Raw genomic sequence first — 72,089 nt, forward strand, 5'->3', positions numbered from 1 at the left:
TCTGGATCTTCCTAAGGTGGTATTTGATTGACACCAGAGTGTTAGTAAGGTTTTCATCATTAGGAGAGTTCTGGAGATTCATCTCTGTGATACAAAGGTCTTCCTAGAGCAACCTTTCCATCCGCCTGGCATCCTTGGCTTTCTTTTTCCCTACTGTTTGGCAGAGGGTGGTCTAGCTTTTAATGTTCAAATTCCATTTATCAATCTTAGAGAGTCAGTTCTGATCTTTCATATTAAAAAGTCTGATGAAGGCCAAGGCAGAGCAAATATCCTCATCCTCCAAGAGTCTAGTGTTTAAGGTGAAGGAAGGCGGTCTTGAAGAGGGGAGGTGATCAGATGGGGAGAGGTCAATTCCCATTATTATGGGGTGGTGATCTGACAGTGTGTATGGGGAGACAGAGTAATGATCTTCATTGGCTCCTTTGTTAATATCAAAGTGGCTTTTTATTGAAGTAAATTTTGTCCAGCCTGCAATAGATCCTCTTATTCAGTTGTTGGTAGTTACACCAGGTGAACCATACAGTGTTCAATTGGTCTTTTCTTCTAGCAATAGCGTCAACAAGATGTAGTTTATTGATCATTTTGTCCCATTGCAACCTTTCCATACCCTTCCATTCAAATTTGTTGCCACCTTTTTTATCATTGGTTGATTCAATCATATTGAAATTCCTCCCTATAATCCAAGGGATGTCTTCCAGCCCTGCTAGCCAGTTCCACAGCTCCCCCCGCTCTCTATAGTCATTAGGGGCATATACAGAGAAGATTCCAAACTTTTGGTCTTCCAGTTGAATAGAAACCCAAATAGCCATGGCACAGGGGGATTGCCCCTAGTTGATCACTTTGCTAGCCCGTCTAGGACTAAGTAGTATGGTTGTGCCACCTTTACCCTTGGTATGGTTAGTATGAAAGAAAGTAGCCTCCCTCCAAATACATTTAAGGTTGATTTGCAAGGTGAAGCATGTGGCTTTTAGCTCTTGAAGGAGGAGGCAATCCATGTCCTTATGTCCATTAAGGAATATTTTAATGATATATTTCCTATCAGGGGCCTCAAGGCCTCTGATGTTCCAAGAGATTGTTTTCAGCATGACTCACTTGGTTGGGTAGGGTCCGTTTGGGATTTAAATCCCTCAAAACATTTAGGCCATTCCTCTTTATTTGTGATATTGCTAGCATCAAATGCAATAGAAGAGCAGGGTCTACCTCTTTTCTTCCTTGCCTCAGATATTTATTCAGGGCCAAGGGATTCCTTCCTGGAGGCACTATCTTTACTATTTTTGGGGGATCTCTTCCTTCTAGCCTTCATGTTTTTAACCATAGTAAACCCTTCTTGTGTACCTGTCGAGCCTTGTTCAAAGTTAGTGTTTCCAAGAGTGAAGGGGTCCATGATGATCCCCATTTCTTGTGTGGCAGTTTGCTCTGCCTTCAGGGCATCAATAGGAGCGCTAGAAGTACAATAGGTATTACTAGCAAGGTCTCTCCTAGTGGCCTCTGAGCCAATGGATGCATCTAAAGGGTTTACTAAGTTCTTATCCACAGTAGGTCCACCATCTTCCACTTCCAGGGTAGAAATCTCATCAGTTTTGAATCTAGTAGGACCCCTACATGCAGACAATTCAAGGCCCTGGTTCGAGGCCCTGCTCATGGTATCTATTATAAGTAGAGCACCCCTATCCATGTCCTCTAGGTCAGGTATCTGCCATGGGGAGGCTTCAATTTCTAATTTCTGCTTATGGAGGTCTTGCTCAAGGACTTTCCTAGCTTCAGCAGCTCTTCTCAATTTTTCCAACACCAGTTGTTGTGCGTTCTGGGATCTCGAGCCCGAGTGGAGTTCGGGGGTATCAACAAATTCAAAGGGGTTATAAGGTGGGGGATGGGCGGTGGAGAGGGCTTCCTTAATAGCATTATTGTAGTTCAAGATGGAGTTAGCCATCGAGGGAGCCGAGGAGGATGGGGGGGTCGGGTGGGTGAGGGGTAGGCGGCGACGAGGGAAAAAAGTTAGATTGGGAGGGGGAGTGGGGGAAGGATCATGAGCAGGGACAAACGGAGGAGGTTCAGAGGGAGCAGCCCGAGGCTCGAATGGGGAAGGACCAGAAGAAGGGGTCTTGACTCTATTGGATTTTTTATTCAATAAAGGGCATTTGCTTCTAAAGTGACCACTTACTTTACAGTAATGACAGACATCTATGCCACCCATATATTCAATTGGATAGTAGAAGGTTTTATTGTCAAGGCAGATAACAATTTCGGTGGGGTAAACAATACCCAGTTTGAGGGCTATGAGTAACCTAGCATCCAGATGAGGGAGAACCGAGGGGGAGGAGTCAATTTTTACAATTTTTCCCAAGGGTTTGGCAATTCTATCTATACAGGACCAAAGAAAAGGGGGAATGTTTTTAATGGTTATCCATTTTGGACAAGACAGGGTGAGAATTTCATCATTACAAGCCTCAGGGTCCCAACATACAGCCCTAAAAGACGAGTTTCCCACCGACCAGAACTGTTTGTTGACAATCTTACTTTGGCTTTCTTTATTATCAAAAAAATTAAGAACAGACCCTTTTGAATCATTCTACAAAACGAAAAATGAAACCCTAGTTTATTGACCCACACATCTTGTAGCCATTTGTTCATGTATTGACGAGATGGTACATTATTTACATCAAAAGTGGCAATTAAAATAGCCGAATCCTTAAGCCTCGAAATCTCAAAAGAAATAGCAGAAAGCATTGAACCATTAGGTTTAATGATGATGCGCTTAGAGGGGGAGACCTCACTTTTTTTTCTCGGAGATGGGCTTCATCTTCATGTTGTTGCGCAGTCTCAAATTTTGCATCATCCGGGAATAGAATCTGCTTGCCCTCCACCGCCTAGCTGAAAGTCTTCTGTCTCACGTGCTCGTTCTCGGAGGCATAAGGAATGGACGGTTTATCCTTGCCTTGGGCATCTTTATTGGCCTACATCAATGGTTGTACGCTAGCAGTTAATGTTCAAGGGTTGCCCAGCAAAGCTAGGGAGCCCTCGCACGCGGTGGCGGCCTACAACCAGTGGCACCTTCGAAACTTGTGCCCTAGTTGCAGAGTGCCCACACCCTTCCATATTTATTTAATTTAGAAAAAAATTATTTAAATAAATAAAATTAAATGAGGAAAGGCTTAGAAGAGGATAAATGAATTAATTAAATAAATAAATAAATTATTTAATTAATAGAAGACTTAGGATAAAATAATTAAATAAATAAAAATATTTATTTAATTAAACAGGACAATTTTAGGTGTCTACACTTCCTATTTTAGAGAAGATCTAAGGTACATTTATGAGAAAACTTCAAGGCAAATTATTCCATATTTATGAGAAAACTTCAAGGTGAATTAATGTAGATTGTTGAGTAGACATAGAATTAAATTATTGTAGATTTATGATCATATTTTAACGCAGATTATTTCTAATCTATGAGCAGAAAGTATTGAAGATTATAAAAAGATTTAAAGAAGCATTTTTGGAGCAAATTTGTGGAGGACAATTAGAGTTGATCCAAGAAGAAATTTCATATAATTGTCATATCATTTATTTTGAGGTTTGTGCCTCCTAATTAAGGATATCGGAAGGTTGGGGCCTCTCATTAAAGGAGATTTGTGTCCCTTGTTGAGCTAGTGCTTAGTGGTGGAGATCGATATCTCTAGTGGATTATTGCCTATGAATCATCAAAAGGGAATTGGTGTCTCTTGTGGGTTGGAGACTAGAAATTTGTAAGAATTTGTAGGAAGGTTTTATACAAGCAATATTTTGTCGTGGTTTTCTCCCTTAAGGGTTTCCACATAAAATCTTGTCGTGTGGAATTTTTTGTGATTTCTTCATTGTGATTATTGAAGTTTAAACTATGTTAAATATTAACTTATACTTATTCACCTCTTCTCAATATAAGTGTGTGTATTTCTTCAAGTTGTGATGGAGGTGAAGGGCTTCGAAGTCAAAGTGTGTGTGGTAAATGTGATGAAAGAAGAATGTCCCCCAAGAAAATTGACCTAACATGCCTATGGGGAAAGCATCCCAATAGACCCTACAATTGTTTCAAGGGAAAATTTACATCTTCAAGTTTTTTTATGAAGATGTTGAAAATTTATTAGTTGATCTTAGGCTCACCCATCACAATGGCCACCTCATGGTTGTGAATTACTTTGCCATCCTTGTTTCCTATGGAAATCATATTCATAGAGAGTAACACATACAAGAGTAATGCATGGAGTTCCATTTTGTTCTCTTGATGTGTCATCACAAGTGACTTGGGAGGAAGTGGAAAAGAAGGAAAGTATCATTCATGTTAAATAAGTTGAGATAAGGTTAATTTTAAATGAATCATGAGGTTATTTTTTGAGACCCTGATTATAGTATTTTCAGCTCACTACAATCATATGGGTTGTATTCATGGTAGTAGTTTTTGGCAATGTAGTTCTTTGAATGTTAGTTTTTTTGTATGCTTTACATGGTATTTTGGTGTTCTCTCTTGTGAGATCATTATGATCATTATTATACCAAAGTTTTTTATTTACTAATCAATTTTATTATATCTAAGAGAAAGGGGCCTAATAAAATCCCTCAATTGATTAGTTAAAAATTTACTAAATATTTTTTTAGTTATGATGATTAGATGTGAGACAAGTGAACAATTATATTTATTGGTGTTTACTTAATATATAAGTATTAATTTATTTTCTCCATCAAACATGTAAAGGAACTCCAAAATAGCCAATGAGCCATGTATTGACATTAAATGTTACCCATGAATTTTTTGAATAATTATATTGTCCATTCAAGATCAATGAAAAATGTTATTACACTAGGTATAAGTTTTTAATATAAATACAAATGAAAATTAAATATATTAATTAAAATTTGATGACTAAAAGTGATAAAATAAGCTTCATAAGTGAATCTTGAAGAAATAAGATTTGGAACACTTTCTTTAACCATAATTACCTTAGTCACACCAATTTATTTAAAATAGAATTATATTTAAACTTTTTTATATAAAAATTAATACACATATAAAACATAATATTAATTACTTGAAATTTGTTTAAACAATAACTTACAATATAATGATAAAACATGCATAATATTAAAGTACTATTATTCGAAGAATACCACTTGTACAAATATGAATATAAAAAGATCAAATTATTTTTTTTATTAAATTAAAATTACATGTCTCACCTAATTTAGCTTTCCTAAGTTCACTTGCAACAACCAACACTTTTTCAGGAGGGAGGAGTGTCTTTTTCACACTCTCTCTTTCCAAACATCTCTTCTTCCATGCCCAAATATTTGGGAATTTCTCCTCCAAATCAATCTTAAGCCTTCCTAAACTTTCAACTGCATCAAACCATGATGTAAAAGGAACAAATGCTATATCCACCAATCCAAACCTATCTCCACCAAAGTATTTTTTTCCTTTCAATTCACCTTCTAATATTGCTAAATTCTGTAGGAAATCGCATTTGGCTGCTTCTTGTATTTCTCCTTTAGTTTTCACTATCTGGTTTACAGGGGTACAAACCTAAAATAAATTCATTGTCATACATGTAAGGACAACATTAGCATGAGGATGAAAATAATATATGATAAAGTCATTTTCATACATATAAGTACAACATTAGCATGAGCATGAATACAATATATTTATCTAGAGTACATTAAACTTGAGCTAAGGTTGTCTAAAGATTTGATTATAAACATGTATTTTATTTGGATGTTTATTAAAAATTATTATGGAGAAACAAAGTTGAGGATAATCCAATAATCAAATGTGGATTTTAAGTGTTCAATGATAAAAAAAAGGAAAAATTTTACTGCAGAAATCACTTGATTGAATTGTTCAAAGAGTTGGATTATAAACAATAATGTATATAACATAAATAGAAAGGCAAGCTTATAGATAATGGGTTTCTCAATGACATTGCAGTTAAATAGAAACCTACACTAAAAGATTGTAGTTCAATTGGTTGATATCAATTGATGAGGATATAGTGTGATCCATGATTACACAATTCACCAAGATTCAAATCCCTAGAGATATGAATGATATAAGAAATTTGGCAAAGATCATGTATATATGAGATGACTGTGGTAGAATGGATAACACCCAATCCTTGACCATCAGCCCAAAAAAGATCAACATAAATTCATACTTCCATAGAAATAACAAAACCAACTTAAAGATATCTAAAATCTTCGACTAAGAATAAATAAAAACCAGTAATCTTACACTAAAAATCAACAAAACAAGAGTGCCTATGCAACTTACCTTTTGGTCTACAAAATCTGTCCAGAAGAGGGCAATAGCTCGGTCATAGGGATGAGAGGGTAGAAAGGCATTGTGAGGAGAATTCCAAACGTTGTCAATGTATTGGAGAACAATCAGAGATTCGGAAATAGGGCTGCCATTATGGATGAGAACAGGTACCTTCTTGTGTATAGGATTCATTTGCAGCAACATGGGACTCTTGTTCCCTGGCCTCAGGTCGTCCTCCACATACTCATAACTGATACCCTTTTCTTCAAGCCCAATCATAACTCGCATGCCATATGGGCTAAACCAATATGTTAGAAGCTTAACATCTTCTCTATCTTCTTTCAAGTTATCCATGCTTAAGCTGTATAATGAAAAGAATACTTGTATGTTGTAAGCTGTTTAGTTACATGCTATATTTATATAGATTTTTTGGGAACTAGAATGTTCTAGTCAACTTTGACGTGCTTCTTCCTGCAACGTCATTGCTGGCGTCATTGTTGGCGTCCCATTGGACTGTATTGGTCTGATTTGACTCTCATGTTTCACAAAAATAGGAGATCTTATTTCTCACTAACATTTATTTGTTGGATAGAAATGGGTTTGGATTTAAGAAAGCTTGGTCTTTGTTTTTTTTCTTGTTAATATACAAATAGTCTGAACGCATTGTTGCTTGATTGTGATTGGTCTAGGCTCTGCAATTTCTAAGTCATAAGGTGAGCATGTTAGAACATACATTTCTTTTTCAATGGACTTACCCATGGTTAAATTGAGTTATCTATTTATTTAGGTGCACAAAGTGAGGTATTTGCCAACAACAATGATATTTAACATTCATGAACTTTATCTGACATCTTCTTTTCTATATAAAATTTTGTTTCTTCCTGTGATGTCATTGCTCGCATCATTGTTGGCACCCAATTATTGAATTTATATTATAGTTAACTTTGACTTGAGCTTCTTTTGAGTCCGTGTGTGAGCAGAATTGTCAATGCAGCTGCTAAGTTTTATTCCATGTTATTGAATTTCTAAGTTTTTCGATTTGATTGTACAAACAATTTTTTTTTAAAATTAGAGATTAAATGAGTTTTGGGTAGTCGATGTTATTTAAATTTGAAAATTTTAAGATTTGATTGCACAATTTTTTAATTTTATTTTTCATATGCTCGTAATGAAGGCAGGTTGCTGTCAATTTGTTTTTCTCCTAATCAATCTTCCTCTAGTAGCTCTATGGTCATGGTCAATTTGCAAGTTATTTGTCCAAAAAATGAACTCTATGGCCATGGTTAATGGTGGTGGAATAAATGGTCAAAGTTTCAAGAAGTAGCTGTATTAAATCTGGATTTGGCATTAAATTTTTTTTAAAATTATTTATATTCTGAGAACTTTTTGATATTTTCAAACTTAAAATACATTTGGATTTTTTATTATTGTTTTGCTTTCTTTTGATATGACCCTTCAATCCCACAAGATGAGTTCTAAAGGGAAATCCTAAGTTTGGGAGGTTGTCTTTACCCCTATGGGCAGCTGGAACTTTCGTTGCCTTTTTCTCTTTGCTGCTCCTTATTTGTTGTGGTCTGTCTACAATTGGCTCACGGTTTGGTTTTACTTCCAGGTAGCTTTTCTTTTTGGGGTCTACCCTTTCTTTGTGTTATGTTTTGTCTTGGTCATGTTCTGTTTTGTGAACCTGGTTGAATATCTCAAGTTGTGGGTTGCAGGAGCCCTTTTAAAACCTATTTTGTAAAGGGTTTTGGGTCCCTTAAAAACCTGTTTTTACTTAATCAAAAACATTTAATATTTTATTCTAGTATTTTAAGGAGGTGTGATAGTCAGTCTATAAAAAAATATATTTTTGGATTCAATTGTGTTGGAGTTTTTCATTAAACGTTTCAGATCACACACTCTATGATCTACTATCTTGATGATGGATCATGGAGTGTTATCCAAAACATTGATGAAAAAGTCCAACAAAATTGAATCTAGAAACAATATTGAATAGCAATATGAATTGTGGAAACTTGATATTATTAAGAAAATGTATGCAAGTTAACATGTTTTTTATTAGTAAAGCAGCGTTAACTAGGGCATTGACCCTTAACATAGTCAAAAACTATCAACTGCAAACAAACAACATCAAAAGACATGATGTTGGCAACAAGAACCACAGCTCGAAGGCAAAAAACAAAACACAGTAGGATAGGCCAAAGAAGACCCTGTCAAACCGGAAAACACCCAAAGCCCCAATCAAGGAATGGGAGAGACACCCAAATCCGGACAAAGGGGGGCTTGGGGGAGGGGAGAAGACTTCCCCTTCCGCCTGCAAGAAACAACAGTTCAGGCGATGCTATCATTAGGACCACCAAAACAGAGATCAAACGAGAGGGACCCCGCAAGGTTACACTCAGAAGTATCAACAAAGTGTTGCAACAGAACAGGGGGTTGTTCTAGAGCAGTTGCAGGGGGTTGTTGCAGAACAATAGCAGGTTGTGGCGAAACAGCTACAGAAGCAAATCCAACAGGAGTAGATCGTGGCAACGAACCTGGAGTGACCAGAGTAGAAACCACCGAGGCAGAAGAAGAGTCCACCAGAGGAACCATAGAATCAATAGTAGCATCAACAGCAAAAAGAGGCACCTCATCCTCCTGAGAGGAGCCATCTTAATCAAGATCAGTGGCATGGACAATCAAGTGGTCAGCAGTAGCATCCTTCCACCAAGTGGCAGCACCTTTGTGACGCAGAACAAAGCAGTCTGAAGCAAGATGACCTGTAGAGAAGTATTTTTGACAGCGAAAGGGGAGGCCCTCGAAATCCAACAGTTGTGACCAAGGTCTATCCCCCACCATAAGAACTACATCTCCCGGGAGAGGCAAAGAGATGTCAATGTCCACAAGGATGCGGGCAAAGGTAGTATGGTCCATAGAAGATGTAGCATCATCGACCTTCAAGAATCGGCCAATAGAGTTACCAATAGCCTCATAGCAGGAGTGCTCCCAAAAATTAAGAGGGAGATTTGGGAGGTGAACCCAAACTAGACACAGATTAAGCGGTTTAGTTAAAGGCTTAAAGGAGGTTGTCCAAGGCTTAACCGAGAGGGAGTGCACTCCCCAAGCCCATAATTTGCCCAAAACCAAATCCCGATCAGCCGAAGATGTAAAAGAGGCATGAAAAAGCCCTTAGCACAAGGAAAAAGCTCAATATTGTGAGCCACCAAGGGCCTCCAAGAGCCACTCACGCAACGGTGGAGGTCCAATAGTGAAGGCCAAAGCCCAGAAAATCTGCACACTCGAGCACAGCATTGGTAGAACCCAATGTTGTCAAACACATCATGTCCACAAACCACCACGGGGGAGAATTTGGCACAGGGAAGAGGACGAACCCCCTTGGAGGGCTAGGTAGCAAGTCTGGCCACACGAGAAAAGGTGTGTTGGCCAGCAAAGGATGGTTTGGGCAAAACCTTAGCACTAACAACATCAAGAGTAGTTTGCAGAGACGCATCACCAGAAACCAGGGAGTCAACACCAGCAATTCCCCTTGAAAGGGCGACAGGAGAATGTGGCCACGAATCCACATTACCGGCAGCAACACCCACCACGGGGGGTAAGCCCCCCCAGAATAGAACGAACCTTGTGGGGAGCAAAACCCACGAAAGTGTCAGCAGCAAAGCTAGCCAAAGCAACGCCAGGAGAACCAAGAAGAACCGGCACAGAGGAAGAGGGCGTGGGAAGGACACCAACAGTCCCCACGCCAAGAAGGGGGGGGAATCCACGAAAGAGGACACAAGAGCAGTCGGAGTAGAGGCTCGCACACCATTCTTGGCCCCAACAGGAGCAACAACATTCAAAAACTGAGAGGCGGGAGAGCCGTTGGAGAGGAGCGGGAGCGATATTGGGTAAGTTTCTCTAATTTCAAGTTAACATGTTAGAGAGTACAATCTGATGTGTATAGAAGATACATTAGTTTAATTTACCATTTCTTTGTGTTTGAAATTTACTCTTGAAAAACATAGAACATAGTCTACGACATTTGAAAAATGCTTATATTACTATTTGCTTATAATCAATTAAAAGGATGATTTGTGACATCAATTTTCTTTGAAATGCAATTCACAATTTTCTTGCTTCTATCAAATGGAAGTACAATGATTTTTTTGCCTTTTTATATTTTTGGTTCCTATACATTGAAACAATAGAAAGGCATATCTAGTCTTATTAAAAGTATATAAAACAATAGAAAGTTAGTTTGTGTTAAGCAAAAGAAATAAAGATAATAAAATATTGGTAACATAGAAAAATCTCTTCTTGAATTGATATACAATTGTCAACATGCACCTATACCTCATGAAGGTGTGAATATATTAGGTTAGAAATTATTCTAATGAAGCATTATTATGAAGATGCTAATGAAAATAATAGATTAAAAGGCCATCTAGAAAAGGTTACATTAAACTTTGCATACATGTACTCATTATAATGAAAGTAAATGAAGGGGAAACATTAAACCTACATAAATGGATTATTTTTTATTCTTGAATATCGATTGAAGGAGAATGATGGTTCTCTTTGAAGTCCCTTTATTGATTTAACTCTAGATATACTTGTGAAAGTTAAGGCATATCTTTATGTTTTAATAAGTAGTAACAATTCTAATTATTTGTAGAAACCTATGTCATTGATTGTTGGAGAACATGTTACAAAAATGTAACATAGAAAGCAGATCAAAATAATTGATGACATATTAAAAGTATTAAAAAAACCTCTATTATTTTATTTATATAAAACAACAATTGCAACTACAACTATTGGTGGATAATAGAGTCCAAAATAGTACTATATTATTGCATAATATTTACATAGCTCTAAAACACAAATTTGATGGAAAGATCACTACTTCTATAGTATTTCACCAATGTAGATTTCACACAAAAAAGTGTAAAAAGTGATGTTTTTTTAAAATTGCATGAAATTCATTTTCTATTGCTTGTGTTTATTGGACTTCAAAGTCCTACATGACATGTGCATCCAACAAAGTCATTTTTGTTTGTTGCAACAACTCAAGACAATTTAGTGAAATGTTCCTTGCAAATTTTGAATGCTACTTTAATGGAATCCATCCCAATTGATATATGGAGATGGTTGAGTTAGTATAATAGGAGAATTTATCGTAACCAATGGGCTATTGCTACTTGAGATGTCAATAATATATGTAAATTGATGAGATTTTGCATAATCTAAATGGAATACATTTCACAAAATATTAAATAGTGTAATAACTTGCAACCTACATTTATCTCATTTTAAAATTGCTCTTTAAATTCAGGCAACCTACATCCAAGGATGAAATCTCTTATTTGCAATCCCAAAGGTCACATTTCCTCTTGATCCATCCATTCCTTATTGAGTGCAATAATAAAATTGAATTGTTCAATTTTAACTCAAGTCAGCATGGAATTTAACTACAATTCTTTGTTTTCAAGTCAACCAAGCTCAACACAACCTTCTTCATTCTTGTACCAACTTGAGAAGGACATTCCAGTGGTGTCAAGTTGAAGACATCACACCTTGAACAAGTATACTACACCAACTAAGATATTTCTAGTGCAATCATCACTAATTGCAAATCACACCCAATTCCCTACTTGGAGAAGCTTAAATCTAATCGATCACCTACAATACCATTACCTTACAAGACTAATAATTAAATCATCACATCATACCACTATTTACAAGACATGCATTATTCAAATAACCACATCAATGATTATAGACCAACAAATACTCAAGCCACCATAACATACTTAGATTTATCATATTGCAAGGTGCAAGCCAACAAATATCCAAGTCACCATCGCAAAGTAGTAGGATATTCTAGCAAGCTCATCAAGAGGTAATGATGATGCCTAAAACTTGTAAGTGATTTATGATATTTTCTCCTAGGGTTGTTGATATTTGCAAAAACCTAGGTTGGTCTACAAATATATGGAAAGTAAAGGAAATTATTATTGCATTATTTTTTAACCCTAGATTTGATAATATACTAGCAATTTCTATTACAAATTGTTGCTACAATAGTGTTATTACATGCATCTTTCAATCCCTACTAGTAGGGCTAATGTTATAAATCATAATCTTGCTATGTAATATTTACTATGACTATCTCTCCTCTTTTTTGTATCAAAATTGTATGGCAGACTATTGCTAGGAATCAAAACATAAGTGCATCTCAAAATAGCCTAGGGCTATCACACCTTGGAGCACCAAAAGGTGTCCGCCCACTGGGAAAAAGAAGTGAGATACATATGCATAAGAGGGCCCTCCGACTACAAAAGGACCATTTTTTTCTTCAAGAGGAGAGGGAATTGAAGCCTCGTGAGGAGTCAAACGAGCAATTAGAGAAGCTAAAGAGTTACCATCTAAAGAGCCCTATGAAAGATCATTTTTTCCTTATAGTAAAAAAAAATCATCATAGCCATTGTTGAACCCCTTTCTTCCAAGTAGATAGTCTTGATGAGGCCAAATGTTGAACTTGTTGAACCTTGTTAGAAGACTTCAAACATTTTCTAGCCAAGTGACTAGTGTCACAACAAATTCTATATCTAAAGGCAATCCCTTCATAATCAAGTTGTTATATCCAAACCATGTTGCTCACTTTTAAACAAATTTCTTTGAGTAATTGTTGGATAAATCAAAGCCAACAAGAATTATACCTAAGGTAAAAATTACTCACCATCTATCACATTTGGAATGGAAAGAAGATTGCCCAAAGACTTCCCAATGAAGGCAAGACATTCATGATTCCAAAACTAAAGAGGGAGATTTAGTATCTATGCCCAAAATGGAGAAACAAGAAAGAATACGAAAATTGGATTAAAATCAAGACACCATGTTGTAAGCCCTAAAAAATTTGGTCCCAAAACCGCAAACCCCTTGAACAAGGCATTCCTATCCAAAAAGGAATTTATAAATAACCAAAAAATGGACCTTTTGCTTAGAGGTAGAAAATAAAACCCTATTTCACCAAACAATTCCAACAATGGGTAATGCATTTGTGAGGCTTTGCCACATTGAGCCAATAGTTATGAAATTTGCAAAGAATGCCATACCTTAAATATTCTTCTTTCTCAACCATCTCCCCAAACATTGTCAACATTTGATTAATGGAAGAAACTTTATCAACCATTGCTTCTGCTTTTGGGAAAGCTCGAACCAACTACAAAATCCATGGGAACACCAGCAAGACTGGAGCCAACTAAAAAGGTTTTTTTGATGGCACAAGAAAGAAAACATGCGTCCTTATGAGTTAAGGTGAGGCCATGAATTTCTAGCTTAGGAGGATCAATTAGAGTTGCCACTATTAAAAGTAAAGAGGGTTGTTGGTCCTAGAAACTACATGGTTCAAGCACAAATCCTAGACCCACATCAATAAGACTAGCCTGAAACGATGACATTGGGCTCAACTTATGCTCCAAGTGCAAACAAGCTAACTCGTATGTTACATCGCAAGACAAGGAGTAAAAAGAACCAAGTTGCCAAAGAAATCCAATCACAATCTATTGATTACAAAATTATTCTTAACAAAATGAATATAAAAGTTCACAAGAGAAACTCATTCTAATTGAACATAAGTTTCACATGAAACCAATCTCAACAAATTATAACCATAAAGTCATGACTTATATCAAAAACACAATTAACAAGTTCATATGAAGCAAATCCAACCAAAATACAATGATAAGGTATCATGAGATGTTATCATACAAGAGATGGTTACAAGAACATATGAGAGATGTTATTATACAAGAGATAGTTACAAGAACATATTCCAGGGTGTGATATCAGAAGAGGGCTTTATGAGAGGTATTATTATACAAGTTACAATAACATATTCCATCTAAGAATATAGAACAGAAAAGAAATGTATAGAGAAAATTCAATCAATATCTGAAGATATAGATGAAGTTTGTACGCAGCAATTTCAAACAAACTACAAGGCCGGTTAATATCAAACAAATCTGACCAAAATATAAGTAAAACTTATCAGAGTATTAGAGGTTATACGAAGTTATTACTTATACACTAGAATATAGAAGAGAAAAAAAACACACAAGAAAATACTAACATCAAAAATTTCAAAAAGCGTGTATTAGAGTCACGGACTCGTAAGCTAAGAAATTCAATCTGAAGCTACTGGGAGCAAATCTAAACAAGTTTGCAAACAAGGGATTCAAAGATATTTGATACACTTTAAAACCCATATGAAGCTGCAAGCTTTGGCTGTGGCACAAACCAACCCTAAACTAATCACCGCTGGGAATGTATGACCCTGAGCCCACATTATTACATCATTGTCGATGATTGCAGCTGCAGAAAAGCAGTTTCTCCCTCCACAATTGCACATCAAGTGGTCATCTTAGTCTGCTTGTCATGACATTCTCTCAGATTGAAATAAATGAGGGTTTTAAAGCAGTACATTTTTCTCAGCAAATTGCAAAAAAAAAAATCTAAGCAAATAATATAGTGCACAATAACACCTGATAGAAAATTGATGGTTATTTTCCCGGTGAGACCATTTTTCCAGAATGAGGCCACTTTTCCAGTGTGAGACAACATTTCCCGCATTTTGGGGGCTTGAAAGCCCAAAGAGAAAAGCCTATAAACTAACTATTGTGTCAAAATTGAACAAAATATCTAGTTTTAGCTTATTTTCCCAATAGTTCTAGTACTATTTACAGGTTTTGTTTTAAGAAAACAGCAGATTTCTTTGCTATGGCAAGACAAAGATAAACCCCAAACAAGAAAATTTACATGTTATGTAACCTTTGGGAATCGATAGGCACAAGATAAATAAATTTCAATGAAGAAAATCAACGCATTAGAGAACCAAGATAAAATAACTAGAAAAAAAAAATCGTCTATCATGGAACATAAGAAGCATAAGAAGCATAAGATAAAGTATAAATTTCAAAGCAAATAACAGAATCTTAAAAAATCGGTAAGCACAAGATAAATAATAAAAAAAATTATGGAACCTTAGCGAATTGCACGCCCCAATAATTACTTCTACAATGTTTAGGAGGGGTGAGAGAGATTATAATGTTTAACTTTAACAAAAACACAAAGTCGGAGGAGAGCTAACCCATGTAGTATTACATTTGCTAACTTTTCGAATCAATCTAATGTATTCAATTTCACAACAGTTCGGTAAGGATAGATTAGCAATACTTGTGGTAGTTGATGTAATTAGATTTTTTAAAATATAATGCCAGAACCTGACCTTGTTGAATTAGATATGACCAACTTGCCAATATCAAATAGAGGTGGTAGGGCAGCCTAAATATTTCCTTCTAAATACAAAATCCTTTCAAACTCTGTACAATAGAGAATGGACATCCACGTGTACAATTATATGAAAACCTGCAATATTCTCATAAATTGCCATAAATTTTTTGAATACAAATCCTCCTCCCCCATGCAACTACTGCTTTTGTTACACTCTTGAATACAGAATTATAAACATGATAATGTTTTACATACAATTTGAAACAATAATTTTAATTGTAAATAAATTTACAGAAGCAACTACAAACCTAATTATGAATGACAGTGTGATTTGAAATGTTGATGTTAAAAATTATTTCACAACTACAACCAGAAGCAAAAGCAATCGTTATAATGGACTCGAAATATTACGTCTCCTATAAATTACAGAACTATTGACTCCACAATATAATGATTCATAACCTACCATCTATAGCTGTTCTACTTGAAAATCTATAAAGCCCCTATTGAGATTTTTATAACTCTAGTTTCAGTTTCATAATCTTTTGCAACCTAGAAATGGCAAGAGGTGGGCCAAAATAGCCGTCTGCCTTTAACATCATGAGACTGTCCCAGACTTCCCCAGACAGCCAGGCAAAATTTTAACTGCCACTTGCCCCTCCCCCAAAAAAAGGAGGGGGGGAAGGGAAAAGATGTCAGCATAAGGTCTTTGAAAAAATAAAGTCTATTTTGTTCTGAAAAAATATAAAATTTATGATTTCATTTGCTCTCTTTTCTATTTTATTTGAAAATATGTATGGTAATGAGAATTTTTTTCTAAACAACCTATAAAATTTTGAAATATTGTCACTACCCGAACATAAGAGATCGCGTGTTTGAATAGTTAAATTCATGAAACAGATCAAGCTCTCAAGAAATGCAAAAGAGGCTTACCTCTGACCAAAGAAAAAAGCTGGTGTCTGTGTATAGTGCCTAGCAACTTCAGGATTGACATCGGCAGACTCTAGCCATGTGTTGAGATGTTGATCCCCAAGATTTCAAATAGATTGATGGGGAGTCGTAGGAGGGATTGATCACTGTAACACTTTATAAGCTAATCGCTAATAGAGAGAATGACTTGCTCAGTTTTGATATATAATTTCTAGATGAAGAACAAGTACAGCAGTGCATCTAGTTGCTATGTTGTTTTTCTCCATTTTTGTCATTTTGTACTTGTAGGCTGTATAGCTTTTGGGCCTTTTGTTTTAGTTGTTATATATGCATACTTACTATGAAAACAATGAAATTTTGTTAATTTGTGTCTACTCTCATATGAATTCTTAATTCAACTCTCATTTCATGAAATATAGTTCTATAATACACATGACGAATGTCTTGGAACATGAGTAATTTAAATTTCCTATATTTTATAAATTTCCCAATTTTTTTAATTGTCATCCACTGATGACCCAAAAAAAAGTCCTCCCATCCCCTGGTGTCATGGAAATGTGCTGCCATTCTACTGGAAACACCATTGAACATAGCTAACATCTTAACTTTGGCTACAAAGGGCAAACGGTCTACATCCTCTCAAAACTAAGTTAATATGAACGCAATAAATAGCTAAAACTTCAAGCTGGACCTGGTTTTATAAATGATTAAATTAATAAATATAGTGCTGTGTGGAAATCCCCAGTGCTCCTGTAACAAAATTTCCAAACAAAAAGGAACACATCTTTGGCAGTCAATTTATTCAGTCCAAGTGAACTAGAAACAACAACATAGAAATGAGACAATTGCCAGTGTAGTCTTATCTGGATTTAGGTTAGATCTATTAGTAGCTTCATTTTGGCTAAAATAAAATGAGGTTCACACAGAGGCTATTCATTTTGCAAATGCAAAAGAAGTGGTAAAGGCTCTGTATAGCAAATATTATGAAAGATTAATAAGCAATAAGAATAACAAATACAGTCAATATCTTTTAAATAAAACTTCATGAGGGAAGTTGCTGAAAGATGTTTGCATAACTGGCTGCTAGGGCAAATCTGTTATTTCACCCCCCTCCAATTGATATTAACTACTGTTAACGTAGCAGAAGAAATTTTGTGAGTAAACAGTAATTGAAGTCTATAGTTACATATGACTTCAAACCATTTATTTTGGTTAGCATGTAGCTGGAACCTGAGAAATTCTGCTTCAGTTATCCTCAGGGTGAACGGTATAAACTTCAACATCTTCCATGCCTTCGCTTCTGACAGAATACTGGAAAGTCCACCCATGACAAGCACCAGAATGCACCCCTTGAACATTCAAAGCAAACAATGCTCCAACGAAATCAGGATATTTCCTTTTGATTCTTGAAATGGCATCAACTGCAGCATCCTTTGGTGTCATGCCTTGCCTCATGCTCTCCACAACTTGATAGCTATAATCCAAAAACCAAAGTTGTTGAGAGACCATGCCCAAATGAAACATTGAAAATACTCAGGCACTATATTTATGAACTAATGACCACTATTTCATTATTAAAAAATCTCTCTGGTTACTTAGCTATTCAATTTGGATTTACCATGGTAGAAACCGCATCATCACATCACCATCTCCTGTTGCACCACAAGCACCTGCTTCTTGGTCAGCATATGCAGATGATCCCGCAATTGGCCCATCACCAACCCTAAAAAAGAATTCCAATAGAAATTTTAACAGATGATGGGCATTGAATTTAACTTTTAACAATGTAAAACTAAATTATGTGAGAATTCTATATAATATATATATGCATAGCTATGCAAAGTAAAAGTTGCAGCCAGAAATATTAGGTAGTCATTATACTGATTCTGAATCTGTGCACAAACTATGATGTATAATAAATAATCAACCACCATGATTGGATGATAAAGAGACATCCAGGCACAGAAATCAACTACTGCAATGAAAAGACGATACTGAATTTGAGCATATAGATAAAGACAAAAATTGAAATCAAACTCCAAGATCTTCCAAATAAGTCAATAACCAGTGTACCTCCTGTGATGAACATCAAAGAATCATGATGCTTTGGCAAATTGCCTGAATTAGATAATTGCCACACAAGGATTGCCAATACTACTGAATAACAAAGCAGATTATATCAGATGCCCAAAACCTCTCCTCTCCCTCTTTTAAAAACTATTCAAACACAAGTTGCACAAAACAGTTACTCCTCTCGCTATTGAAATATTATTCAAACCCAGCTTGCATAAAGCAGGCACTTGGAATATCTCAAAAATTCCAAATTCAACAGATAGCAAACGAACAAGGTCAAGTTTCTGGCAAACTAGCTTCCAGCTTTACTTGCAGCTCAGAATAATGCATGTTAATGCATGTCCTGGTGACCTTGATGACCTATAGTTGTCACATTTCAAAAGACAAGGCTAAAGGCATGTTGTTAATAATTTTGACACACTATTCCTCGGGTGTCTGTTCTCATACCCAACAAACCCCAAAATAAAGTGGTCCGCATAACAGGTACACTGAGAAAGACCAGACATCCATATGTTGTATAGAAACAACAGAGACATCCCCTTAAATTGAGACATTCTCAAAAACTTTAGGAAAAAACCTGCCATAAATTCTAACAGAAATGTTCTTGAGGCAATTTTCATATTGTAAAGAATGAAGAGAATACCAATTGCAACCTGTCATGCTGAACTCAGTACTGGACTCAGCCCCACTTATTTTTGTTTTTAATCATGCTTTTGGACTCAAAAGAAAACAATGGGCTCCTATAACACCTCATATAGACTTTAAGGTCAAGACAATTTATGTAATTTTGGTTGCTTTCACTGTTATTTTATGTTCATTACCTTTCATCCTTAGAAAGACAAAAGAATATGCAATGAAATGATTACTAAAGACAATATAAGGACAAAAAACATTATGTATTCTTTTAGCACAGTGTACTTCAGGAAGATGATAGATCTAAATTATCTTAGACCGTTTTTCAAATATTTCAGAACATCTTTGCTGTAGCTGCCTCCTTGCCCAGCTGTTAACCTCAACATAACAATACATTATAATTATTCACAACCAACATTACACACAGACACATCTCCGGTCCTCAATGGCATATACAAGATAGCAGAATGTTAGGGAATGTCTCCCAGCCATCCCCAATTTTCCCAAAACCCTAGAATGTCCTTGGGACATCATAGAAAACACAAGAAGACAAATGGCTATTCCTAAGATGTCCCTCAACCACTCAAGAACATCCAAGCATCTTGGATGGACGGGGAGGGACAAGGGGCAAATCTTCTGTTTTCTTTTCCAAGACTTGTCGTTTAAAAACTATATATATAGTTTTACGAGGGGCATAAGAAGTCTTAAGAGCCCTAGTTAGCATTTTTCAACATTTTCTCAGCAGCTTGAAGACATTTACAAAATCATTCTTTTTAGAAGAGGAAAGAATTAAGGGGAATACAATTTGCAGGCTGCAGCAGCTGCTTGATGATATTTATAGATGTTAATTACCAAATTCACCTTATAAAAGGAGGCACATAGGAGATTGGGCCATCTAGTGTTATGCAAGTAGTTACAAATTCAACTTGCATCTGTAAGTTTGCTAATTTGATGATTGAGATTGCTTACAAACACATTTTTTAGATTTTTAGAATGCTTTTAAAGACACCAAAAATTAGATTGGTAGAAGGCAAAGGTGTCCAAAACTAGAGACGAGCAAATGTAAGTTGTAATGTCCCCACTTTGAAATAAAATTTAATAATAAATAATAATAAAAAAATTAAAATATAAAAGAATGTAATTAAATATACATTTAATTGAGTTAATGGATGGTCAAAAGACATGAAATGAAAAGTTATGACTCCCTCAACATGAGATATAAAAGGGAGAAGAGAACCTCATTTGAGGGGGGATGATTTGGAATCAGAAGTGCAGATCTGATTTAAATAAGTGCAGATCTGATTGTGAAAGGTTGTGTCCCTTTCGAAGGGCAGAAATAATGAAGAGTTGCACTCTTTCAAAGGATGCTAATGGTGAAAGGGCGTGTCTCTTGCCAAAGGGCATACAAGATGAAGAGGTGTGACCTCTCCCTAACATTGAGAGATATAAAGGAAAGGAATCAAAAGCATCCAAGGAGATCACCATTGATCAGATCAGATCAGAACTGTTATTAAGTTACAGGCAGTAACATCCTTGTTCTTGGTGGTATGCAGGGGGGTGTGCTTAATAAGTATGCTTAATATATGAAGCCTGATAATGTTCTTATGCAGAATTTAATAGTAATATTAATATAGATTACAATATGTATGATAGTCATACTTAATTTCTTATACATTCGTAATACTTGAAAGACAAATATATTAAACGGTCTAGTCCTTAGTCTTATGCTAATGCCTACGTAGGGATAGGGAGTTTGTGTAGGGAGAAGTGGAGTAATTTGGTCATGAGATGGGTAAGTCCCAAAATGGGTAAGGAAATATATTTCTGAAGCCTTGGGGGAGAGTCCCGAGATGGGCATGAACATATTTTCCTAAGAAACCTTGAGGGAGCCTGCTCGTAGATTGTTTCCAAGCGCCCTAGCACAGTAATTCCATCATCCTCTTAGGGTTAGGGAAGTAATAAGAAAAGACCCTAAATATAATTGGTTACTGATTGAAATATAAAGAAATAATCGTTCTCTAATCTCAAAAGCTTAATTTAAAGCATAATAATATCTAATGACGTATGTAACTATTGGAAAACAGGCTATCTCCAAATAGGGGACATCATATAAGTGGACCAAATCAAAGACTAAATAAGTGGAGAATATGAGAGAAAAGGTTCATGATGACACTTGGTGGTCCACTATCAAGTAAGAAATGCATATTCAATATGTCAGTACCTTGTTTTTAAGTTAAATTTTTATTTACAAATTAATATTGTTAATATTTTCCAATTTTTTAAATGTCGCTCGCAGATATATTTGTTGTCATATTACTTACAATGGGGGCAATCAAATATATGATACAAACACTCCAAGCCTTGGAAAGATTTATAAAACCTTTGACAACATGCTCAATCAATTGAAGCAAGCAATTAGTGACAAAGATCCTAAATTACAACTCTATGATGAGCATATCAATGCTATTGTCACAAAGAGGTGGAGCAAAATGAATACCCCTTTTCATAGGGCTTCCTATGCTGTTAATCCCAAATGGTATTCAGATCCTCCTTCTGATGATAATGAGGTAAAGAAGGGCTTTATGAAAGACCTTAGGAAGATGCATATCCAGCCATAAGTATGGAAGTAAACTTTGGGAGTTGTGGGTTCACTTTGTGGTCCAACATTCAACAAACCAAAGGCTAAAGCAGATAGGATCACTCTTGCACAAAAAACCCTATTGGATGGTGGACATGGCATGAGAAGGATACATTCAAGCTAAGACCACTTGTCATTTGACTATTCTCACAAGTTGCTAGTTCCTCTACTACAAAGAAGAATTGGTCCACCTATAGCTTTATCCATTCAATTCGAAGGAACAAGCTTACGTCTAAACAAAGAAAGTAGCTAGTTGCAATTCATGAAACTTTGAGACTTTAGGATTGGCAGATTCCTAAGCATCGATAGACTCGGCCACACATTGGGATGTTGATCTTAAAGATGTTAGGCAGAATCACAAGGATGTGACTGAGATTGATCAAGTTCCATAAGACAAGCCACAACTTGAGTCACAAAGTGACTCATATTCAGAGAGCTCTTTTAATATCAATAGCCTAAATGAAGCATGGTTGTACTTATTAGTAGTACAATATTTTTTATGCTATTATCTATCCTTCTAAGTTTGAAGTTTAAACAATGAAATGAAAAATTTAGGTCCTCCTCTTAATTTATTGCTGTTGTGCTGCTGTCACTGTCAATGATATAAACTATGAATCATGATATATTTTGCAAAAGGACAAAATTTCTGGTTTACTTCAAAAAAATTATAGCTGTCATACTGTTATCAGCTAAGTTACCAGTCCAGGTTTGGGTGTGGGTTCAGGTACGGGAACCCAATTTGTGGGTACGGGCAAAAAAAAATTTGCCCTTGGGTTTGTGGGTTTGGGTTCATCTATATATATAACACAAAAAAAAAATCAAGAAATATACTGAATTATAAAACTAAATACATTTGATAGTATGATACTTCATCATCGATCAATGCCAAATGCCAATTGATAGTTCGGATTAGGGTTTCAAAGGGAAAAAAAATTAAAAAGTGTTTTTTAATTTAAAAATGTCACATTTATAGTGACTGGTGGTTTGCTGGCCCAGGTTCATGCCTGGGTTTGCCCAGGTGCAGCCCAGGACCCCTGGAGCAGACCCAGGCCGCACCCGTGCCTACCCAGACATGGACGTGGACCTGGACCAACAAACCCGGTCTAGATACAGTGGGCCATCTGCACAAACCCGGTAACTCAGGTTATCAGCCTATTATTGATCAATCCGGCCATGTCTATTACATTTTGAATCTTTGATTTAATTTTAATATTGACTTTGATATATAATAAGTATACATTTAGTTAAACTTATTGAAATTTGAAAAACCCCTATATACATTTTGAATATTTGATTTAATTTTAGTAACGAATTCCCTACATTATATGAATGTCTAAACTTAAATTTTGATGATATATGTACTGCCATCCCCTACTATCCCCAGAATCTCATGGAACATAGTTCACAACTCCTTGCTTTGTTGAGTGTTTCAGCCTTATATGTTCATATTTCAGACATGGAGCATCTGATGTGCATCCTAAACCTTGTTGTGGATGCACATTAAGAAAAATTCTCTCGATCTATATTCTTCTGTCTTCTATTTCTAAAGTTATGCTTTAATATAACATTGAATTGGTATATTATTTCTCTTACGAAGACGGGTTACCTCCAACAGATATTGTCATTCAATGTCTGTGATAGATTGATCTCAAACTGAAAAAATTAATTTCCTTCTCGTATACTTACCATATCTTATGCACTACCTCCATTGGCACTAGATCCTTACTGTTGATGTGTCTAAAGTCGCATCGCTGCAACTTTATCTGGCCAACGCAAAATAGAATGATCTCGCCGAGTATCCTATCCTCTCTTGTATAAGGAAGCCCTAATGCTGTTTTAGTTGATCAATGGGGACGACCTCAAGGTTCCAAATGTCAGTTCTTGACTACGGGATAGCTCAACGGTCGATGTGTTTTGTTGGGAGCACAAGGGGACTTACGTTTTGCAACAAGCTGGTCTGCTGCGATCCTCAGACTAAAAAATAAAAGCAAAAGAGAAGGGTTCAGGAAGCCTAAAATTAATAAGGTTGGCTGGTATGCGGGTAGACGGATTCAACATAGCCAATCCCTGCTTGGCCAAAATGGCTCACAACCTCGCAGGAACGGTGCAATCTTCGAAGGGACTTGGAAGATTTTCAGACTGCAAATGCATGGCTAAGCACCCAATTCTAGCGCAGCTCAGACGAACACCTGCAATTGAACTAAACGCAATTAAAGGCTCAGACTAACCATACACAAGAACGTACAATTAGTATATCCTCAATGGTATGAGCCTGAATCCATTAAATACTTGCACACCCAAAACAGAAAGATCTATGTAAAATGCTGAAAGAAACCATGCAAATAGAATGAAAACAAGATAATAAACACCAAATCAGTGTCTATATTGATGTCAGCTGCATATTACAACAATTTTTGCAGCATTTCTATGCTATTACTAAAATTTAACCTATTCTAGCTGAACTCTAACAGCCTAACTAGAGCCTAACTATCTAACCCTTTACAAAAAAAAGGCCTCTGCCTTTTATAGATTTACAATTTGAACCAGTGGCCAGGATGGACTACATCCAAGGTTCCTGATTTATTCCACAAAATAAGGCTGCCCATACCCACTTAATTCTTAGTTATCCCTTCAACCACTATCTCAACTACCGACAACTGTTTGGCTTTAATTCGGACAATTTGGCAGATAGACATAACTAACCTGTGTCCCCTTTGTTTCAAAATATCTTGAGTGGGGCCCACAAGCAGTTTTACAATAAAACAATTTCAGTTTGTTTTTTTTTTTACTGAATTTCTGGAATTAATCCAACTGTGTATTTCTCGAGAATGCATATGTATTGCATTCTAAATGTTCTTTGGTCTTCAGTCTGGTTGATGGTCTTCAACTCGTTGTCCAGGTGGTTCAACGGAATGCTTCCCAATGCTTCATTTTGGCGCTCTATATTGTGTGATCCTGCATTTCCTTTTCTCGGCGTTGATCACGATCAGGTCTTCAATTTGAGCTTTAGGTTGACGCTTTAGCTCTTCCTCAACGTCATTTTCCTGCGAACAATCAATTTCACCTTTAATCAATCAATTTGAAAAATTAAATAAATTAACTTAACAAATGTTGAATTTTAAACGTCTAGCTTCATCTCGGTGGAGTTCGGGCTTGAGAAGCTCTTTGTGAGATGTATCTTTTAAATGCCCTCTTCAAACGTGAAATTCGATCCTTCATCTTGATTCGCTCTCAAAATTTAGGCCTGAGAGGCCTTTTGCAAGATTTCGACTTTCAAGTTAAAGGCTTTCCTTTCGAATTTCGAGCCTTTGAAACTTTTTGAGAGATGTTTGTTTTTCCGTGCTAAATATTTCTTTGGCCAAATTTCGGGTGAATTGACCTTTTTGCGAGATTTCTCACTGACTTAGCATTTTTCCCTTATTGGTTGCAAAATACGGATTCTTTGTTCAAAATGAGCAATTAACTCGTTTAAATGCCCTCTTCGTTTACACTAAAAATCAAGCATTTCGATGAAAAGAAGAGGACATTATTTTGCGACTTAATTTAATAACTCCCCCCTTTGGTAGACTTTGGACAAAGAGATGTGATTTTACAAGTTCCTACCATTTTCGGCATGGGGGCCGAAATCAAGTTTTTTTATCTTTTCGGCCATTTAGAGTAAACAGTGCGAACTTGATTTTTCACAGTATTTCGGCCTAAATGAGATTTTGCGGGCTATCTGCTAATTTCGGGAGTTTTGGAAGATTTGCGCGAATTTACACTTAGTCTTTTGTTTTCGACCTAGAAGAATATATCGCACGATTTTGGACTAAACATCCTTTTCTTATTTTCGGCTTACTGGCTGATTTTATGGGCTTTGACGTTTTACCTTTTTGGCAAAACAAGGTGTTACTGTGCGATTTTGGTTTTACTTGTGCTTTTTCGGGCTATTTGGAGACTTTGTGAATTTCGACCTAAATGGAGACATTTTGTATTTCGGCCCACAATGCTCTTTTGCGAGATTGTTCTATGTTCAGCCCATTTGAGTGAGAGTACGCGATTTTGTGTTCTTTGCACATACACAAAATCGTGATCTTGTTTTAAAGCACACTCTGGAACTTTGTTGAGCCTTCCATGCGTGATATACTCTTAGCTGAAGTCGAGCGATTTAAACCTTATGATTATTTTCGAGCCAAAATACCTCTACTACGTGATTTTGTAAACTTTGAATGATTTCGGCTAAAGATCATATAGCGCGATTTTCCTCTTTCACGATTTTCGGGTTGGAGGCCTCTTTAGGCGCAATTTTGAAAGTTTTTTGGCCGTTTTGATCTTTTGGCACGAATTTGGACGTTCTTCCATTTCGGCCCTATGAAGCCTTTTGGGTGATTTGAAGGCTTTTTTTAACCTTTTCGGCTTATGGAGACATTTTGTGAACTTTAGGAATTTTCGGCCTAAATGGAGACATTTTGTATGGCTCTACTTATTTCGGCCTTTATGGCCAAAACACGCAACTCACTCTTTTCTTCAATTTCGGCCTCTATGACACTTTTTCGCGATTTTACCCTCTAGCAACTTTTGGATTCTTTGTTATTTTCGGCATTAAGGGATGATTTGCAGCTCGTATTTTGGCCTTCTAGGCCGATTTTGAAGTTTTATGACTGGCGTTTCTAGCTAAGACGCCAATTTTGGATGAGATTCACGACCTTAGCTTATGCACGACTTAACTAAGTTCAACGTTTGGATACCCTGCATGCTGACTTAGTTTAATGTGGGCTCTACTTCTCTCTTCTACATGGCCAAAAGGAAGGGGGGGGGTCTTCGTCAAGGACAGGGCGAGGTGTGCATAACGCACAACACTTACCATCCAAAATTCCCCATGTAAGTTAACTTCTTTGGCCCATTTCTTTAGAAACTTCATTAAATTGTACCATCCCCTTCTCCGAGGCCTGCAAGCTTGCCTAGTGTGGTAATTTAGCTATGTATGCCTCACTTCTGCTAAATATGCCAAAAGTTTACATGAGGATTCTCCTATGAGTTCTAGTATGGCTATTTTAGTTAACATCATTTTTTTTAAATTGAATATTGATTACAAATATCTTTTCTCATATGAGCATCAACATTAAACCTATACAAGTTCCTTACAAGCAAACACATTAGAAATAACCTATGGAAGACCAAGAGCCACTACTTAGAAATCCACTTATATTTAGAAACTACCTCCATATTAGAAGACAACTATGGAGACCAAGAATCATAACTTAGAAGTCCAGTTTAGATGTCCCTATGGGGAATTATACTTGGGTCTCCACAATGAAAACCCAATGTTTTAACCAATTAAGCACAACCCCTTGGACAAGTTAACATCATTACATATGGAATTTGTACATTTATTCCTAAATCTCTCAATAAGATACATTTATGCACTCTTTCAACTTCATTTGAAGATTATTTTGACCTTTGTAGCTCAAATGCTTGACAACCATAGTGAGCAATCATCTCAATCAATGTTTTACAATGACATCCTCATTTTCCATCCCCAAACCTTCAAATACCTACATTTGTCCTATGTGGGATAGACAACTTTCATGAAAACTCCAATTCGACGGTTTTACTAATCAAATTGAAACAACAAAAAATCATATGATGAGTTTGCACATTGGCTTCTTACCTAATTATTCATACATAATCAAAGAAAACAAATGTTGGAGAAAAATATTTGAACATACTAAATAATTATAGTTAAATTAACTAAGTAAACAATCCTTCATAAAATAATAACCATCTATCCCAGCTAACAAACAAGACCAAACATCAACATTAGAAGTTTTCACTGATTTTTTTTTAATTTTCCTCTATATGGTGCACGGATACATGCACAAGTGAACCCAAGTTTGAGGATCAATTAGATAGCAATACCTTGCATAATCCCAAAACTATACAGCCTTGCCTTGATGATATAGATCCCCTCAATAGCAACATTCAAGCCAAAGATGCAGTTCCTATCTCATGACAAAGGGATGCATAAATTTGAGCTAGTGTAACTTAATCTATCACCGCATATGGTTTGTTGAATGTTTGACCATGGAGATTGACAAAAACTAGCCATTGTGTTTGAAGTTAAAAAAAACTCCTCATCAATATACATTTTTTGAAGAACCTTCATGAGCCCTTCTTCCATCTCTTCATCATGAGATGTTCTCCCATGTCTCAGTACATGCCATTTGGGATATAGAGCCATAGGTTTCCATCACCACATTACAATGGGCCTAATATGCTCTTCATATAATCTCAAATTATGATCTCTACTATGAATGGCTAGGAGAGTATGTATCTATCTTATGACCCAAAAGGGAAGATGAAGGAGCAAACATATCTACAAACAAATTACAAAAATTAAAGTTTCAAAAAAGATCAAGACTTGAATGACAAAAAATGAATACTATGACAAAGTAAAAATAGTTTACAAATTAGAAACATTTAAAATGAACAGTTTAATAATTGAATAATAAAATCATCAATGTATTACCTTGTTGTGTATCATTAATTGTCATTGAGGATCGTTTTTTCCACACTTTTTCCTTCATCTATGCTTTCTTTTGCCCATTTACACCACTCTAGATTAATCATCATTAACTATAGAGGCTCCTACACATCAAACATTCTCTCTAACAAAATAAAGTAGCTAGCATATCTAGTATTCACTAGATTGAGGAATTCCTTTCTTGAAAAATTCCTAAACAAAGCAAGTGAGGTGTAATAGTTGCAAATGAACATCTACATGTCTAGCTTCTACCACCATTATTTTCACCTAATCTAACTTTCGAATGTCTTTTGGTGTGTTGTTTGACGCATGAAGGCAACATGGAGTCCAAAAAATATGCTTGTAAGCACTTTCCACCATCAAACTAGCTAATTTTGTAATGTCCCCTTTTGTTAGAACTTATAAAATTGGGACAATTAACTTGCAAAGATCAATTGCAAAAGACTTCTTTCCTCAAAGTCTCAAATCACACTAAGGATAATAATCAATGATTTTGCTATAAAAATGATAGGACATATGAGACAATATCACTGCTATCTCATATTCAACACTTAAGTGTATGCAAGATGATTGGGTTTATATATCAGCATTTAGTGCAATTCAATAATGATAAGATTATTTCTGCTATCTAAGATTTGAATGATGACAAATATGCAAGGACGATCTTAATATCTATATGTGTTTCTGCTAAATGATATTAGCCTTCTCTGATATGACAATGGAAAGTATGCTATGTTGATTGATAGCTATCTCTGTTATGACAGTATGAGATATGCTACAAAATATGTCTTCCTATCGCTTAGAGCAAAGGATGATCTGCTGCTTCAGATATGTCCATACGAATACTGCTGTTTCTGATGTCGTTATGAATATGCAAATAGATAGGATATCACTTACAGCGATATAGTGTTGTTTCTGATTGGACTTGATATGCTTGCAACAATGGTAGATGATGCTTTTCTGATTTAACTTGATGTGCTTGCAACAATGATGGTGCTTTCTCTGATATTGAATTTGTTCTATATGCAACCGATACTTGACCCTAATCCAAATGCTCAGATTGAGTGATCCAAATAGGATATATATAAAAGAGATAAAAGATTCAATGCTGATTTCCAAATGATTTGTAAGGCCTTTTATATCCTTCATGTACCCCTTTTGCAAAGGTTGTGACTCTTAAATGGTTGCATCTCTTCATTAATTAAATTACTCTTATATACAAATCGCACCACTTGAATATTTGACTTTCATGGTAATCACACCTTATGTCAATAACTAATCGGTGATTAGTTAACAGCATTTAATATGCTTCTTTTTGTTGTCAGGAAAATTAGTATTTGTTAGTAAATGTTTAGGGGTTGGTGGTTGGTCGACCGGCTGCCGGTGCCAACCGTCAGCAGTTGGCTGACGGTTGGCACCGGCAGTCGGTCGACCAGCCGTCAACCCCTAAACATTTACTAACAAATACTAATTTTACCGACAACACTTTTGGGCGGCAATAATGATGACATCAATGTTTGTTTTGCTTGTTCTTTATGTTCGATATAATTGCTCATGGAGGCTTCAATATATATGTTTGTAATTTTACTTGCTTGATGTATTCAATTGCTCTTATGGAAACATTGATGCTGTCTCTGATATTCGATCCCTATTGATCAGTAATTGTGGAAATGGAAGACTGTTGACGATCTTGGTTAAGGATCTCCATATGGCTTAGTCAACTTGACTCCAATCTTGAACACATGAATAGCCCGTAGGAGAAGTATATGATGTGCCTGGTTTTCTATTGCACTTTCACATATTAACAATCCTTCTTGTCATTGTTAATCCTGCAAGTTACTGCTTCATGAAGATGTTACCTAGAAAATCATGAAGTCTTAAAGTTAAGACAATTTTCTTTGATATGACATTGCTTTAGCTTTCATCTTGATGACCTCCATAAAACAAGCTTGCGCTGCCTACTGCAAGTTATCATCTTTCACCAAGAATATACAAGTCTAACTGTTTTGGATATACTAAATGCTATGTACAATTCTTACTTCTACTTGCTTAGCTAACTAGAAAGTGTCCAAGGTCCACCACACTTGGACCACATGTGTGATTAATGCTAGGTTGTCTTTATATAAAGGATGAGGCCTGTTGATGTGTTTTTTATGCACATGCGAACACAGAATAAAATAGCAAAAAGTATCTTATCCTCTCTTGAACAAAATCTCTCAAATGTTGAAGATCAGCTTAAGGATCACTTGAGAAGATTACAAGGTTCATGAATGTAGGGTCACTACGTGTGGATAAGCTATGTTGGTTGATATGATTATGCTGGAATCACAAGGGGACTTACATTCGAATGCCTGAATGCTTGATTTGGTGGAACTCGATCATCTGATATTGCTATATGGTGATGCTCTTTGTCCTAAACTAGCTTGATTTTGAAAAAATGGCAAAAGATAAAGGGTTGAGAAGGTCTATTCTAAGGCCTAGAATGTAAGAATATAGATGAATGACTATATGGAACCCTACCGAGCAAGGTCTCACCATCAACTTGAACAATTTGACACAATCTCAGTGCAATCTTCTAAGGACATTTCAAAGATGTTTGAATCGATACCATCAAACATTGATAACCATTCAAGTTAATGCATAAGCAATGGATGAACAACGATTCGGAGTTAAGCTCATATCATTCCAATTGACCACACAAGGCACACTTACAATCAGTAAGAGGCTAGTGGTATGGACTGGGCGGATTCCACACAAATGCATTCAACAAATTCTTCCATTCAATCTAATTATTTATCATCTAACATGAAGATCCAACAAGAAACCATGCACGTTATAAAGAAACCATACACTTCACCATAACTTCAATGAAAATGGAGTTCATTTACAACTTAGGCAACAATTTCTACCTTCTCCTCCTACTCTACTCTAACTTCTATTCTATCTTCTATTCTATTTCTCTGCTACTATTAACTACTCACTATTAACCTTTACAAATGAAGAGTTTGAGCTTTATATAGAGAGCTCATTTACAATGAACGGCCAGGATTGAATCTCCATCAATGGCCAAGAGTTTACAATGAAACTCTAATTAGGGTTTGTTACAACAAACTTTCCTTAGCCAATGAGAGAATTACATTCAACGACTGTGGACCAATAGATATCGAGGGTAGGTACATCGTAGTTTGTGCATCCATGTATAAACTAGGTGCATTGCATCTAGACATACTGATGTGGACTTCATTGACTGGAGGAATGGTGACTGGGACGCCATCTGGGATGCCACTTTTATCTTGCACTTCGTAGACTTGATTGGATTCGTCATCATGAAAGGATATCAAGAGATATCTCTTGATACTCAACATTATCTAGCTCACTCAAAGTAGTGGTGATGGGAATTATTGATGTAGCTGAGTCCTCCTTCTATCATTGCTTGCTTGCCTTGGAGTGATTGTATGACTTCTCCTTAAGATCCCCACTCCAATCTTCTTCCAAACTGATCCTTTGATCTCTTACCTCCTGCAAAACAAACAATTGAGCATCAAACATATAAGATGTATAGCTTATATAATCTCTTAATTTGACATAATCTCTAATTCTGATTTTATGCGATTTTCTTCAAATCTGATCAAAGAGAATTGATAAAAATCATTAAATTCATTGTGTGGAAGATAAGTTGAGTGCCCTGGGGCAAATTTGGGCTGTCTTAAGGTGAATTCATTGGTTGATAAACTTGCTGGCTGAGCAAATTCGCCTCTCTTTGGTGCTCAAATGATGAAATCTCGCCTGCTCCAAAAGATTAGACCTGCATCTCCAATGATGAAATTTGATCTTATGCTGATGGAATTTGCTGATGTTCTACTGAAGTTCGCTGTTCAATTAGAGTAATTGGCTGGAAATTCGATTTTAGAGAGGAATTATGTTTTGAATTGATGCTAAAATGATCCTTTTGACTTCTCTTATATATGCGATTTAGGGTAAAGGTGTATCTTTTGGGGTATAAGGCCAACTTACTTTGACAAAATAATAAATTGTCTTCCTCATGCTGGCCGACTCAACACAAACTTTCTTCATCTTGTCTTTTGATAAATTCGCTCTAGCCCTTTGAAAGGACATGACTTTGAAGTTCGCTCCATGTCCTTTCATGAAAAAATTCGCTCCATGTCCTTTCCAAGGACAGGGTCTAAATGAGAATTTCTGGTGCAGGAGCACCCATGGTGTAAGGAAAATATATAGTCAAAGTCATCATTTGAAATATAATTGATATTTGAAGGTCATTTATAATGTATTTGAATCCATTTGGAATGATATGTAAGGCTTGGAAGCCTAAAAATGTAAGCAAGTCTTGATTATGTCCTAGTTGTCTATATAGGCCTTATAGGTCAAGATGGTCAAAATGAGTCAAAAGACCCATGGAAGGGTATACAAGTTATTAAAGGTCATTTAAGGTCCATTGTAAGGTGTCAAAAGTGTTTAAACAAAGTTTGAGTCCATTTTGACAAAAAATGTAAAATTTGTTGAAAGTTGTCAAAATGCAACATTTGGAAAAGTTGTAAATGGGAAGTTGAAAGGTCTTGGAGGTAGTTATAAGGTCCAAACTGACCAAGATGCTATAAAATATTGTATTTGGTCGAATCAAGGGGAAGGAGAAGGAGGATAACAATTTTGAACAATTTGTGTATTCATAAGCTTGCCATTTTGATAGTTTCCATTGTTACTTTGTTGTTTCCAGGCCTTGTACAGACCTGTACAGCCTGGAAACTATGTATAATTATCATGGTTAGATAGTATTTTGAATTATCTTCCTTCTTGTTTTGGTTTGGAGTGATTTCATTGAGAAACAAAGAAGTTATGGATGTTTTATGGATTGCAACTTCCAGATTTCCTGAAAATAGTCATGTTGCAGCGTATGGTACAGACGCATATTAAATATTTATGACCTCTAAATGGATTCATTGGAAATATGTGTGATTAAGATTTACTTCTCTTTTGGTTTGGGTCGATTTCATTCAGTTTTGAGAAAGTTATGTAAGTTTTGGTGAAAACAGATTGAAAACCATAAATAATGGAGGTGTGTACGAGGGTTTGTTCATATCTCAAATTATAACCATGGTAAAAATCTAAATCTTAGTTATTCTGAGAGTAGATTAAAGGGGCTTTCAGATGGATTTTATTTCATATCAAATGGATTTGTATTTTGGGAGATATTTGATGCCCTAGGCGGGCTGGGCATGCACATTTCTTGTTTTTTCTATGACAGTAAAAATAGGTCTCAGTACAGGGGGCATAACTCCAAAATGAACCGTTGGATTGTTCTCAATTTTTGATATGGCTTTAGAAACCTAGTTTTCTACAGCCTCACCGAAGCGATCTTCCAAATATGCTCGGGTTTGAAAGTTATTAATGTCTGTGTGCAGGTATAGAAAACTGTCATGTGAATGACAATCACTTTGATGATAGTGAATTGGATTCTTTCAATGAACAATGAAGTTTAATGGTTTGCAAAGGTATAAATGATTGGATATGTTTGAGACAGCATTAATGAACTCCTGTAGCATGCATGAAAGTATGATGGTAGATTGATATTGATGGAGAAGTTGTTTTTATGCCTTAAATGAATAGTTTGGAAAGAACCTTGAAGGGTTCTTGAGTGAATGTGTTTGGAACTATGGTGCTCTGCATCAATTTCACTCTCTGTCCTTAGGAAGGACAAGGTCAAGGCAAAAAGTTCGCTCTATGTCCTACCCCAACATGGTCTAAGTAAAATTTTGCTCCATGTCCTTTGGGAGGACAGGACCTAAATAAAATTTCACTCCATGTCCTTTGGGAGGACAGGACCTAAGTAAAGATTTTCGATCTTTGTCCTTTGGAAGGACAGGATCTTGATAAAAATTTCACTCTAAGTCCTCTCCAAGGACATCAATTTAACTTCGCCTTAGGACCTTTCCAAAGAATTTCACTCTTTGACCTTGGCAAGGACAAGACCTAAAATGAAATTCGCTCTCTATCCTTAGCAAGGACAGGACCTAAAATGAAATTCGCTCTATGACCCTTGGCAAGGACAAGACCTAAAATGCAATTCGCTCTCTATCCTTTGGAAGGTACGCACATGATTCTAGACAAAACTCACTCTAAGACTTCTCCAAGGTACACCAATTGGACAAAATTCGCCCTAAAGTCCTTCAAAGGTACGCATCTTCAAATTCCCTCTAAGGTCTCTGTGGTACATACTTGGCAAAAATTCGCTCAAGACCTTGGCAAGGACAAGAAACAAGTTCGCTCCATGTCCTCTCCAAGGACAAGACTTGAAGCAAAATTCGCTCTATGACCTTCAGAAGGACGGGACTTAAAACAAAATCTCACTCTAGGACCTGAGCAAGGTACGGGTCAATGCATTTAAGCAAATTCCGCTCCAGTGAGGGAGCAAGGTAAAAGATTCTTGAATTAGTCCTTTCACCTGGCTTTGCTCAATTTGTTCAATCCTCAAGTCTTTCACCCATAAATCATTCTTGCAACATGCTTGATGACTTACTTTACTCCACTCAGGAGACCAACCTGACATGATGACCCTCTAGCTACTTGAGAAACTCTATCCCTTCAATGCAAAGATTAATAGAAAAGACCCTAAGACAACCTAGAAAGCAAAAAGTGGGGGTCCCCATTTGCAATGAGGCGATGTGTGAATACATCACAACAGGGACTTCACAAACTTACATGCAAAGACTGAATCAATTGTCACGTGTACAAAATTAGAAGGCCCAAACTCTTCTATGGCTTCCTTCAAAATGTTATTTGGAAGTTTGCATCCTTCCTCTTTCCTAAACAATCAATAACTTAAAAAAAATAAGAGTTAGTTGAACATGTGACAATGACATTGATGAGTGGTCGGTATCTAATATTGGTCCACCCATCTATGATAATAGAGTATCTATTCCTTATCCATGTTTGTTGCATTTCCTCCATCACTACGCACACCTTATAATACTCTATCAAGGAGAATGGTGCATAGCTTTATGTTCTTCATAGAAAGCAAATGAGAGACCAACATCAATTGCATTTTTTAAAATTTGTTAGGAATAAAAAGAAAATGCCACATAATAAGGTATGGCATGGGCATCAAAAAAATTGACAATAAAAAACTCAACCATTTCTCATGATTGAATATTAATTATCCTTGCAACAACAGTAGCTTTTCTCTTTCCCTAAGTAGAGCCCTCTCCCCTTTGACTCTTAATATCTATAATTTGGATAGACAATAGCATACTACGTTGCATAGTCTCTAATGGCATTCCCTTATTTTTTGCCTCACCCCTCATCTACAACCTCATCACCTCAGCCTTCTCAACTAAGGTTACTTTTCTACAACCTTTTCTGACTATGCACAAAAGATGAGAGTAAACCCTTGTGTACTTGCCCCTATGATCTTTGTTGCACAAATGGCATAGCCATACTCTACTTCCCCCTGAATTTTTTTCTTGTCTGCATATCATTGTTGCAAATTGTAAACATGGTTGTTTTGGATTCAATGGATCCTTTAAATAAGTTCTAAGGATTTTAGAAGGGCATTCAAATGGGTTATTTGTACTCATAATCCCTGCAACACTCACAATCTCAGAAAAACCCCTAATAGTACCACCATGGCCCTTCACCCTCATTGTTGTTGTAAGAACCTCAAAAGGCCCTCAACTCTGACAACTGAAGTTTAGTTGAACCTGTTGCGTTTAAGTTTGTTCTATGCAAATTTTTGAACAGCAAGTATACTTTAACCATTACAAGCTCAAAAAAGCAACTATAGGGAAACGCTAGAAATCAATTCTAATTCAGTAATAAACTGATCAAACCCTTATTACATTTATTCAACCTTTATTTACCCTCAATACATAAACAGACAATAAAAGATACGAACTAAATAATACCAAGAATTTCTGGAAACCCTTATTTCTTCCTTGTTGGTCATACATATTCCATTATGATAGCATGCTATAACTCACTCTAGACTGACCCAAACAGCTTGCATGGTAGCTCAATGGATGACTCCAGGCTAGGCGCACCTTCTCCTTATTTTATTTATTTTTTTGGATCCCTCCAACATGCAAATCGCAGCCCCTTAGGTGATCGGTGCTACTCCCCAGGCAGCCGTACAGCCATCAAAAAATATCTCCTTTGGGTATCTCTATTTCCCTGTTTGCTGCAGCAACAAAATACTGATAAATAACAGTGCCTCTCTGACTAATAAGCACAAACTTGGTCCCTGAATGAAACCAACTGTAAGAGCAAGATCAACTGATATTTCACAGCCTCTGATGCTGTTGTACAAGAATCCCACGTTTTTCTATACCGATACCTCTGATCACTGCAAAAGAATCTTCTGCTGAAACCCTTGGCCTAAACTCCTCTCAAAGCTCCAAACAAAATATCAAAACTTAGCATAATGAAAAGAAGACCTAAAATCTTCTTTTATCTTCTCCTCTTAGGGTTTGGCGCAATTTTCAAGAAAGGTACGATTTTGGCATTAAATGAAATTCTTAACTTTTATTATTTATTTTTTACTATTGAAGTATCAAAAATAAATCACTTTCAATTTAATATAAAAATTGGCCCCATCTAATGAGAAATAGACCCTCACTTAAGTTATAACTTAAAGTGACTTTTAAAACATTAAAACATTAAAGTTCGCCATTTAATATTAATTAAAGTAATTAAATATTAATCTCTCTAAGTATCCATCAGAATTGCCTGTCGTTAGAACTAGAGACTACCAAACCATACTCTGCCCCCGCCCAACCCACTGACTATAAATAGCAGGACTGCTAAAAATAGAAAGTATCTCAACCGGAGTCCTGGAGACCCCAAACAAAAGCCAATCTTGGAGTGCTTACTCTGAAGATAAAGAATCAAACTCCGAAGGACCCTCTAACCAACCTCATCAACCTACGAGAGTCAGTGATAGGCTAATCTACTCAACTGACAGATGTCAACTAGAAGGGGACATCACAATCCGCCCCTCTTGAAATTGCTTGTCCTCAAGCAATCTCAACTCCGGATGCTGTAAAATCTCCTCGCTCTCCCATGTAGCATCCTCTACCGGCAAATCCTTCCATTTCACCAAGTACTCTGTGATAGTACGTCTCCTGAAATTCCTCTCCCTGAATTCAATGATAGCCTCAGGTACGAGTATCAACTTCCCCTCATCATCCAGGGGTGGTAAAACCGTGGAAGGTACAATACAATGTCCCAACGCCTCTTTGAGACGTGACACGTGAAACACATTGTGTACTCTACTATCTGCCGGTAAATCCAACTCATAAGCCACCTCACCTATGCGCCTGGTCACTCTGAAAGGGCCATAATATCGTGGCTTGAGCTTCTTTGCTCCACTCCTCCTGAGAGTAGACTGCCGATAAGGCTGCAACATCAAATACACCATGTCTCCTACCTCAAATGACCTCTATGTCCTCTTCTGATCAACATATTGCTTTTGTTGATTCTGTGCCTCAGCTATATTTTCCTTAAGAGTCTTCACAATGTCCTGGCTCTCCTGTATCATGTCTCCCACACTAGGCACTCTACTGTCACTTAGCAATAAGTCAATGAAACTAGGAGGCTCATACCCATACAGTGCTGTAAATGGTGTCATCTGAATAGACATGTGGTGCGTGGTATTGTAACAATACTCACAAAGGTAAATCCACTTCACCCACGCCTTTTGCTGCCCTGAAATATAGTTCCTGAGGTATCCCTCCACCCATTTGTTAACTATCTCAGTCTGTCCATCAGTCCGAGGGTGGTAACTGGTGCTCGGTGTAAGCTCGGTCCCACAGAGTCTGAAGAGCTCCTGCCAAAAGTGGCTCAAAAACCAAGTGTCTCTATCACTGACAATAGTCCGAGGCAAGCCATGTAATCTGAATACCTCTCTGAAAAACAACTCTGCTACCTGAATAGCTGAATAAGTGGTGGTGATCGGATAGAAGTGGGCATACTTCATCAAACGATCCACAACCACAAATATGCAATCACGTCCCTGTGCTCTCGGTGACCCTGTGATGAAATCCATAGACAAACATTCCCACTTCCTGTCAGGGATTGGAAGTGGCTGAAGTAAACCAGCAGGGTATGTATGCTCCTGTTTATTCTGCTGACAAACAGGGCACTCTCTAACATACTGTAGAACCATCCGCCTTGAGCCCTTTCCAAGTGAAGCGCTCACGAACCTGTCTGTAGATTTTGAAAAACCCGGGATGTCCTGCCATCAGTTCATCATGAAAGAACCGCAGTACCCTGCTCCTCAACTTTGATCCTGGGATCAAGTACACTCTGCCCTTGTAAATGATCAAGTCATTTACAACTGTATACCTGCTGTCCACTACTGATCCATCTATCAAACCTGCAGCCCAGCTATCTTTGGCATACTCTGCTAATATAATATGTTGCCAATCCTCCGCTATCTGGACCATAGAACTCAAGTGGGGACGACGTGATAAGGCATCTGCAACTACATTTTGTGTGCCTTTCATATAGGAAATATCAAAGTTATAAGCCTGACGTTTGCTAACCCACTTTTGTTGCCTGTCATTTAAGTCACGCTGCCCAAGGAAATGTCTCAAACTATTGTGGTTAGTGTTGTGACGTTTTCACACATCGCCCCATTGCAAATGGGGACCCCCTTCTTTTTAGGCCCTCCCTTTTTTTTTGGCTTGCATTTTTGTGGTCTTTTCGCAGCAGTCTCGTCAATCTCTCTGCTTTGCAAGTGTTTGGGGGTCATATTGGTCAAGTATGCCTTTCGTTTGAGCAACTTCGGCTAAGCCTAGGGCTTGTTTTGTCTCGTTTTTGGGTTTATGCCTTTTATCCTATATTTTAGGGGTTTCTGTTAAGGTTTTGGGAAAACTGAACATACGACTAGAATCAAGACCTTTCAAGGGACCTCCCAATAAAATTTGAGCCCAAACGGAGCAACTTTCTATTTTTAGAAAGTCCCTATTTTTTAGGGATTTTTCCGAGTCCCGGAATGTCGCCATTTTGCCAAAAAATCAAACTTACTATTTTTAGTAAGTTTCTATCTATAGTAAGTCATTTCTGCGTCCTGTTTTAGGCTCTAACTCTGACATTTTGGAAAGTTTCTATTTCGGGAAAGTCTATTTGTGGCAAGATCAGGCTAGGAGACAGCGAAGAATCAACATGCACAATCACTTCTAAATGTGGAAAGTTGAAAGCAGACAAGCAGGGGTCTAAAATGGCTAAGTATGAGAATCATCCCTGAAGTGGAAGGCACAAAATTGCTCTAAGTCTGGAAAATCCACCTTCAAAATCCCAAAGTAGCATCTCAGCACAGACAGTGGTCAAAATTTGGCTAAGTTTGGATCTCCTATTCCAGAAGAGGAAAGCAAGCATGATCATCCAAGTCCAGAAATTCACATCAATCCACCAATGTCATCCTGATCCAAAAATGGCCTGAAATTTGACTAAGTCTGGAAATTTGGAAGATCTTCCAAAATCCAGAATTTGCATTATGATTCCTATGGACCTGAAACCACTCTCGAACATCTTGACAATATATATGAAATATAACTTAAAGTATAAGATTCTTATACTCGAATGTTATATTTCATATATATATCTTGACGAAGAGCCTGAAATGATGGAAAAATCCATGAATCCATGAACGTGGTGAAAATGCGCCCAAGACTGGGCTGGGGCGCTGAATTGAAGATGCCATTCATAAGTGCAATAATCCACCTCTCCATGGACAGAGCCAAAATGCGCCCAAGACTGGGCTGGGGCGCTAAATTGAAGATGCCATTCACAAGTGCAATAATCCACCTCTCCATGGACAGAGCCAAAATGCGCCCAGGCATGGGCTGGGGCGCTGAATCCAAGAAGTCATTCACAAGTGCAAAAATCCATCATTCCATGGACATGGCCAAAATGCGCCCAGGCATGGCCTGGGGCGCTGAATCCAAGAAGCCATTCACAGAAAGAAAATTCATGAATCCTTGGCGTGGTAAAATTTTCACCCAAGCAAAGAATTTGAAATTTTGCCTAAAGCACGGAATCCAAGGAGTCAAGGAGGAATAAAAAGTAGAATTCCCCTTGGGCGAATTTTCAGTTATACTATTTTTAGACATCAAACCCCAGCCAAATATGGAAATTTTTATAGATTCGGAATCGTGGCAGAATTCTCCATCCAATGAACTTGACTCCTAAATTTTAGGAGGATCCCTAAAAAGAAGGGATGTTGAAAAGGAGACATGGACAATTCATAAAGTAATGAATTCCTTCCTGCAGGACATAATTCCAGGAAAGGTGAAAAATTAACTAAGTGTTGAAAATTCCTTCCTTCATGACAGAGTTCCTGAAAAAGGTGAAAATTTGGCTAAGTGTTGGAAATTCCTTCCTTCACGATGGAATTCTTGGAAAGGTGGAAATTAACTAAGTGTTGGAAATTCCTTCCTTCATGACAGAGTTCCTGAAAAAGGTGAAAATTTGGCTAAGTGTTGGAAATTCCTTCCTTCACGATGGAATTCTTGGAAAGGTGAAAATTTGGCTAAGTGTTGGAAATTCCTTCCTTCACGACGGAATTCTTGGAAATGTGAAAATTTGGCCAAGTGTTGGAAATTCCTTCCTTCAGGACAAAATTCCAGGAAAGATGAAAATTTGGCTAAGTATTGGAAATTCCTTCCTTCGGGACAAAATTCCAAGCAAGGAAGAAATACACCCAAGGATGAATTGAACATAAAATTTCTAAGGCAAGGAAGGAATTGGGGATGAACTGAACAAGAAATTTCCCCCCAGGAAAAAAATTGAAAAATCCATTCTCGGGCATCAAATCACATCCGAATTTCAAAATTTCTACAGATTTGGATTCGTAGGAGAATTTTCTCTCCTGGACCGTGGAACCCTAATTTGAAAATTTTCCTAAAAAATAGGAAATGTGCAAAATTGATAAAAAACCTTCTCTGAGCAAGGAAGGTTGAAGAGACTTCAAGAAAATTCTTCCTGAATCGAATTTTCCCTCTCCAACAATTCCAGATGTGCAGGAGCGGATATACAACGGCGGAGTCCACTTGCATGGCGAGGATCTATTGAACACGTGGCAGTAGAGTGGCGCATTCATTATCAAAATATTTGACCAAATGGCGACCCGGTCATTGCATGTTGAATTTATGGCAGATTCCTTTTGCATGCAGTCGCCGCATGTGGAAATGATGGATCATTTATGACATAGTGGGGTGATTTTTGCATGGATGAATATTCAACGCATGTTGGACGAATTTGAAGGAGGTGGTGCATTTAATGCACAATGGATGCTATTTTGGGTACTTTTGAATTAATTGTATATGGGCATGATGGGTTATTAATTGGAGATTCCCACCTTGTTGCATCATGTGTGGAGAATCTTTTGGGCAAACCCTAATTAGGGTTTTGCATGTAGCCAAGGCTTGAAGCCTATATAAGGGGTGACCCCCCTCAATTGTAAAGGGGGGAGTTTTGTATGAAATTATTGCGATAAGTTTTTGAGAAAATAATAGTGAAACATTGTTCTCTGATGGTGTCCACTTAAATTATTTTTTCAAAGCTTGCATGGTTTCACCTTCCTCACTTAGATTAGAAATAGCGAAGTGCTTTGATTTCAATGGAGATTGTAATGGTGTCTGATGAATTTCCATGGTTCATACTTTTTGCGTCTTGCTGATTGTAAGTTGCAGTGTAAAGTTAGTCTGAGCCCCCTAAAATTGTGCTGAGTTCGATTGTGGATAGTCGTTTGGATAGCACCGTTTTGGGTATTCAAATGTACTTTCTCGATTTGAAAATCCCCTAGCATCCCCAGAAGATTGCACCGGTTCTTGCAGAGTTGTAGTTGATCTTGGCGAAGCAGAGCTTGGTTTGTTTGGAATTTGTCCACCAAAGCATTAATCGTTGATATCATGGCCCTTAGGAATAGATTTAGATCCTTTTGAACCCTTTCCCTTTTACTTTCAGTTCATTTTAGTCTATTCAAAGCAATAGCATCGCAGAATTGCCATATCCGATGATGGAGTTCCAGTCACAGCAAAGAAGTGAAAGAAGGATGCACACGTAAGGCCCCTTGGATTATCAACAATCACATCAGCCAACTGAGTCACGTCCACGCATTGAAGGAACCTTGGAGTCGATTGTTTGAACTTCTTGCAATCTTAGCATGCAATCGTACTTTGATCAAGAGAGAGTGAAGTGACCGTTAGGCAACTTTATTCTGTGTTAGACGTGGTCATAAAAAACACGTCAACAATTAGTCTTAATGCAAAACTTGCTTCCCACTAAGTATTGTCTAAACTTGGCCAGTGCATGCATTATAGCCAACATTTCCTTATCATAAATGTTGTAACTCCTCTCAGGTCCACGGAGTTTCCTGCTCTCGTATGCAATAGGGTGCTTGTCCTGCATAAGCACCGCACCAATGCCCTCACCAGAGGCATCACATTGTAACTCAAATGACTTAGAGAAGTCAGGTGTAGCAAGTACTGGACATGAAGTCGTGAGCTCCTTGAACCTATCAAAAGACTCCTGGGCCTCAGGAGTCCATAAGAAGGCAACCTTCTTCATCAAGTTTGTCAAAGGTGTTGCATGGCGTGAATAACCGTTAACAAAACGGCGATAGAAACCACATAGGCCCAAAAAACCACGCAACTGAGTAAGGTTCATAGGAGTAGGCCAATCTACAGTAGCACAGATCTTCTCTGCATCCATCTGCACTCCCTCTGCACTGATAATATGGCCTAAGTACAATAACTCAGTCATTCCAAGGTTACATTTGGATTCCTTGGCATACAAGGACTCCCTATCCAGAATGCTCAAAACTGTATCTAAGTGACTGAGGTGCTCCTCCCAAGTGCAACTGTAAATCAGTATATCATCAAAGAACACCAATACTGATTTCCTCAACTGATGTCAAAAGACTTTGTTCATTGTGGACTGGAAATTAGCAGGTGCATTGGTTAGCCCAAATGGCATAACCACAAACTAAAAATGTCCATAATGACAACGAAAAGCAGTCTTCTCGATATCCTGCTCGCGAACACTAATCTGGTGATAGCATGGTCTCAAATCAATCTTTGAAAAATAACAGGCACCATGTAACTCATCTATGAGCTCATCAATACGCGGAATGGGATATCTATTTTTGATCGTCCGCTTATTAAGGACCCTGTAATCAATACACATCCGCAATGTGCCATCCTTCTTCAACAAAACAACTGAAGAAGCAAAGGGGGACTTACTAGGCCGAATATGTCCCATAGCCAGAAGCTCCTGTATGGTTTTCTCTATTTCATCTTTCAAGCGCTTCGGATGTCTATATGGAGTAATCATCATTGGCTTCGCATCCTCCTCTAGCTCAATGATGTGCTCAAAACCCCTATCTGGTGGCCTCCCTGATGGTATGTCACTGAAAACCTTGTTATGTTTGGTTCTCAGTATCTGAATGTCAGGATGGTATTCAACTTTCTGAGCATCCTGCTGTATGGGCATGATCATACACTCTGCTGCCCACTCAGTCTGATCATGGCGTACAAGCCTCTCCATCCGCCTGAGTGTAATCATCCTGAAGTTGTTGTCCTTAATAGCTTTCAGCACATGTGTCCTCCCATCAACAGTGAAAGACATCTCCATCTCCTGCAAGTCAAGTGTAAACTTGCCTAGCTCATGCAACCACTTCATACCAAGGACCAAATCTGTATCTCCCATCTGAACCACATAGAAATCAGTCTTGAACTCATAATTGTTTACACATAATGGGAGTTGTGTAATCATCCTATTACACTTTAAAGTGTAACCATCTGCCACCCTCACACAGATGCCCTCGAACTCCTTTGTTTGGATTCCTCTCTTCTCCACTAACCTGGCATCAATAAAGTTATGTGTGGCTCCGGTATCCAGCAGTGTAATAACTTTCTGACCAGCAAGTACTCCTCTCATTCTGAATGACCCTTCCTGCTGAATACTCATGAGAAGTGCCTCCTTAAGGTGTTCATCACCTTTTGCATCCATTTTGTCAAGTCTCGGAGGACCCTGTGTGTCATTTTCAGCCTCTAAATCCTCATAACCAGCAGGCTGACCTTCATGATCAGATTCTGAATCTTCATAATATGCCCACATTACTCTGTTTGCCCTGCCCTTAGGCCTCAAAGGGCAGTCATGGTTGGCATCATATGGACCTTTGCAAAAAAACAGAGTTTCTTCTGCCTTAAATCATTAAGTGTCTCACCATCTAAGGGAGGGGCTGTTGGCTTTGGTTTGTAATCATTTCTAAAGTCTGATTTTTCTTTCCCTTTGCTGAAATTCCTATTATCTTTGAAAGATGTTGATCCTTTTGACCCAAATTTATTCTGAGTGGTTGTCACATCCATACTCCGTGCCTTTTTAATGGCAAGTAGAAGTGTTGGGGGATCAAATGCCTTTACCCAACCTCTCAAAGGCTCCATGAGTCCCTCTATAAACAAGACTACTAAACGCTGATTTGACATGTTATTCACCATGCATGACAATTTCAAAAACTCTGAAACATACGCCTCCAAGTTCCCTGTTTGTTTCAGCTGTGCTAACTCCCGAAAGTAAGACTCAGGATCTTTCTTATCAAACCTCTCTACTAACAAATCAGCGAACTCCTGGTAGGTGGTAATCTCATCATGTTGGAGAGTGATGAGTCCGTTATGCCACCACTCATGTGCAGTACCGTCCAAGTGTAAGGTTGCAAACTTAATTGCATCCCTTTCAATCATGGGTCTCAGTGTGAAGTATGTATCCAATTTATGGATCCAAGACCTAGCTGTAACTGCACCGCTGCCATCATAATAAGGTAGAGTGAGCTTGCTTGTGGCAAACTCAAGATCTCTATGTTGGAAAAGTGGCCTCCTCTCTTGCCTGTTTCTCTCTACCTCCCGTTTTTGCCTCATGAACTGGTCAAAATTCAGATTCTGCCTAACATCAAGGGGAAGAAGACTCCACTCATCATGTACTGTCATAACATTATTAACAAAGACAGGCTCTGCCTCAGCTCTAGCAACATCCTCGGGTTCTTCTGCCAAGAAATTTAGCCTTGAAGGCCTGTCAACGGTGCGTGTAACTGCCCTATGAGGTCTAGGAATATTGGCTACACTCCTATTGTCCTCTAGTTCCTGATTGTTTTGGTTTGGAGGATTCATACACTCCATCATGGTGGTGAGTGCCTGTAAAGCCTGAGCAACTTGTTGCTGCCCCGTAGCCATAGTCCTAAAAAATTCTCTAGTCTCTTCATCCTCAATTCTGTGGCCTCTAGGTGGGCTGCCTGTATGCCTTTCACCCATGGTATCTGACTGTCTGTTAAAACTCTGCTCTCCTTAAAAAAGGGCTCTGCTGCGTGTGTAATACCTGTATGAATCCGTTTCCTGTGACTGCATGTAATTGCTAAACCCTTAGGATGGCAAGATTTAGCTCTAATACCACTGTAAGAACCTCAAAAGGCCCTCAACTCTGACAACTGAAGTTTAGTTGAACCTATTGCATTTAAGTTTGTTCTATGCAAATTTTTGAACAGCAAGTATACTTTAACCATTACAAGCTCAAAAAAACAACTATAGGGAAACGCTAGAAATCAATTCTAATTCAGTAATAAACTGATCAAACCCTTATTACATGTATTCAACCTTTATTTACCCTCAATACATAAACAAACAATAAAAGATAGGAACTGAAAAATACCAAGAATTTTTGGAAACACTTATTTCTTCCTTTCTGGTCATACACAGTCCATTATGACAGCATGCTATAACTCACTCCAGACTGACCCAAACAGCTTGCATGGTAGCTCAATGGATGACTCCAGGCTAGGCGCACCTTCTCCTTATTTTATTTTATTTTTTGGATCCCTCCAACATGCAAATCGCAGCCCCTTAGGTGATTGGCGCTACTCCCCAAGCAGCCGAACAGCCATCAAAAAATATCTCCTTTGGGTATCTTTGTTTCCCTGTTTGCTGCAGCAACAAAATACTGATAAATAACGGTGCCTCTCTGACTAATAAGCACAAACTTGGTCCCTGAATGAAACCAACTGTAAGAGCAAGATCAACTGATATTTCACAGCCTCTGATGTTGTTGTACTAGAATCCCACGTTTTCTTGTACCGATACCTCTGATCACTGCAGAAGAATCTTCTGCTGAAACCCTTGGCCAAAACTCCTCTCAGAGCTCCAAACAAAATATCAAGACTTAGCATAATGAAAAGAAGACCTAAAATCTTCTTTTATCTTCTCCTCTTAGGGTTTGGCACGATTTTCAAGAAAGGTACGATTTTGGCATTAAATGAAATTCTTAACTTTTATTATTTATTTTTTACTATTGAAGTATCAAAAATAAATCACTTTCAATTTAATATAAAAATTGGCCCCATCTGATGAGAAATAGACCCTCAAGTTATAACTTAAAGTGACTTTTAAGACATTAAAACATTAAAGTTCGCCATTTAATATTTAATTTAAGTAATTAAATATTAATATCTCTCTAAGTATCCATCAGAATTGCATGCCGTCAAAACTGGAGACTGCCAAACCATACTCTACCCCTGCCCAACCCACTGGCTATAATAGCAGGACTGCTAAAAATAGAAAGTATCTCAACTGGAGTCCTGGAGACCCCAAACAAAAGACAATCTTAGAGTGCTTACTCTGAAGATGAAGAATCAAACTCCGAAGGACCCTCTAACCAACCTCATCAGCCTACGAGGGTCAGTGATAGGCTAATCTACTCAACTGACAGATGTCAACTAGAAGGGGACATCACAGCTGTTCATGGCACATCATGGTTGCAAGTGCAAACATAAAACAAAATAAAATTGCAAAAGAATACGTACAAAAACAATGAATAGTCAACTTACTTGAAATGACGTTGTTTTGATGCTCTTTGTTGGTGTAAATAATTATTCATCTTGTATATTATTACACTTTACTTAAGTTTACTTAGGTACATGCATTTCATAGTAGTTTGGGTATGAGACACTTGGGTGTTGCAACATTGGGATAGTGTGTGTAGGAAAATTTCCACCTTTTATGGTGTTGATCTTATCTTCTTGTTACATTCCATCTCATGTGGAATATTTTATTGTTTCTCCTACCTACCCACACCTATTTCCTACCTACCCTTGTTTCTTATTGAGCCACATGTCATGTTTGTGTGCTCACATTTCCATATAGCCTTGCTTAATAAGCAGGTTCATCTACATTGTTTGTACAGGCAATCATTGAACATCTTGTAATGATCCAGTTGATCATATTTTGCATCTTGATAGAATACAGTTTATTCCTATCATCCATTTTGTTCTTTCTTATTTGTGCTTTCCATTGCCTCTAGATATTGGCAAAATCTCACATCTCTTATCTCCTCACTGCTGTTCGCTGTTCTCTTCTCTTCTCACAACTGTTATCTTTGTCTCCTTTTTCACAATATACAAAATGGAAAAATGGTTTATTTTGTTTTTATTGTTACTGTGATTATTTTAGGTTAAGAGGTGTGGGGGTCCTTGTGGTGCCCCTCTTACCCTTTTTTCTCAAATTTTGTGGTTTTTTTAAATGCTTTTTATGTTTCTAATCTATCCTCAAAATGTCCAATACACGTTCCAGGTCAAAATACATACGAGACACATTCTCAGGGTACATTGATAATAATCAATGTTCCACGGCCGTTGGGGACGGGGAGACGGGGGGACGCGGAGACGAGCTTCGGGGACGAGGGTACAAGGGAAAAAGTTTTGGGGATGGGTTTTGGGGACGAGGGGACTTGGGCCTGGGAGGGGGAAACGTGTTTCCGTGGAACACTGATAATAATTCAAACTACAAGGACCATAGCCTAAAATCACACATAACAAAACACTCAGCCATGTACCAAGACGCATTCTCAGAGTACATAGATAATAATTCAAGCTACAAGGACCATAGCCTAAAATCACACATAACAAAACACTCAGCCATGTACCATAAAGAGTCTGCAGGGCTGTGGTTTACTAGGGGCTGTGGTCTAATGGAAAAATGGGGCACCTTTTGTCAAAGGGATCGAGACTCAAAAACTAAGCAGGCATGCCTCCTCATGCTGATGTGGCTTGTGTAACATACTGGAGTATACTTTACATGGTTTAGTAATCTGATGGAGGTGTAGAGAGTTTGTTAGCTTCACATCTAAGGAATATTGCACTATGGTAAGGAGGCCCACACTGCAATAATTTATGAACACATTTAACCTTGTCAAACAAAAACCATGCACCATAAAGGCAATTCAACAGTAACAAAAGCAGCATGTCTGTTACATTTCATTGAAGTAATACACAGCAGAGCATAATCACAATTCTCTTTCTGCTAAATAATAATTCGTAAATAAACACCTCCAACTCTTCAAAACAATGTCGCTTCTGACAATACTTGAACCCACTTGAGCATCTTTTTGACAACTATAAAGATAGGGTGGCAAGAACATTATATATATGATAGAAGCTAAAGTCATGACATGATATGCTATAAATTGGTACCCTCACACAGGAAATGTTTGTGCAATAAAATACTCAATAAGATTTATGCATTGTTGGTGGAGGAAAGTTCATGTTCATTGATTACCAAACGTTTCAAAGTATGGCTACTGGTATCCAAATTTGAAATTATGTATTCCCAATCTGAAGATTTTTTCGAATCAAGAGACGTACATTAGTGAGTCAGGTTAGCACTGAAGATTACAATCTTGAATGATAACATTTTCTCTAATAGGCATCCCAAAAGAAAAAATATCCTCCACATGTGCTAAGGGTTCTTGTATATACCAGCCACAATAATCTAGTAAGGGTCAGCATTCTGATCTGGGGCTATTTGTCGAGTACATGAAATGATATGTACTGGCCACATAAGTATCTTTCTGCCTCATCCACGATGCAGTAGCAGACTTACTTCTGAACACATTACAGGAGAGAGAGAAGCAGATAGAAGGAGCTGCTCAAGCTACACCTGAAGCAGAAAATGTGTTATGTAAGGGCCCAATCTTTACTAATAAATGCCAAATTATTCTGATGAATATGGATGGATTATTTGATTATACAATTTAAAATTTTACATATATCTTGTCTTCCAAATCAAATTACTCTTCTAGCTCTAAAAAGGCATTGTTCTGGAGTTTTAGTGTTTTTACCTTGCTTTAAAAAGGTATTTGTTCTAGATCTTTTGTAATTCTGAGTTGCTCTCAGCATTATAACTGATTGGAAAAATTCAACTCTGTCCTCTTCGGCTGCTATTCAAGTTTATGACAATATTGTAACATGAAATGGCAATATAGCCTTGTGTTCCACTCTAAGGTTTAGCCAGGTGGAAGTAGCTAAAGTATTTATGGATAAGGATCTCAATCTTATTGCTACAAAAGATGACAAAGAGAAAACTTTGTTATATATGGTTCTTAAGAAAGTGTATTGATGTGGTTAAAGAAATACTATTGATGTGGTTAAAGAATTAATAATTATTGAATCTTCCATTGTTGGTTTACGGGAAACTACAATAATTACAGCTTTGTACATGGCTACTAGAAAGTAGCAAGACCAAATGGTAAGAAAGCTACTGATGTACCCATACATCTGCGCTAATCATTTAAAGAAGTTGACATAAACAATATTGCCCAAAACAAAACAAAACAATAAACTATCCAGCGCTGAAAAAACATACAGGAATCAAATACACATTCAGAGAGGCTGGAGTTGAGAGCAAAAATATTATTACCCAATCTAAAGACATACAAGATGTTGAAAATGCTTGATGCACTTACCCAGCTTGTCTGGCCTTTTAAAACATAAAACAGTCACTAAATTTGCAAAGGAATAGGAAACATTATACATACCATAGAGAAGGGATAAACATGAGTCGCTAAAATTGCAAAAGCAAAGAAATAAACCAAACAACCAACTGCATTACAAATGTTGACACTTTTATTGCTACAACTGCTTTTGCAGTTACAATTACTGTACCTGGTTAAAATACGGAAGCAGACCTAGATGTTGGGGAGAATGACAGCCAATAAAGCTAGCAATTCAAGTAAAAAGACAGACAGCAACCAGTAACGATGCACTTCTAAGCAACAGTGTGAAATTTGAATGATGCTGCTGATATTGACCAAACTATTTGGTGAACAATGAAGTACAGGTAGCCTGTGAAGACAATTAAGTGCAGCATTCATACTCATTGAGTAAATAAGACCTCAGATGAACCTCCTAAGCAAAAGTTTATTTCTTTGTCTGGTGTATGGAAAAAACCATGTCAACTATAGTACATTTTGCTTTTAAAGGCTTTCTATAAGTTATTTTGAAATTTTCCAGCGCCATTCTTATTATTCCAAATATATTCATCAAAACATTTCACATTTCAGTTTTAAAGGACCTTTTTACTTGGATTTCAGCTTGATTTTTTTTCATTTTTTATGAGTTCCAGATGTGGGTACATAAGACTAGAATAGCTAAACTGTTGCAGAATATCTCTAACAAATATTGTTCATGTTCCCTTCCATAATTTGAATTGATAGAATCAAAATATTAGTGATGCAAAAGAAAGTATATGTTACCTTCCAGGGATCTTGAAAGTGGCCCCGTTTGTAGAAGTTCCAACAGCAATGTGGCCCAACTATATAAATGGCAAGCAATTCAGAAATTCTTGCTTCAAAATATTCACACAATATGTACTGACAGCTAATGAAATGCAGCAGAGGTTGGTTAAAGTTGCTCACTTTATCAATTACTGCCATAGAAATAGTATCATGGTTATGACGGCTAATGTGCTCTGAACCCGTATTGGCATTGGCCAAGATGCTGCCTCTATCAATGGTTTCTTTGTTATCACATGCATAATAATTTTTCTGCAGATCAGATACTCCTATTACGGGCCGGTAAGGTCCACATCCATTGACAGGAATTACATTCTTCCGAAAATTTGGTTCACAGTTATTTTGCTTCCATTTTGCCCACTTTTCCAATGATTCTGGTGAACTCAAATTTGTTGGTCCTGGAAGCCCCATGGAGAGAGCAAAAGTGGAAGCTCGATTGCCAACAAGCAGAGTATGCTGGGTGTATTCACTAACTAGTTTTGCTGCCCTAATTGCCCCTTTGACAAACTGCATGCTAGCTACAGCCCCAACCTCCATTGTCACCTGACACAACCCTTGGAATGATAAACTCCAATTTCAGTATTCCTGTCAAAAATAAAATGCTAAATTTTGCATAATATTAAATTTTAAAAACTGACAGGAATTTGATCAGAAGTTTTACCCCATTCATGACCATGGCATCAAGGGTAGTTTCTCCATTTTCATCTGGGCTACCACCAGGACCAACTGTAGCCACAACAAACAAGAAAACCAACCTTCAACAAAGTAAACATTCTAGAAGTGACAACATGTTGCATACAAGTCAACTGAGAAATCTGGATACAAATCATTTGCTATACAAAGCGTGAAGGAAAAATAAATTTGAACGACATGTACAAATCGTAATTGTTAAATATACATTAATAATATTATTGTAACAAGGATAATTCTGAGAGAAAATATATCTGATAATACATGGAAGATGGTCTCCGCCACCATTTTCCACCTAAACATTCAATTATGCCAACGTGACCTCTGAGAAAGGAGTACTTCATTGCAAGTGTTTGAAAATACTGCTCTTCAATCAAAGAATTCCACTAGCAAATTGGCTATTGCCACTACATAATATATCTGAGACCAAGTATGCAAAGCACAGATACAGAAAGGATCCCAAATTTAGGACTAAGGGTTAGACGGTACAAATATTTTCAAATATCTGTGTTTAGATAATATATGAAATATAATTTAAAAAATAGAGGTAAAGTTGGAAGCAGATGCAGTTGAAGGTATTGCAAAGGAGCCAAGGATGCAGCAGTACACATGTTTTTCAAATATATTTATTTCAAAATACAAATGCAAAAAGCAAAGACAAAGATAAAAACAAGCTTTAGATATAAAATGAATTAATATTTGAAGTTTCACAACCAAAAAATGGTCTTTGCTGTTCCAAAAGAAGATTTTCATGGCATAGTGCAATGGTTAAATCATGGCATTGTTGTTGTAGCCACCAAGGTTCAAACCCCCACAGAGCTATTGTGATCGCACGCATTGTGCTCCCATTGGTCCATTATGCTCGTAGGCTTGAACCTTCACGTTGAAGTTATTGGCATTCATGCTGATGACTTCATGCTCCAAACCCTCACTGGGCTAGTGTGCTCGCGAGCTTTCTGCCCCTACTAGGCTACTGAAGTCATGGGTTTGGACTACTCATGTTAATGCAATGTGTTCATGTGAAGGATGGGATCCCCCAATTGCAGCCTCACCTGGTTTAGGCCAGGCAAAAAATTTCCATGTTACCAATCAAAAAAAAAAATCATTCCAAAGCTTCATACTGATGATGGATAGTGACAATTCTTCAAAAAACCATTTTAAAACTGCTTCTCACAACTGATAGAATGAAAGAAAAGGAACTGTTACCGAAACAATGCTCTACTTGTAAGATATCTCAAAAAAATCCAAGTTTGGAGGGATCACAGTGGCCTTTATCCAGCAAAACTCGCTGCTACAAGAAAATGTGATAAAGTCTTAAGCTTTAATTCTGTGATTCAAAACTAAGGACCTTTTTCCCTCATTGGCCTTATATAGGCTCCAGCACACATAGTAGATCAAAAGCCTTGTACAACCTCAAAACTCTACTTGGACTCAAGAATGAGGGTAGAATCTGATAAGTATGGAGCAGGGGTCCTGATTTGGCTTTACGCATATCTTGAAACATATGTATATCAAATATTAAAAAAGATTATTATAAATTCAAATTTGAAGTTGTTAACCACATTTAAGGATCACATCCAACAGCACGTTGGATAGGTGCAGTGGTTATATCAGGTGAGTTCAATGACAAAGATCAAATAATTAATTAAGGTGTATCTTATTACAGAACTATCTCAAATTTGATGTGTGCTAAGCTGCAGCATAGTGCTAAGTTGGAGTGCTTACTCTTGCAATAGCCAAGTCCAAACCCCAACAAGTGTATGATAATGCAAAAATGCTCTGTGTTAGGTAAACCCTATTAAACAAAAAGGAACCAAAACTATCTTGGATTTGGTGAGGACTGGATGTAAAATAGCCAACCCAATAACTGTTTCAATTGGTGTAAAGCCTGGTAAAGATAAACTGATGTCTCCCACTAGAATTTAAGAATTCCTTGTAGAAATTCATTTTCCCTTTGAATAATAAAATGTTTGAGGCAAAAGATGAGGAACAAAAAAGTTTCATTCTATAAGCAAAGGTTTCAATTCCATAGGCAGGCACCTTGTGGTAGCCATAGGAACACTTTAGAAGATCTATAAACTGAGAACTAGGAGGATATTCCTCACACGAGTTCACCATCAATGGATCCTCTTGCAGAAACCCTGCAAAAACATTCAAATGCAGACTATTCAACCAACAATGAATAACATAGCACTGTTTCTAATTTAGTCAGGCCTTAAGCATGTATTGAAAGGCAATAACAAAGCTAAACCAGAGATAGTGAAACGTCCCCTTTTGGGATTGCCCAAACTCTTGCCCTAAAATCACAAGTTCCATTAAAATAAGAAATGTGATATAGTTAAGTTATAACTTTACCAATTAAATGTTTTAAGTAAGATAAATCTTGGTTTAGGTCCTGCGATCATGTTAGACAATATTGGAAACATAATTCATAAAACAGATTATTTCCACAAGAGTTAGGGATCAAACATTTATATATTAATAATCATCTTTACCATTAGACAAAACATGTAACATCTAAGCTCATTTTTAAAGTCCAACCATAATAGGGATTGAATGAAAGGAACATGATAGGGTGCCCAAAGCATCCCTCACACTAGGCCCAAGGGTGGATACAACGCCCCCTTGGCCCACAAGTGGCAAACACATCAGTCATCCAACATAGGGTGGCCTACCTAGTGGAGAAGCTCATCTCTGCCCTCCCGATTCGTGTCACCTTATTCACCTGCCTATGATTGTGACTTCTCCAACAACCAACCATCGTAGAGGTTGGAGAGGAGACCGCAAAAGGGTGCCCAGGAATCCTCCTATCTAAGCCCAGGACGGAATGCAATACCTCCTTGGCCCACATATGGCAGATACATCAGTCACTCATCATGGGGTGGCCTACTTAGAAGGGGATCTCGTATCTACTCTCCCTCCTTGTATTTCCTTCTCACCTCCACATGGTTACTTGTTGGGGGAATAAATAATTTAATAAATAAGGATTAGCATTTCATACTATTGCATATACAAAACATATGAAATTAAGTATCAAATCTATTATTCCATTGCGTACCAAAACATTTGTAGAATACAAGTTATTGCAGATTTCTTTAAGAATGCTGAGTGCAGATTAGATGTTGTTTTCTGATTTTCCTTTTCCTGATTCGATGCCCTTCATCAAAGACATATAAAAGGATATTAATTACTTGCTGGATTACCAGTCTGCTTGATTACTGTTCGCAGATTTGTATTTATGTAATTATGTTCTGATCTCTTGATTAAATGTTCAATGGAGTGAACGGCTAGTTCGCTGCCTGCCTGAAGAACCAGCAAAAGAGACAAAATTGGCTTTCCAAGTGGATTCAAGGCCTGCAATTTAGTCTCGGTGACTCATGAGATGTCCCATTCCATCCTAGAAGTTCTCTTGAATTTATCAAATCCTTCCATATCCAAAAATCTACTGTTACTGACAAATTCCATGAAGTTAATGCATGAGGCTAATCCATAGACCGAAAATAGCAACCACGATCTTGATGAGTTTTCAACTTAACCCAACTATTCAGATCATTAAAGATAAGAGTTAAATTTATAATGCACAGAACTAAGCTGACCCCTATGCCACGAAGGCACCTAAATTGGGGGTTGTACGTAACCATGCTATCAACCCAAGCTCACCCCATTTTCTGTACCATTTGTATCATGACATTTATCGTAACGTTCATACAACAAAATTACTGTGTAATTGCAAAGGGGTCACTAAGAAGAGTTCAAACATAGTCAAATCCACTCATCAAATAAGGCGGCCCATGGTTCCCAGGCTAGGTTGTGGCCTAAGAACTTAAGAGTACTCTTCAAAAAACTTCAAAATATGGTTCAAGCTTCTATCACACCCTTACATGCCACCTATAATCTCACCCAATATTTATCAAGCCAAAAGAATCCTTTTCAGCTTAAAAAATTAGTGTAGACTTTCAGAATAGAAGGTTACCCGTGCCATCGCAACCAAGATCTTCACAAGCTGAGCAGCCCTCTACGACTGCATCTACAGAAGATAGCCCATTCTGCACCGCATTCCAGGCTGCCCTAACTGCTTCCTTGAAGGGCCATGTGCTAACTACAATCGGGTAATTGTTCTCAACCTGCCAATTATTCACACAACCATCGGAGAATTTGAAAATCCATCTCAGCTAATTCAAAGAATCAAACAAAATGAAAAGTATACCAAGTCAGTAATAGCGGATACGTATTCCCACTAGAGGTTTGGGAGTTCGATTCATAGTGACTGTTTTTAGGAACTTGCCTGTGAAAAGACAGTATGGGTTGCGTAAGCTGCAGAGCATAGCAGAATCAAAGAAAACAATACTGGGCAGACACGAGGCACTGAAGTAGCCATTAGCATTGCCACTGAAGCAGCCTGTGCTCCTTGTGCTTTTGTTAGGTCGATGTATATATGCAGAAGTGTATATATTTCTGGCCTCGTTGAATAATAGGTTCGCTCTAGTAGGTCCAGTTATTTCGGAGCATACGTCAGGAAGCGGTTCTATGGAGGCTTGACGGTTTGTATTTATAAAAGGATAGGCTTAATTGGAATATTACTAAAAATAGTTAGTAGGCTGATGTGTACATGAGCTTTAAGTGAAAACTTTTAAGTTGTGGTTTAATGAATTTTTTAAAATAAAATTAGTATTTAAAAATAAATAAAAAATTAAATAATTAAATATTAATTTGATTCAAACGTAATTTGTGAATGTCTTTAGTTGCTTGCGAGGATTAAACAATTTGTGCAAAAAAATTCATATCATTAAACAATCTATAAAAAGATAAATTAGCAATCTATTGGAAGCTTCTCAAGGAATGAAGTGAATTCTCATAATGTAATTTACTAGCAATTGCACTCTGGTGTACAATGGATACATTGAAGACCTATGGAAGGTCAATTAGGTAAAATTTTGATTTATTTCCTACATATAATTGTGCAGTACATGAGATCAATTGGTATGTCATTTAGCAAATAATATTGTTTGTGCAACAAAGGTCTCATTAGAGAAGTGATAGCTTGAAATAAACTATGCATCTAGTTATGGGGTTCCAAGCGTGACTTAAAAAAAACTATAAATTAAAAAGATAATTAGGCTCGTGTTATTGTAATAAGGGGAGAGGGAGAGAGGGAAAGATAAAGGGAGAAAGAGCAAGAGAGAGATGGGTGAGGAGATAGAGATAGATATGGACATGGACATGGACGTGGAGATAGATATAGAGATGGAAGAGATAAATATAGAGGGATAGAGAGGGAGACATAGAAAGATAAGGATAGAGATATGAAGTGATATAGAGAGGGAGGGGGGATATATGTAGGGTAGAGAGATGAAGAGATAACAATTTAGAGATGGAGGGAGAGATGAAAGAAGAAAACTAGATCAGCTAAAGATAAAGAGGCAAAGAGATGTAGATCTGGATGTCTAAGAAGAGGGAGAGAGAGAGATGGATGGATAAAGAGTCAAACATGATGTCTAGGAATAGAGGGGGAGAGAGAAAGAGGAAGACATATATATATATATATATAGAGAGAGAGAGAGAGAGAAATAGGGGAGTGTAATGGAGGAAAATAGGGTTCACTAGCTTAGGCATGCAAACTAGGGAACTAGGCCTACTTCCACTTTAATTGCATTTAGAATATGAAACCACCAAGAGATAAGTATGATTGACTAACACTTTGTAAAAGAGATGTAATTCAATGTCATACTCTTAGGGATTCTATTCCTTTGTTGCTTATAAGTGATTGATTGAATGATTTGATAAACTAGGTGATTAAGATATAAGTCTAAACAAATGATATTGACTGATCTAGAAAGTGTAAAATTTAAGAATGAAAGGAAATTAAGTGGTGCACCAGTAATTGAACCAAAATGTGGTGACCTATGTCGTCTTGGATTTTCTGGACTTTCCAAAAGAGTTTTGCACCTAAGAAATTGAACCTAGACTCTAGAGGGTCTATACTTTCTCTCTACCAAATTTCAATTGATTTTGGGTGGACTATGGTGCCCCAGGAACTATAGTCCTAGTACTATGGCGTCCTAGGCAACTTAGTCCTAGGTTTCTAATTAAATTAAAATTTTGAACTTGTGGCAGTGTAAATTTCTTATGTCGGAATCTAATCTGGACCTAGATATGCACACACGAAGAGAAATGGTGTTTGGGGTTGTAGAGGGGCTTGCCTTAATCAAACCTCAGGGTGAGACATAACCCTATGGCAGTGATAAAATGATATAGAAGTCTAAATTTGAATGTCTGAAAGGAAATGCTTGAATTGAAACAATTATATCTCTCATTAATGATGCAGTACTCTTAGGATAAGTTATCCATGTGTTTATACAATAGCATGATTAAAACATCATGAAATCACAAATAAAACAATGTTTGAAGATGCCTTGAAGTATCTTGCTTCTCCTTGAATCAAATCTGCTCTTGAAGTCTTGATGATGATATGCTCATGAGATATGTTTCTCTCTTCTAGTTGAGAGAGAGAGAGAGAGGACTTTATACTTCATCAAGCATTTTGAGGTGTAAAACTCGGAGCAAGCTAACAAAGTAAAATATTTCCAATTTAACCATACTAATATGGTTCAAATTTGAGTCAAAACATTGGGAAGCGGGCTAATCTAATCAACATTCTCTCTCCAATGCGGGCCTAAATTTAAACACCAACGTTGGAATGTCGATGATAGGCTAGGATTAAATATAAATTAGGTTATGATGTCGAGGTAAGATATGAAAGGCCACACATGTTGAAATAGGGCCTAGATAGGTGAGGAAAGAGGAAATAAAAGAATTAAAGGGCACACCTATGATTAAAGGCCTAAATAGGATTTTGGTGAGATCTAGTTAGGAGAGGAACCATGATATTAATTAAAATATTAATCTAAATTAATAAAAAGGTCCTATAATGTATAGAGGAATGAGAGATACTAAAATGAGTGTTAGCAAAGCGTGAAATTGGACACCCTAATTAATGGTATACAATTTACAACACTACATTTAGCCCCCACTTTAGTTGAGTATGATAGTCATGATATAGTAGATGTGAAGAGATGGAGCATCTAAGAGCGAAGCAAACTAGGGTTAGGATAACACTGAGGGATGATCAAGCCCCCAAGCATAGGTCCTATAAACCCATACGAGTAACCTTCAAATATACATGAAACAAACAACATTGGCACTAAAACACAATATTCCAAGTCAACTAGTTGAAGAGACCTCTATAATCAAAATGTCTCAACAGCTAATATCATTCTCTACATGTTATTGCAAGAGCACATGTGAACATATAATAAGAACAAGGGCGTACACCAACTGAAGGGAGAAGATACCATGATCCAATGCTATCAAAGTGTGCTATGTTATGGGCTCATGGTAGAGAGAGAGAGAGAGAGAGAGAGAGAGGAGTTGATGGGCAAGCAAGTTGTGTTATTTTAGTCAAATCATCTTAAGAGAGGGTTTTGGTACAAATAAAGTCAATGGGCTAGCAAGTTGTGTTATGATATTCAACCAATCCCAGGGATAACCAAGGAAAGCATTGTATCCAAGGAAATCTGCTAAAAATGGCATAGAGGAGAGTCATCTAGCCCTAGCAAGTTATGTTATTCTAGTAGAGTCGACCTAAAAGATTTGAATAAGGATAACCAAACAAAGCATGATGTTCAACAAAAAATCTCTTTATATTTAAAATAAGGAGGTCATATATATGCCCCCCACCCGCTTAAGATGGAAATATAGGACAATGTTGACATCTCAAGGAAGATAAAAACAAGGATAAACACCTTTAACATTGAGGAGATATCCTCTAAGAAACGGTGTACATATAATCCAATCCAAAGAGGAGATAACTCTTATGAGGCAAAGAAGAGATAGTTATAAAGAGAGATCTTGCAACAAGTGTAAAGAGATCATTTTGAGGGATGCAAAAGAGGAGGAACGTATCTTTGCTCAAACAAATCTACCCCCAATAGAAGATCTTGAACAAAAGTAACATTATGGACTAAAAGAGGGGAAGGAAAACAAGAATTCACACTTTTTTCATTGCCAGGTAAAGGGATTTTTGATGAAGGATAACACACTCTTGGTCCCAAGTGAGGGATTTGTTTATCATAGACATATACTTTAGAGAGAGAGAGAGAGAGAGAGAGAGAGAGAGAGAGAGAGAGAGAGAGAGAGAGAGAGAGAGAGAGAGAGAGAGAGAGAGAGAGAGAGAGAGAGAGAGAGAGAGAGAGAGAGAGAGTCCCTGAGAAAAACAAACAATTCTTTGCAAGAAAGGACATCACATGATAAACAAATGCCACTCAACCATGAGAAAGTGGACCCTTAGAAAGGATATGAGATTGAAGCAATACCCTTGATGCGGCCAAGTGTGGAGACAAGGATAAGAAATACTATTTTGTGGCTCACAAAGTATGATTGCACCTGAAATTGTACCACCATGAATGACAATGAACCCCCAAGAGATAGGCTAACAACGCCACATAGTGTGGAGCAACATAATAGGAACTTAAATGTTATTTAAAAAAAACATAATTGAAATACCACTCATTGTCAGTTGTTACATAAATTATATCATTATCAATAAGGTTTTGAATTTTATAATACAAAGTTTGACATTCATTAGTAGAGTGCTCATGATATTGATGATACATACAAAAAGGAAGGTTTTTAATATCTCAAGTCTATGTTCCTTTTTTCATTTGGGTCGGGTAATTGACTTGGCACATAGAAGGTTAGACAAAATTCTTTCTTGGTTAAAGTTCAAGGCATGGATAGCATAGATGTTGTAGACGATAGGGGATGATGTTAAAAACCTAAACCTTCCATATTCAAGTGTGATGTAGGTCTCTCAAAATTATTGATGCTTTTTTGCACACATCCTAAACCATGTCCAAGATTAAAAGTTAAAATGTTAGGAACTTCATATTCTCCCACAAAAGATGGTGTAAAATCTAATTACCAATCATCTTTAAGGAGTTTCTCTTGAGGGGTAGGAGATGGTGTATCAAATTGTATTGATGAAGGAGTAGAAGAATGTTCCAATTGTAAGCAACTTTATAATTTATGATCATGTTCAATGGCATACAAAATATTGTTGTAGACGAACTTGACTTTACGATGAAGAGTCAAAGAGACAAATTGCATAGCATGAAGCTAAGGTCTACCTAGAAGAAGATTATAAGTAAGGGTATCAAGCATGGCATGGATAGGTGTAGTTAAAGTAACCAAACCTATTGTGATAGGTAAGGTTAAGGTACTCGATGATTTTTGAGCAACATTGTCAAAGCCACAAATAGAAAGGGAATCAAGTTGAATAAGAGAAGTATCCATATTTATTTTATGTACTAAATTAATACTACAAACATTAAGATTGAATCCATTGTCAACTAAGGTTCTTCTAATATCATTTTTGTTAATAAGGACCACAATCATGAGGGGATCATATTGACTTTAAACCTCTAAAGAAGGCAACTCATATTGGGAGAATGTAATGTTAGTTTTAGTTGCATTCATACACTCCAACAAGGTTGTCACTTCATTAGGTCCCACGGGAGGAGGAAGAAAAGTTTCGTAAAGCATCTTGAAGCATAATATGGTATGTGGGTGAAAGTTGAATCAAGTCTGAAGGGGATATCTTAGAAGGAGTAGTGTGAATTTTTTCAATAATATTATACTCCTTACCAACTTGTTGTGAAGCATGAGGGGAGTGGAGGAAGAAAAGGTTGAGGAGGGGGAAGAACCATTGAATCTTGCTTATTGTTTTGAGTTTTATATGTGTGAGCAACTACGTGATAATCAGGTTATTAAGCACTCTATACCAATATCATTGGTTTGTTTTGAGGTTGGAGGACATCTTGATAAATATGGACAACAATCTTAGGCTTCTCATTACCCAAAGCATGGGTGGTATTGACTTGGTTGGGTTATTTGTTCTCAAAGGTTTCATCTTTGGAAGGGAGAGCATCAAGGAAATTGTTAGTGATTTCATCCTCTTTCTCCAAGGTATCTTTACGAATAAGACAAGCTTTAGGAAAAGGACAAACATAATTCATTAATGTTTTATCTTTAGTGGGGAATCCATTGAAATGAAAAGAGTATGGTATCACTAGGAAAGTAGCTACAACATCATCCACTTTCACCAAATGGTCCTCATGGGGGAGGTATTTTTTTAAAAATATGATCATTCTCCAAAGTGTTGTCCTTAGGAGGGAGATCTTTGAAGGAAGTGTTCAAAATCTCTTCTTGCACCAATGTTCCCTCATTAGCGGTACCAATTTTGGGAGGGTAAATCATAGCTATGAATGAAAGGAAGAGCTAAGTTATCATCATATGCATGAAAGTGAACATTGTGAACATCTTGAACCTTGAAATTAAACTAACAAAACAAGATAATAATTCCATATGCACTTAGGATCAAACAAGAAACTCATATGCCATATTAAAGATGCGATAAAATCAATGTTCACTTAATGTATGCAATGAAACTATATAAAATTATATTTAAAAATCAAAAAAATATGCAGCTGCAAGAAGAGTCAGGTTCACCAAAATGTAATAAAGGAAAATAGGGTTTGCTAGATAAGGCATGCAAATTAGGGAACTAGGCCTACTTCTGCTTTGATTACATTTAGAATATGAAGCCACCAAGAGATAAGTATGATTGACTAACATTTTTTTTTTACTAAGGCTTTGTACAAGAAATTCAATTCTTGATATCATACTCTTAGGGCTTCTATTCATTTGTTGTTTATAAGTGATTGATTGAATAATTTGATAAACTAGGTGGTTAATATCCAAGTCTAAACAAATGATATTGAATGATCTAGAAATTGTAAACTTCAAGGAAAAAAGGTAAATTATATGGTGCACCTTTATTGACCCAAAATGGGGTGGCCTATGTCATCTTGGGTTTTATGGACCTTCCAAATGAGTTTTGGACCTAAGAGACTGAACCTGGACTCCAGAGGGTCTATACCTACTCTCTTCCAAATTTTAGTTGATTTCGGGTGGACTATGATACCCTAGGTGACTTAGTCCTAGGTTTTTTCAGATGAAATTGAAAGTCTGAACCTATGACAGCGTATTGAGATGATTTATCTTGCTAAAATTTTATCTGGACCTGGGTCTACACATAAGAAGAGAAAAATGGTGTTTGAGGTTGCATAGGGGCTTGCCTTAGTCAAACCTCAGACTGGGACTCAACCCTCCAATATTAATAAAATGAAATAGAAGTCTAAATTTGAATACTTGAAAAAAAATGCTTGAATTGAAACTATCATACCTCATACGATGATGCAATTCTGTTAGGATAAATTTTGCATGTGTTGATGCGATAACATGATTAAAACATCATGAAATCATAAATAAAACAATGCTTGAAGATGCCTTGAAGCATCTTGTTGCTCCTTGAATCAGATATGCTCTTGAAGTCTTGATGCTCACGAGATGTGTTGTTCTAAAAATCTCTCTTCTAGTTGAAAGAGAGAGAGATAAAGAGACCTATAGACACCTAAAATTGTCATGTCTAATTAAATAAATATCTTTATTTATTTAATTACTTTAGCCTAATTCTTCTATTAATTAAATAAATCTTTATTTATTTAATTAATTCATTTATCCTCTTCTAGCCTTATTTCTCATTTAAATAAATACATTTATTTATTTAAATTATCATTTTCCTAAATTAAATAAATATTTTATTTATTTAATTTGATCCCACTTCTTCTATTGATTAAATGAATATTTATTTATTTAATTAATTCAATAACCTTTTATACCTATGACACATGTCATTCATCTCTTAATTCCTACACCACCTACCCTCTCATTATTTTTTTATTTTCTCTACCTAACCTCTAATCATAGCCGACCATTTATCTTTTACACCTCTCAATCTTATCCCTCTATTTCATATAGTGTCTTCTATATAAGGAGATGCTTCCTTCATTATCAAACTACCCGATGATTACTCGACTGCACTACGCCTTTGAACTTTCATATGTGATCCTACTTGCAACCACATTTCTATTCTTTGTTGAGCTCTTGTGCACATAAAATCTGAGAGCAAATATATCAAGCAAGATCAATGGAGATCCAAACCCTATTAGGCATGTGGTGGTATAATCTTTGTGATTTCATTTGATTTGCATTGTCTTAGGTAATCTTCATATGTTATGGTGGATCTTTGTTGTTGTTAGGCTAGGGTTTTGTGGTTGAATTCATTTAGTCTTTCAATATTGTTGTTATCCACTTTTCACCATAAACATTTTGGCACGCCCCATGGGACATGGATTTTTGTTAGATCTGTGTTTTTTTTGCAGATTTTTCTAACCCTATATTGTTGTTTTGTAAAACAATTTGGAGAATAAACTTGTGCAGCTAGGATTTTGGACACAAAATCAAGATCTTGGACAGATTCGATCATATCTCACAAACGGCTTTGAATTTTGGCATCAAATGTTTTTTGCAGGTCAGGAAAATTATCGGAAATGTTCAGTAAAAATTTCAGATTTTTTGGATCAAAGTTTCATTTTATATGATTTTTTTATGATTTTTCATAAAAAATTAATTTTGAGAGAAAATTAGTGAATTTTTTGGATTTTCTTACATTTTTGGAAATCTCTCAAAATTATACACAGGATCTGTTCTTTGTGATTTTAAATCTGATGCAAAATCATTCCTCAAAAATCGGATCTTTAAAAATTAGGGTTTTGCATTATTTTACTCATATCTCACAAACTGCTTGGATTTGTTGCAGAAATTTTTTTATGCAGGTTTGGAAGACCATCAAGACTGTCCAGTAAAAAATTCAGATTTTTTGGACTGATTTTGCATTTTATATGAATTTTTTATGATTTTTCATAAAAAATTAATTTTTGGAGCAAATTAGCAAATTTTTTGGATTTTCTTACATTTCTGGAAATCTCTTGAAATTTTACAGGTGGTCTTTTTATTAATGATGAATCAGATCTTTGAATTGGTCAACAAAACGCATTGTTGAAGGCCCTTATTTCACAAAGTCTTTTGGATCTAAAATTTACCTAACTTGTGTGCTTGCATGAAGGGGTGATCATTTGAAACAATCCAAACTACTAATAAATCTTTGTTGCAGGACCTTGACAAGGATTTTATTTTGATCTTTATTGTGCCTTGTTTTCATATATTATCAAACACTTCAATTGGTGCACTAAAATTGAACCAGTGTCTTTTGTGTCTTAGGCAATAGGCTCTTTCTGTTTCATCTTTAGAGGGTTTGTCTCCCCGTGTGGTCATTAGGACTACTAGTGAGGAGAGGACGACCCAAGTGGTAGCGAGGAAAACCCATCCTCTTCTGAACCACTATAAACAACTGTATTCATGGTGAAAACTATGGATAACGTGTGCTGATTAGTTCATACCGACACTATGTCTCCCCATAAACTCGTTTGATCAAATTTATTTGATCAATTGTAGGGCGTAACCCCTACCGGCTGGGAGCCTTCTATATTTACAGAGCTGAAAGTACCGCATGTATGGCCACACGAGTAGATCCCCTTACTAGCACCTTTTTGTTTTAGAAGCCAAAATCCTTCTAGTTGTTGGGGCAGGAGGTCGGACCTCTGGAGCGACCCACACACATACAGTTCTTAGTAGAGATACAAAGTTCGCCACGGGGATTTTTCATGGGGACTAATGCTTGGCTGCCCTGAGAAGTGAGTGCCGAGGGTGGAGCCAGTGGGGTCAAGCATCTAAGTATCTGCTCTGAATAGCATAGCCTCATGTGGGAATCAACAACTATTGTCCTGGCCAACCATAAGAATTGTGCTTGACTTATTTTGAACAATCAAACATTCAAAACCAAACATCAAAACATTATGTCTTTTGTGTCTTCAAGTGTATGCAAAACAATTTTACATCAAACAACACACTTTCTTTTGAGTCATTTTGAGTCTAAACACTTGCAAACATTGAGTCCTCGTCAACATTGTGTCCTCTTGTTACGAAAAACAGTCAAAAAATCAGATTTGGTCACAACAACAACTTCACAAATTGGAAAAATTTACAATCCAACAAACAAGAACAATCAGTTTCAGACTTATTCAACTTCCTAGGTTATCTCTCTGGGTTTTCATCTAGTATTCAACCTTTTTTGGGGTCTCACAAAGTCCATCATTGCTTTACACCTTACATTACATTCACATTTGTCTAAACTTGAGTCAAAAGGTCACTTGCTTGTCCTCATCATACTTTGTCAACACATTACATACAACAACATTTTGCTAAGTGGTCCCTCATCAAGTTCTATCACCTTTGGGTCTCATTTGGTCTTACTTAGAGTCAAGGTCAACTTACCTCATCAAGAGAAACTATCATCTCTTTGGAAGCCACACCTACTCTACTACATACTTACTTAGTCTTACACTTTGGACATTGCAAGTACACCTCAGATTCATTTACATTCCATCCAATTCTTGGTCTTCCATACTCTTTTTCCATTTTAATCTAGTCTCACACATCTTGGTCAATACCTAGTTCATGGTTGAAACCCATTCCCAAAAATCTAGGAGAGAAGCTAAAGAGGCTCAAGAGTCTGCAAACATGAGTTCCTATGAGTATGACAATGATATCTTTTTCAATTCTGGTCATACTACATTACCTGACATGGATGCCTATAGAAATATTCCAAATGTTGAGAACATGGACACTATAAACAACAATGATACACACAATGACAATATGGACAACATTTCAGTACATTCAGCAGAAGTGGAAGACTCCATTATGGATCCCTAATTTAATCGATTGATTGAGGAAATAATGAGGAGAGATAGACAATACTTCTTACAAGTGATGGCACAAAGTGGAGCCAAGATACCTCATGATTTTGACATGTGTCAAATAATGGAAAATCGACCTTTGCAACAAACTCACTCCAACATGGATCAAAGGAGGCCTAATAGTGGGGGCAATAGAGGACCACATCTTGTGCCTGAATCACCATCATCTTTGTTTCAAAAACCTGAGGTCCCATATACACATGGTCAAGCATATGATACACATAAATACACCGAAGCCGACTTACATAATGAGAGACATATGTCCCTATCCATTTGACAAAAGCATTCCAATGCCTCCATTTTCTACACATTTTGTGACACCTAAGTTTGACAAGTATAGAGGAAAAGGGGATCCTAAGGCACACATAAGACAATTTTTCACAACTTCCAATGAGGTAGCAACAGAAGAGACATATTTGATGAGATTATTCCCACAAAGCTTAGGAGATCAAGCTATGGAATGGTTCTCCCAACTTCCACCTGGAATTAAGTCATGGGGTGATTTAGCAGAGGCTTTTATCCAACATTTCTCATACAACATAGAGACAGATATATCAGTCACTACTTTGTGCAACACCAAACAAAAGGATGAAGAATCTTTTTCATCATTTTTACAAAGATGGAGAAATCTAGCCAGCAAATGCTCTTGTGAAATTTCACAAAAGCAAATGGTAGAAATGTTCACCTAGAATGTTAACAAAGACATTGGTTATGACCTAAGAAAAGCTTGTTTTTCCACCTTCAAGGCCGTCATTGAAAAAAGCTTGGCAATAGAAAAGGTCCTGATTGAACAAGGAGTCATTAAGATATTCAAAGAAAACAAAGAGGATTTTAAAGGAAAAGACAAGCCAAGACTTTGGAATAAAAACAAGAACACAGTTAATGATGGTGTTGTTGATGCCAATACAGTACGACCCAAAATCATTTTTTCGCGATCAAGCTCTACAAACAATCAGGTAATACTCAAACCACTTCCAAATCACGAAGGAAATACACCCCATTGGGAGAACCACTTGAGTAAGTTTTCAAAAAGCTAGTGGCAAACAAAATAATCACAATTCCAGATTTGCCTCCATATGAGCCAAAGGTTAAACCAAACTAGTGGAATGATGATGAATATTGTGAATTTCATAAGAGCAAGGGCCACAAGACAGGAAATTGCCATCGACTGAAGAACATCATACAAGATCTCATTGATAGAGGTGACATTGAGATTGAAGGACACTCATCCAATCAAGAACATAAGATGTTTAAGGAACCATTCCCAAAACATGACAAGGGAAAAGCTAAAGCCACAGATGATCAGATCAACTATACCAAAGCATCTTATAACTATGATTCAACTGTTAATCACATTTCAATGGACAATTATGTCTCTACTATTATCATCAAGGACAAAACACCTAAAAATTCTACCAAAAGACCCAAGATTGTCCTAAAAGGCATTGGATCTTCTTCTGAACCTACCTTTGAATGTAATGTTACAACTCATAGAGGTAAATTCACTTTGCAAGTTGCTCCAACTAAAAATACCGCTTCCTCATCGACCAAGCCTGAGTATGACCTTGTAGAACAGTTAGGGAAGACACCCGCGCTCATCTCCATCCTTGAGCTCTTACGCATATCCCCCGCACATAAAGCCATTCTTGATAAAATCTTGAGAGACACTGTTGTCTCCACTGATCTGAATGTGGACTAGTTTCAAGCCATGGTGGGATACCTTTCCGTTCCACACTCCCTTACATTCATAGAAGCTGATGACGCCTTCGTGAGCCAACCACATAATGCACCTTTGCACATTGAAGCCTTCCTACACAAACATCAAATAAAACGAGTCTTGATAGATGGAGGAGTAGGTCTTAACATATGTACATTGAGCACTATTAAACAATTGGGATATTCGGATAAAGCTATGAATTCTACAAACAAAATTACCATCAAGGCATATGATGATGAAGAGCGTTCATCCAAAGGCACAATCACCTTACCTCTCAGAGTTGGGCCAGTTACAAAGGATGCGGTTTGTCATGTCCTTGATCTAGAGCTTGCATACAACATATTGCTAGGACGTCCATGGATTCATGAGATGAGCACAGTCCCATCTACATATCATCGATGTATCAAGTTTCCTCATAATGGAGTTGAAGTGACTATCAAAGCTGACCCAAATCCATTCATATATTGCAACAATCTGTGACCTAGATCAGAAATAATAATTCCAGCCAATCGAGAGCCTATTCCTTCATCAGCATATGTGGATCTAGAATCATTGAAAGCTTCTACATCAAAACAAGCAGAGATCAAAGAAAAATTCAAGATTAAAGACATGGGATGTGGTGAGTTTATCTTTCATGTTGATCAACTCCCACTATCTCCTAAGACATTCAGTCAACAGGAACAGTCTATAAGCAGTATGCAAGACCAAGGAATTGGGTATGAACCACCTAGTGTTGTGGCTACTAAGTCTGAATGTAAATTGCCTCTAGTAGTGCAAGCAAATCTTGCTATCAATAGTCCTAAGAGTGGTTCCAATGAAGAATCTATTCAGTGTATCTCCAAACCTCTTGAGAAATCACATAGCCTTACCATATCATCCACTCATTCCATTTCCACTTCTCTCCCAGAATTGGACCAGCAAGAATTACAAAAGCCCTTACTAATTGGGGATCAAAAATCAAGCTTTGAAAGGAAAAATTTAAAAGTCAAAACTAAAGAAAAGTCCTTTAGTCCAAATCAAAGTCAAAAGCTACTTGACTCCACAAAAATCAAAGTCGAAGGATAAAAATCCTATGAAGCAAAAAGAGCAAGAGTTGATCTCCCCTAATATCAAAATAACTGGGGGCAAAAGTTCTAAAATTTCAAGTCAAAAAGCATACTTGTTGATCCTAAGTCTCCATCATGCTATCCTACTTTCACTTCTTTTCACAATCATAAGCCTTCATCACTCATCTACTTGTTCCACACATCCATTCCCTTCTAGGGATACATCATGGACCTTTAATGGAGCTTCCTTGAGAGACTTTGTTATCAAGGATGCCCAAACTTCTTTAGGTGACACGCATATGGGACTACATAGTCCACACATTAGTAATTATATCTCAATTCCTTTATCAAGGAAGACAATCAAGGGAGCTACATATCATTCAATCAAGGAACGTCGCAATTACAATCATAAAGTCAAGCCTCGCACATTTGAGGTGGGTGACTTAGTTCTCAGAGAAAATCCTAAGAATCAGCAAGACAAAGAGAAGAAGGGCAAATTTGAACCAAACTAGCTTGGTCCTTAATAACTCATCAAGCATTTTGGGGTGCAAAACTCGAAGTAGGCCAATGAGGGAAAAGATTTCCTAGACTTAACCATGTTGATTGTTATGTGGTTTAAATTTGAGCCAAAACATCTGGTAGTGGGTTGATCTAATCGGCATGCTCGTGAGAGCAAGGTGATTTGATCAACATGCTCCCTCCAATATGGGCCTAAATTTAAACCCTATGATTGAAATATCGAGGAGATGCTAGGACCAAATGTAAATTAGGTTGTGATGTTGAAGTAAGATTTGAAAAGCCACACATGTTGAAGTAGGGCCTAGATAGTTGAAAAATGAGGAGATAAAAGAATTAAAGGGAATGCTTATGATTAAGGTCCCAAATATGATTTTGGTGAGATTTAAATAAGAGAGGACCCATAATATTAATTAAAATGTTAATTTAAATAAATAAAAGGTCCTGCAATTCATGGAGGAATGAGAGATACTAAAATGAGTGCTAGGAGAGTGTGAAATTGGACACCCTAATTAAAGGTGTACAATTTACAATACTTTGGGGAGATAGAAGGGGGGAGAAGGAAGGAGAGATAGATATAAGATAAAATAAAGAGAGAGATAAAGATATATGGGAAGAGAAAAGGGGAGAGAGGTCAAGATAAACAGATAGATAGGGGATAGGGAGGGAGTGAGAAAATGACAAATGCAGAGAGATAGAGAGAAGGAGGGAGGTAGGAAAATGGTATCTCAACCTTGCAATAAAAAAAGATTATTGTTGATAAATGAGCATGGGAGGTTGTAATAGGGTACCCCCTTGTGGTGTTTCATGGGGATGACCCCCTTGGCAAGTAGTCCAAGGGTTGCATGCCCCCAAAAGCCACATTTTATGTATAATTTATCATTAGGTCACAAAACTAATGATAAATGTTATGTGTACTTTTCTTACCCTGGAAGGAAGCTCTATTTTATGAGGGCCTTGCATTATGTTTGTGTAGTGTAATGTATTGTGTGAGTGTCATAGTTGCTAACTTCGAATCTTTAGCTAGTGATACTCCTATGAAAAGCTTGATCTACAAGTATATTGTAATCTATTGATTTTTTAATAACATATTAGGCAGATTTTGGAGTGTGAGGTTTTCACCCAAAAAGGATTTTCCTCCTACAAGTCACTATGTTATGGTATGTATGATATTTATATTTGTTTTTGTTGTGTTTTTTGTAATCATTGTAAAGATTTAAAAAAATTTTGCATTACCCTCCTCTCAAGATTAGTGTGGGAGTTGTTTTTCTACCTATAGTGTCCTAAATTATACTCGGCTACAATTTTGTCCTCACTTAGGCCTTACTTTGGTGTTCCATCCTCTATGGCTTAACTGAAGTCACTATGTTATGGTATGTATGCTATTTATATTTATTTTTGTTAAATTTTTATAACCATTGTAAAGATTTGAAATTTTTTTGCATTAACCTCGTCTCAAGATTAGTGTGGGAGTTTTTTTGCTACCTGTAGTGTCCTAGATTATAATCGCCTACAATTTTGTCCTCACTTTGGTGTTCCATCCTCTATGGCCAAACTAAAGTACTCATTCTACCCACACCTCGTTCATGTCACATTTTTGCATATTTTCCAGTTTGATCCCCTTGTTTGGAGCCCTAACTTGCAAGACCAAGGCATGGACCATGGCACCCATGCCCCGTTCTTAATCAAGACTAGGGTGTATACACCTTAGGCTCCTCAATTGGGCCCTAATCTGGCCCCTCTCAACTCTCACATTGTGAGAGCAAGAAATTAGATCTTATGTTGGCTTAGGTTGGAAATTTATTTTGATTTTCAACAAGAAAGTCTAAAAGGAGGTCTACCCCTCTCATTTTAAATCTAAAAAATTCAAGATCTCAATTACACTTTAGCAAATTCAAGTGAGCAAGCAATCAGTCTTCTATAAAATATTGGAGGAGAAGTGAAGTCAAGATTCAAGCATTGGAGATGATATTCATGTTTTATGTTTTATGTTTTATGAAGATAATCTACATGAAACCCTAATTCCTTTGTGGAGACAAACAAAACTTCATTAAAGGTATATCATTAGTGTTTCAAATATTTTCAACCTTTCCCTTAAAAGGAATGTATTTTACTATAATATTTCATTTACATTTTCAATTCAATTTCATGGTTAGTTAAAAAAGTAGGGTTTAACCTAAGGCAAACCCCTATCCCCAATAATTTCCCCCTTCTTTTTGTGTGCAAGAAACAATTACAGAGCTGCATTTAGGGGGATTAATAGGATTCACAGAGACAAAGAGGTTCAACTTTTGGATGCAA

The 72,089-nt window shown here is 36.9% G+C and overlaps 2 protein-coding genes across 3 annotated transcripts; both read right to left on the minus strand.

Moving 5' to 3' along the window:
- Window positions 1-5,156: 5,156 nt before the first annotated feature.
- Window positions 5,157-6,664, minus strand: LOC131066711 (glutathione S-transferase U23). Its single transcript, XM_058001541.1, has 2 exons — window positions 6,302-6,664; window positions 5,157-5,554 (listed from the first exon to the last, which is right to left on the minus strand). The coding sequence occupies exons 1-2, from the start codon at window positions 6,641-6,643 to the stop codon at window positions 5,171-5,173; spliced, it is 726 nt and encodes a 241-aa protein (XP_057857524.1). The 5' UTR covers window positions 6,644-6,664; the 3' UTR covers window positions 5,157-5,170.
- A 10,800-nt stretch (window positions 6,665-17,464) lies between these two features.
- LOC131066734 (probable isoaspartyl peptidase/L-asparaginase 3) lies at window positions 17,465-56,187 on the minus strand. Of its 2 annotated transcripts, XM_058001567.2 has the most exons (7): window positions 55,958-56,187; window positions 55,646-55,796; window positions 51,644-51,708; window positions 51,106-51,525; window positions 50,944-51,002; window positions 18,111-18,215; window positions 17,465-17,966 (listed from the first exon to the last, which is right to left on the minus strand). In XM_058001567.2, the coding sequence occupies exons 1-7, from the start codon at window positions 56,054-56,056 to the stop codon at window positions 17,738-17,740; spliced, it is 1,128 nt and encodes a 375-aa protein (XP_057857550.2). In that variant the 5' UTR covers window positions 56,057-56,187; the 3' UTR covers window positions 17,465-17,737. The 2 variants fall into 2 exon arrangements, with proteins under 2 accessions (XP_057857550.2, XP_057857551.1); XM_058001568.2 differs by lacking the exons at window positions 55,646-55,796; window positions 55,958-56,187 and having other exon boundaries at window positions 51,106-51,536; window positions 51,644-51,714.
- Between the last annotated feature and the right edge of the window lie 15,902 nt (window positions 56,188-72,089).

This window comes from Cryptomeria japonica, chromosome 9, assembly GCF_030272615.1.
Source record: "Cryptomeria japonica chromosome 9, Sugi_1.0, whole genome shotgun sequence".
Lineage (NCBI taxonomy): Eukaryota > Viridiplantae > Streptophyta > Pinopsida > Cupressales > Cupressaceae > Cryptomeria > Cryptomeria japonica.

Excerpts from the sequence above, each read along its gene's own strand:
- LOC131066711 (XM_058001541.1), bottom strand. The coding sequence starts at position 6,643 with ATGGATAACTTGAAAGAAGATAGAGAAGATGTTAAGCTTCTAACATAT. Across the intron at positions 5,555-6,301 it reads CAGATTTTGTAGACCAAAAG|GTTTGTACCCCTGTAAACCA; the intron begins GTAAGTTGCATA and ends AATTTATTTTAG.
- LOC131066734 (XM_058001567.2), bottom strand. The coding sequence starts at position 56,056 with ATGCTAATGGCTACTTCAGTGCCTCGTGTCTGCCCAGTATTGTTTTCT. Across the intron at positions 51,709-55,645 it reads TCTTGGTTGCGATGGCACGG|TTGGTCCTGGTGGTAGCCCA; the intron begins GTAACCTTCTAT and ends TTGTGGCTACAG. Across the intron at positions 51,003-51,105 it reads CTATGGCAGTAATTGATAAA|TTGGGCCACATTGCTGTTGG; the intron begins GTGAGCAACTTT and ends CCATTTATATAG.